Source organism: Anticarsia gemmatalis, chromosome 23 (assembly GCF_050436995.1).
Source record: "Anticarsia gemmatalis isolate Benzon Research Colony breed Stoneville strain chromosome 23, ilAntGemm2 primary, whole genome shotgun sequence".
Taxonomy (NCBI): Eukaryota; Metazoa; Arthropoda; class Insecta; order Lepidoptera; family Erebidae; genus Anticarsia; species Anticarsia gemmatalis.
Window position 1 is genome coordinate 1,412,020 of NC_134767.1, and position 72,089 is coordinate 1,484,108.

General features: G+C 35.1%; 2 protein-coding genes across 2 annotated transcripts; both read left to right on the plus strand.

Annotated features, from left to right (window-relative positions):
* Positions 1–8,882: 8,882 nt before the first annotated feature.
* Positions 8,883–34,116, plus strand: LOC142983134 (nose resistant to fluoxetine protein 6-like). Its single transcript, XM_076129994.1, has 13 exons — positions 8,883–9,039; positions 15,234–15,388; positions 16,449–16,619; positions 17,527–17,683; positions 18,035–18,137; positions 18,370–18,457; positions 23,952–24,118; positions 24,579–24,764; positions 29,807–29,986; positions 30,736–30,886; positions 31,447–31,627; positions 32,139–32,281; positions 32,635–34,116. Exons 1-13 carry the CDS (start codon positions 8,898–8,900, stop codon positions 32,836–32,838), a joined length of 2,028 nt encoding a protein of 675 aa, XP_075986109.1. The 5' UTR covers positions 8,883–8,897; the 3' UTR covers positions 32,839–34,116.
* A 5,312-nt stretch (positions 34,117–39,428) lies between these two features.
* Positions 39,429–44,423, plus strand: LOC142983126 (chymotrypsin-like elastase family member 2A). The gene is made up of 8 exons (XM_076129969.1): positions 39,429–39,639; positions 40,241–40,668; positions 41,277–41,450; positions 41,873–42,104; positions 42,466–42,575; positions 42,913–43,080; positions 43,637–43,793; positions 44,159–44,423. The coding sequence occupies exons 2-8, from the start codon at positions 40,390–40,392 to the stop codon at positions 44,377–44,379; spliced, it is 1,341 nt and encodes a 446-aa protein (XP_075986084.1). The 5' UTR covers positions 39,429–39,639; positions 40,241–40,389; the 3' UTR covers positions 44,380–44,423.
* Positions 44,424–72,089: the final 27,666 nt, after the last annotated feature.

A 72,089-nucleotide genomic window follows, 5' to 3' on the forward strand; every position in this document is an offset into this window, starting at 1 on the left:
GTTTGTATTGTATGAGTTCGTTTTTTGACTTCGTTATGGGGTATATATAAAGTTTGAATCAATTTTTAGAGTTTGTCTCGCTACTAATGAAATATTTTTTTTTCTTTCTTATTGACATAGAATTACATCTGTCTCCGATGGCAATAAGTAATATTTTCAACTGATTTATTATACTCTATGACGATAATGACGTCAAGACTTCTAGCTAAATAAAAAATTTGGATTCTTCGATTAATTGTGCTTGTAGTAAATTGTATTGTATGAATATAATTTCTATGGATTAGTTGCACGTTGATTATTCATTTGTAATAGTATAAGTCGTGCGTCGCCTTACTATGAATAATGTCATGTAAATAGTACTATTTCCATACATACATACTGGTAAGCAGAGACTAGAAAACATCACTTAGTGCGATCCCTACAAACTTTCTATGTATATACTATACCATTTATTTATTCCTACGTGAGTAATATATTATTATAATGTATATAAACAGTACTATTTACCTTAGAAATGATCTCAACACCGGCAATCAAACCCGGTCCGTCATTACATAATCCAGCCCACAATACATATCAAGCCAACATAATCTCAATTTACCTCCCCATTACGTAGATAGCGATTATCAGCTGTCGAATTAGTTGAATTAGCTAGATACGCATCTGTTTACACGGCGACAAACAGACTGTGTGATCCAATCACATTGATTTGGTGACATTGTTTGTTGTTCTAAGTGTACTTGGATATTGAGTGGAGTATTGTTCTGTGGATTATAATATATTTTAGGTGTTTGTATATATTCATGTTAAGATTTTAGTTCTTTATGTATATAATAATGTATACTATTGTATACCTACTAATAATAAAACCTCGAAAATTAGGACTTTTGTTTCTCTCAATCTAGCCAAAACTAATAAACAGATTTTCTCATAGATTAGTATATCTGTTTATTGTGTTTTTTAACCTAGGTTAATAGGTACACAATTTCTACTTAAGACAATCTTTTCACAAGGATAAATATACAGGTACTAGCTAGTCGGAAATAAAATAATTTAAATGGTATAAAACCTTGGTTGCAAGAAAACTAAGAGGTAAATATGAAAAGTGTGTTTGGTTTAATACTTTTCTGTCTGCTAATTCGTAGTTGTACCCAGTGTTACGATTTATGAAATAGAAAATGCACCTGTGTATTGTGCACACACATTTCTGACACCATCAATAAACTCGTAGACAGTTGACTGGTTTCAATGAAACTGGCCGTCGCAACCAAAGGAAAGGGAGAATATTTTTAAAGCTGGAATACCGGCCCATTAAATTAGACTTTTCATTAAAATGGTATTCTCATATCTACTCCTTGTATTCTTTTCTTCATTTGAATTTAACCAAAATTTCACATATTCTAGCAGCTAAATTCAGGTACATATAAAAAGTTGAACATAACCCTTGTCTAATTTACATCCACACTTAATACCTCTCCGCAAGTTGTGAGATAAAGCTCAACTAACGGCTTACGTTCGTGGACTTTTGGTCTTAGAAATATGGTCTCAGTACGAGCGGCGTGAAGAAAATGTAGGGTTTATTTTGTTTGAGGTAATTTTAAACCACCGACAATATAATGGTATGGAGTATGGTATGGACAATATATGCACAAAAAATAGTAAAAATATTTCGGGGCGATTTTCTTCCGCCAGTAACAAAAAGGAACTTATAAAAAAATATAGAAAGAAGTGAATCTCAGTGGTCATAACATTTACCGGATTGTTTTAAACAATTTTGTAGTTTGAAGTCATGTTACAGGGGGAGGAAATCGCGCTGTAGCACCCAAACCTCATACTAGACGTAGTACAAGCCTAATACCTACGTTTATGCCTAATATTTAGCTTTCAACTTAAGCTTGACTTTCGACATCGGCCCAGAGATTACTAACTCACGTCCTTGTCACGTTTACAGTACCGAGATTAAAGACTGATTCAAACATTTGACTTTAGAAAGATGTCTCGGTAGCATTAAAGATTTAGCATTCATAATAGTCACACGGTACCGGATCTAATCCCAAACATAGAAAAATAACTACTGAAATCAAATTAAAACGGATTTTTTGAAGTGGTTTACCATGCTTTAATGTTCTCAAAATTTTTTAACTCAAACTATCTTCAGAAGTAACACCACACCAAAACTGGAGGATTAAGGCGGGACCAAAACTCAACGTTACGCAGTCACACGATAAGAATGTTCCCTAGAAAAACTTGGAATTAAAACTTTGTGAGGATCTGCAACTTGCCGGACTGACTATCATAAAAACGTAAGAAAAACTGGCTTAAACTCTAAAGTTTTGGAGATAAGATCTTTTTTGAACTAAAGATAGGAAAGTTGGGACACCATAACCTAGTTAGAATTATGGTTTAAGAAATAAGATTTAGAACAAGAATTACCATTGAAAAGCTATTTTACGATACTATAAATTGTATAGTTAGCATCATATATATGTAATTGATACATTTTCAATCGCACTCGTCCTGATCATAATCAGGTAGAATCAGTTGAAATTAAATTTCAATATTTTTGATAATATTCGAATATAAAGAATCTTAAGACATCTGCACGCTTCAGAATATACGGTTTCGAAAAATATTATATGTTATTAAAACGCTGAATTTTTTGAAAATACATAGCCTATGTTTATTATAGCTTATTATAATATGAGTCTGGGTCTTCAAAGATATCCATGCACTCATAACTTTTAAATTCTCGCGGTGCTTCTTTAATACACACTCCACAATCACAGCTGGCGACCACGGCGAGTGCAACCTGCACCGAAGAGTTAGGCATTTTAAGGTAAAATACGTGTTTGCGTTAGTTTCTGTATTTTTTCATATATTATATCCATGCTCTAATTTTATCAAATTTCGTTCACGAGTTTATCCGTGAAAACGTGACAGGTAAGTTATTTTTTTACGAATTCTCTGAACATCGACTATAGAAAGTCTCAAGTATCAAAAGTTGACTGACAAATAAAAAGTCAGTCATCTCCTTTTCTTCGAACGACACACAAGTCAATACAAACAGGAAGAGATTCTTTCTTTGAAAATCGTTTATTGAGCATGAAACACAAACATAAGGTCTGTTATTGAAATCAATTGATTGTTCTATTGGTTAACCGGTGTGATTACTGGGAAATACGTAACAGGTTGGCGATCTCTGGCTTCTTGGAACGTCTTGGAGTTTGGGGAATTTGGGAAATTATTGACTGGTGTCTTTTGATGCCTTGTTCAGTTGTCGTCAACTGGTGGTTAAGTTTCAATCGGCTGTTAATGGCCCAAAATGGTAATCTTGTTTAATATCCATAAATCAAAAGAGTCTACTAAAGATATTTGAGATTAACTTTTTCGAAACGGCTAAAATATTTTCATGATTTTTTTTGTGTAAATAGATTTAGGTAATTTTTAGTACCCCTAGATGATAATTTATGTAGCAATACTTCGATGGCAGGGTCAGTTACTTTTCTAACCCTAATCAATATATGTATAATGTATAATAATATAAACTGTTCCGTTACTGAATGATTGACTGACTGACTGATGGACAACGCACAGCCGTAACTACTGAGCGTAGAAAGTTGAATTTGGTATGATTCCGTAGTGAGTGTAAAAGACTGGAATCCTCGCTTAGTGCCGGAGCACTAATATATTAAATAAAAAACCGATTTCATTATGTCACAGCTTATCTCATTTACAAAAAACGGTAACAACCAAATTGCATATTTTGAGTCATAATTCAATATTTACACGTAACTTTGTGAGATATTACAATGAACATCAAAACGCATTATTTACGTGTTACATTTGACATGCAGTTGTTAAGCAGTTTCACATACATATATTATTATCGTTAGCGGTTGAGGTCAATGTGTTCCTTAATATAACGAGGAAAAATTCCTAAGAAAATGTACAAAACATTTGTGTTTCAAGATTTAAATGTAATTTACGCCTTTGTTATTAATTGGTTAAGCTTTTCATGATAATGAAAAATAAATTAAGAAAATATTTTTTTACATTTTTTTTTTAATAATACACATACAATATCTTAAAAAGCCTGTCTATTTTCTCAATGTCTCATGACTAGTTCATCAAATACAAGAGAAGTACATTATATCTTTCCAAATAGAAAAATATTTCTTGAAATCGATACAGACGTCTTCGTGAATCACCAATTTTTATAAAGTCAATTCATAAGTGAAATTTTAATAAGCAACATAATCTCCATCAAGTCTTAAAAAAATAACAATTAAGAAAAAAAAAACAAAAGAACAAAATGATATGATAGAAAGGACATATTATTTTTTAAATTCTAGCTTTATATAAACTAAAAACATTCCTCTACTTTTTAAATCACGATCAAAAACATTCCCTGAGTCAAGAAAAAGCTGACTGCAAAATTTTCCAAAATAAGTTCAAACAACAGCTTAATTAATATACATACAATAATTCAATTACTAAACTGCGAATGATATCGTCGTCTCGCTCTAATAACACTTTCTAATCCTCTGTCTCGCTTGCACACGACCTTCGCGGAAACGTGAGTCGTTAAGCCGTTGGTGCAAGTGAAAGGTGGCTGTTTTAATCAGTATCTTCAAGATATTATAGAGAAAAGTGGTGAGTAGTAACGCTTTGATTATAATTATTTGACATTAAAGCAGGATTTAATGTCAAATTATCACTGACTAAAAAGGTATTTTATGATAAGGCTTCATCATAAATATCCAAAATATGTGTCACCAGCGATTTGACATTGTTATATTAACGAATAAGTTTTTGAGGCATTTAGAATTCCATTTTTTCTTATTTATTTTGTGATAAACCTTTATTACTGTTTATTAATAAATAATGGAGAGTTTAAAAGTAACAAAATATGTACATACATAAATCAGCAAAGTCACCTATTATAATTATCATTACTACGATTAGCAGTTTAGTTTCTCTCTTTATAATACAACACCTAAGCCAGTCTTTATATGAGCAATAAAAAATCGATCAAAATATTACAGCGACATTTTTTTTATAAGTACTACAAAAAAATAATAATATTCGTGTATATGGCTACATCTTCTAACTTATACCATAGACAAAGACGGTGAAGCGCGATCGCTACGTGATTGCGTACTCACTGTAAAGATTTTCGGTCAAGTTTAACGCAGCGGTAAAACGGTTGAAAAGCTTATTTTATAACAAAAATGGTGGATTTTACTTTTTATAACTGTATAATAAAGTATATTATTGAAGCTGTAAAAGACTCTGAAAAAGATTGTATGAATACATAAGAAATATAATGTAAAATATTATATACATATTTACATCATAAGCCATCTTCTAACCATGTTGGAGTCGGCTTCCAGTTTCACCTGATACAGCTGAATACCAGTATTTTGCATAGAGCGACAGCCTATCTGACCTCCACAACCCAGTTACGTGGGTTATAGCACGATACCCCTCGGTAAGACTGGTTGTCAGACTTTCAAACTTCTAACTACTGTTAACGACTGTCAAAGACCTTTGAAAATCACAGACGGGACCCACAGATTAACGTGTCTTCCGAAACACGGAAGAACTCGATATGTATAAGATGGTCACCCAACCACAGAACAACCTCGGCAAGCGTAGCTTAACCTCAGAGATCGATCCGCGCCGCTCTTGTTAACTAAGCCACGAGCGCTTCTGATTATCGATATAATTACAAAAACATATTCGAATCATACGGGACCAATATCCTTATGCATTTGAATAACTTCATTAGGATCCACAATCAGTGTTCCAATCCCATATTATAATATTTGTAGGAAAAACCAACATTCGAATCAAATGAGTAGAAATTTTGTATTAAGAAATAAATGAAACCGGATAATGTGAAATAGAAAACAAACGTAATTATATCCATTCGATATAGCAGTTTTAAAAGAAGCAACAAATTATATCTATACTAATATTATAAAGCTGAAAAGTTTGTTTGTTTGTTTGAACGCTAATCTCAGGAACTACTGGTCCGATTCGAAAAAAATCTTTCAGTGTTAGATAGAGAGAGGCTATAGGATATAGAGATCGAGGAAGGCTATAGGCTATATAGACACACCACGACCAATGGGAGCAGACTACCAGTAAAAAGTGTTACAAAAACAGGGAACATTTTGACCCATTCTCTCTTAAGCACGCAAGCGAAGTTGCGCGGGTCAGCTAGTTGAAAATACAATGATTTACGCATTGATTGAATAGTTAATTTAATCATCAAATGCATTGCACACTAGAAATTGCGTTCATGCAAATGTCTGAAAACTTATCAAGTAAATTTATAATTGCATACTTTTACTACAAACAGACCCGAATTTTAACTTATTTTCTAAAATATAGAGACACTCATCTTAAATACCATCGAGCGGACACCCATCCATAAAATTCCCGCGACAAAGGTAGCTTAACTTGACCGTCTACCAACCGGTTAACACAAGCGACCAGGAACGCCTCCATTTCAATTAACGATAAGTAGGTCACATTACACTTTTTATAAATATTACAAAAAATACTAAAAAACTTGTTTAGTTTAGTTAGTTGACTATAAAAGACTTCAATACCTTTGATATCTTTTGTATAAAAAACTTAAGTAAGATATAACAATGATTACTTGGTAACCGTTGAGTGGAACATTGGTAAATAGATTTCGTTATACATCCCCAGTTAAGTGAGGAAGTAATACAATGTACACGCAGTTTTGCAAGTAATGGATTGCTAATAACCTTTTTAAATTGTAAGAGCTGTAATAATTAAGTGGTATAGGTATACTTGTGGTAGATGACCACACTTCAATCGATATTTGGAAGTTTGGAACCTAAGGTAACACGTCTATGAGTTTTCGATGCTATGAGCATATTAGAAATAATTCATTATTCGTTTTAAAGCTATTGATTTTAAAATAATGACAATGGCAACTATTCAAAGCCATGATGCTGTACATTGCTTTCTCCCTTAAATAATAGCGATTAACACGTGACGTCAACGCAGCAATGTACTAAATAGTGATTAATAGATGACGTACGCTAGTTGTCAACTGAGATGATACGCGTATTACTTTTAATTGTACTTCAAGTAAAACCTACTGAATACCTATAGTCCTATAGTTCTTACAAAATACTACTATCTCCACGAACTATTCACGAGCCGGAACGTAGGCTGGCAAAACAGGTTAGGCAATACGTTTTAGTAATCCTAGGCTTACTAGCTAACCTAACTTTATACGGGCACAGTTATGTAATACTACATTCTAGAAGCTCGAGAAACAGTATATTTGTGGATTTGGGTTCGATTTACGAGTCGAGTAATATGTTGCTTTTAGTAATTAAATCTAGCATACCAAGAGCATTGTTATTTTTTTATTCCTTCCCGCCTGTTATGCGTTAATTTATAGGCAGAAATTTACGCCGTATACTTACGTTTTTCTTTTTATATTTGTTTCATGTAAAATAGGGTAAGTATCTATTACTCAGACTCATCAATACGACAGAAATTTGATTAGTCGGAATAAAAATATCAAATCAAATTTCCCGTAAGAACGGTATTAAACCTGAGACTTCTCTGTTAGCGTCCTGTACACTCCTTGCCCATAGAAGTTGTTAGAAACAAAAAATCATCACACCAAATTTAACGTCAGAACGTGGTCGCTTATTAGCGCTCAATCTTGAGAAGCAAACTTAAACGAAAATTTACTAAAACACAAAAATCATGGCAGAAAAAATCTGGCCCGAGACCTCATAAATCGATACCTCCTAGGTATACTGAGTCATCTAACAATTTAAGGTATTTTTTTCACATAAACGTACATAATAAACCGTGATCTTTATGTTAGTGTATTTTTTTTATAAGAGATTAACAATTACCGAGTAATAATAACAAAAATCAAATCGTTTGATACCAAAGGAGGAGGAACAATTTGCCTTCAACTCGCTCTCCTTTAAAATTACTATAATGTCAGTTGACTCATTATACTTAGGTGGTATCGAAATGGTAGTCAAATAGTCTAAAAGACCACAGAGTCAGTTAGAAAAGAAAATTCATCAAATCCAAGTTCACGTCAGAACATTAGCACACAGGTATCACGCTTGACCAGTTGTTGCAGGAAATGATAACGTTGCGACATCGCAAACATACTATTAGAAAATTACACACTTATTACATGGAGAAAACATTTTTAAGTCAAATTGTTCAGTTTAGTTTCTTTTACAAAAATTGCGCTTGTAACTTAGAGAAAACTCAATATTTTACGTTTTTAAACTTATTTTTTAAGGCAAGTTCAACTTAATAGTTTTAGTTCTAGATAGTTGCCCTATTGAGTTCCTAAGTGTATATCGTCAGTTAACCATGTACATAAGTGTGTCTGTAGTAGTTTAAAAACAAACATACTATTTTCGAAGTGATTCTTTTGCGTGAAATGTTGCGTATACACTTTTTAAGACTTCTAAATAAGTATTGATTAGATTAGTAGGAAAAATTTTCACAGTACTTTTCATGCAAGTATCGTCCTTTATAAAACATTCAAAAGATATTTGACACCAATGCAAAACCAGTGAAACTGGCCCCTAATCAAGGAATTCGGATTTTTCTAACCTCTTACTGTCTCACTGCAGTGCAAGGGTCTTCTCCATAACGAGAAAGAGGTTAGACCTATTTCCACAAATTTTATCCCATTTTCTACCATATTTAAGCAAAATCGGTTCACCTTTTAGTTTTAATATGCTTTGGGTATAATAAAGCTGTATTATTATACCCAAAGCATATTAAAACTTAAAATATCGAAATAATAACATAAATAAATATTGGCACAGAATGGACTTCATTCATTGACAAGCACCCCTCCTATGTATTACAAGAGTACTCGTCGGTATTCGAAGTCGTGGTCGGTGGTCGCGGATCAGTTGAGTGCACAGCTGACAATGTCGTGGTGGTTCATAGTGTTCTGTGTTTGTGCCGGCACGCACGCGCTACAAGATAATGTTACAGGCAAGTCTTAACATAATAATACGGGATAACTAATTTTAGGACAAAATTTATATAAATTAAATCGTAAAGGTATATTATGAAAGGTGAATTTTTGAATATTTTCCAAGATTATTCTCAATTTTTTATTTAGTGACCTTGAGTCCTGAAAAGTTAGTTAGTCGTAAAGATAGTATAAATAGCTTTTTTAAAGAACTCAGAAGTACTTAAATTAATAATGTTACTTTTATAAAACATCCCCTAAAATTCCTATAAGCATTTTGTTATTACTTATTGAAATTCAGTACGTGTACTTTTTTCAGTCGGGCAAAATATTTTCAGGTGCATAAAAAATCCATAACAATATACTGTAGTTTGAAATAAATAAAATAATTGTAAAACATGTGATAAAATGACACAAACTGTGCAGTTAGTTCATGATCAATAGGTTTAAACCGTCGGAAATATTTGAAAATTACGATATCCGTGGTGTAATGGTAAAAGTGATCACGACTTCGCTACCGCTGAGCGAGCGAGTTGCGGGTTCGATTTTCTTCAACTGCTATTTGTACTTTGTATTCAGAGAATTATTGCATTCCATTGCAATTCTAAAAATATTATAAATGCGAAAGTTTGTCAGTATAAATTCTTTCACGCAAAATTACTTGACGGATTTTGATGAAACTTGGTAGCTCTGTTAGCTTGTAACCTGGATTAACACATGTAGGATTCTTTTATCCACGGAAAATCTTTTCACGCGGACGAAGTCGCGGACATAATTTAGTATTTCAAGTAATAGCTCGGAAATGTTGTCTATTTCCCTTCGAGATCTAAGCAATTAAGCTCAAAAATAACTAACCAAAGAAAAACTTATGAAAAAAATTAAAATAACTAAAAATATTGTAATTATAGAAAGTGTTGTAAGTTATCGTGACTAACAAACGGAAATGCTACAAGGTGCATTATAATTAAGGATATTGCAAATGTACATAGTGCATGCTTCGTGCGTACTGCATCCTGTCGTGCTATTTTGTATCATTTTTGTATGTTTGTAAAGGATTATTAAACTTAATAATACATACTATGTAAATTGCCGGTCTTAGCTGCACGTGAGATGTTGATCAATTATTCCCGGGTTCAGTTCTTGACTCGGTAAGGTGTATTTGGTAAGCAAAATAATAATAGTCCAATTTACTTAGGAGTTAATTATAGCGGCCAAAATACGAAATAATTTAATAAACCTTTGGCTGCAGCAATGGATAATCTATGGAGAACAAACGTAAAGCCTCTTTTTCAATTATGGTTCAGACAGGGGTTTATTGGGGTTTCCTATTTTTTGTTAAAATCATCTAGCCTAGAGTTTAGTTATGCATCCGGTTTGTGACAATAGACTCACCCCTATTAATCAGACTAACACTATTAATGGCACAAACACCTCTACCTGCACCTTCTGGTATGATAGGTGTGATATTATGTATGTAACATTTTGAGCAGCCAAACGAGATTGTATTTAAAATACCGCTGCTGCACCTCCGAATAATGTAGGCATGATAAGCAAAACACTAAACTAACATCCTAGGCATCAAAGTACCCACCCACTGCAATTAGTACTAAACAATAATTAACATCTCTATAAAGAACAAAACAAACAAACGTCAATGCGCTGTTTATGACAGGTTTTATGAGTTTCTGTGGTTTAGCCACCATTTACCACTGCAAACAGTTAACCACTAAACGTCTAGAGTGATGTGTCTTTAAAGCAAATGTATTTTGCACAATATATGGAATAGTAGTTAAGAATATAGGTCCCAGATATTGGTATGTAGTTAAGTACTTTTCCTGACCGGGGAATCGATCAAGAGACCTCACGATTAGCAGTCGGTTCATTTAAAGTCTAGGCAAAAATGATTTAGTAAATGAATAAGTATTAACTTGGACATCTTTCGCACTGTTATGTGAATCTAAACTAAGCAGAGCTTGTACTACAGTAACCAGATAACTAATAAGATACTTGAATACTTATATTGCAACCAGGCTCAGAACAGATATTTGTGCCCACAATCAAATATTTGTGCCATGGGGAATCGAACCCACCACACGCGGTACTGTGGTTATTATGGTAAGGTGATAGTTAATTTTACTACACCCACGACAAAATCACTCTTACGTTACGATATACGTTCGTTTGTAAACTTTCGTTCTCGAAACATAACCCATTATTCTGCCAAAATTTAATCTATATCGAATCAACTGTTGACCTAAAAAGCCACAATTTCGATTCAAAAACATAGGGTTAATATCCTTAGTATCAATTTCATAAGACGAAATTCAATTACCTCGTACAATACATCATATAGATTGAAATTCAATCACACACTACTCGAGAGGTTTCCACAAATTTCCACAACACTTCAACTATCTCTCATTAAGAACTGGTTGCCGCAGGTATTGCGTTGCACTCACTATCTCGTTAGTAAATCTATACTAATATTATAAAGCTGAAGAGTTTGTTTGTTTGAACGCGCTAATCTCAGGAACTACTGGTCCGATTTAAAAAAATCGTTCAGTGTTAAATAGCCCATTTATCGAGGAAGGCTATAGGCTATATATCATCACGCTACGGTCAATAGAAGCAAATTACCAGTAAAAAATGTTACAAAAACGGGGAAAATTATGACCCATTCTCTTTATACATCATATAGATTGAAATTCAATCACACACTACTCGAGAGGTTTCCACAAATTTCCAGAACACTTCAACTATCTCTCATTACGAACTGGTTGGCGCAGGTATTGCGTTGCACTCACTATCTCGTTTAGTAAATCTATACTAATATTATAAAGCTGAAGAGTTTGTTTGTTTGTTTGAACGCGCTAATCTCAGGAACTACTGGTCCGATCTAAAAAAATCTTTCAGTGTTAGATAGCCCATTTATCGAGGAAGGCTATAGGCTATATATCATCACGCTACGATCAATAGAAGCAAATTACCAGTAAAAAATGTTACTAAAATGGGGAAAATTATGACCCATTCTCTTTTATACATCATATAGATTGAAATTCAGTCACACACTCGGTCGAGAGGTTTCCACAAATTTCCACAACACTTCAACTATCTCTCATTGAGAACTGGTTGCCGCAGGTATTGCGTTGCACTCACTACTTTGTTTAGTAAATGGGTAAATATATAGCTTTGGATTTGATTAATGGTACAATAATGCAATAAATTGTTAAAGTAATAATATTTTATAGTTAATGGTTACAGACTCGCCCCCTATTACATGAGATTAACATTGTTAATGCCAAAATGTTGGTGTATTCCGAATACTTTTGTTTACACCTTCTGGTGTAGCAGGAGGGATATTATATGTGTATGTAGGTATTTCATAATTACTGTTTTACTATTAAACTTCGTGTATTTTCTCTGATTGGCTATACAATTTTAATTAGAAAGTTAAAGTACGCACCTAATGACATATAAATAAATTTGACTCATTTGATTAATGTTTCACTGCTGGGCAAATCTTCTCCTGTAATGAGGGAAGCGTTAGGCCACTCGGCTATCACACACATGACATACGTATATAAAATTAAGAGAAAAATCAAGAAATCATAATAATATACCCGTCTGTTGGTTTACAATTTATCCTATTTCAAGTAAAGTAAATAATTTTAACATTCATTATACATTCATTTCCTAAACCTACAAACTACATACCTTGTAATGTAGGTACACCAAAACTTTCAACATCAATGCAAATTTACATAAAATTATTGCGTATTTTAATATATTTGCTATGTTTAGTCATACGAGTACATAAAATAATCGGCTTATGCTAGAATATGTATGTCATATGACAAAACTAACCCGTTTTTAACATAGTCGGACACACAAAGAGAAATTGCGTAATGATGCGTTTAAGTTAATAAGGTCTTATGTACTTGGTTGAAGGTTGATGAACTTGCGAAAACCAAATTTTGTGGATTTTTCGAGATGTCTAAAATTCGAGGAAAAGTATTACTTATGAGTATTACGTTGTTGTACATCTATACTAATATTATAAAGCTGAAGAGTTTGTTTGTTTGTTTGTTTGTTTGAACGCGCTAATCTCAGGAACTACTGGTCCGATTTGAAAAATTCTTTCGGTGTTAGATAGGCCATTTATCGAGGAAGGCTATAGGCTATATAACATCACGCTACGGCCATTAGGAGCGGAGTAGCAACGAAAAATGTTACAAAAACAGGGAAAATTATGACGCATTCTCTCTTCGGTGACGCAAGCGAAGTTGCGCGGGTCAGCTTGTACAAACATAAAATCAAACCTTTTTACCGTAGGGGTAGGCTGAGATCAAATAACTCTACTTAGTACGATATTTACAAACTTGTCATATAGGACCGCCGGCGATGCCCTGATTGACAAAATGTATGGATGTGAATGAAGTTTGTAAAAACGTTGCAATGGCGTTGATTAGGCTCTGATTTCCCCTATGGGAAGAAGACGTAAGATATAATGTATGTACATATAATGTAATCCTTTTTCTTAGAAAACAATGTAGTAAATATTTATATCTGTTTCCCAAAAATAAAACCACAATTATTTGACCCATCAACTACGACAATGCCTTAAACGGCCACCCCATAAATCAAATTCCCGTTAAACGAACCTACTGAGAAATTGATACCAATTTTCTATTTAATTTATTCCGGTTAAATTGCACCATCAAGTCGAGCCTGTACGGAAGAACGTCGTAAGCGACATACAAGAAATTTTACAGAATTTTAGAGAGACGTATTATAGATTTCTGTTTTATTGAGCTCGTTTCTTAGTTAGCATCAGCCGCGCGGATCGATTTCTGTGGTTAAGCCACGCTTGCCGAGGTTGTTCAGTGGATGGGTGACCATTTTATCGTATCGTGTTTCGTAAGGCACGCTAAATTGTGGGTCTCTGCTGTCATTTTCAAAGATCTTTGACAGTCATGAACAGTTGAAAGTCTGACAAGCAGTCTTACCGAAGGTTACAACCCAAGTAACTGGGTTGTGGAGGTCAGGTAGGCAGTCCTGACAGTCCAAACAGGTGAGACTGATATCGATCTATTAATCTTTTATACCTATTTATTTATACTTAATATTATAAGGCTGAAGAGTTTGTTTGTTTGTTTGTTTGTTTGAACGCGCTAATCTCAGGAACTACTTACTGGTCCAATTTGAAAAATTATTTCAGTGTTCGATAGTCCATTTATCGAGAAAGGCTATAGGCTCTATATCATCACGCTACAACCAATAGAAGCAGAGTAGCAATAAAAAATGGTACAAAAACGGGGAAAATTTTGACCCATTCTCTCTTATGTGACGCAAGCGAAGTTGAGCAGGTCAGCGAGTTTAAAATATAGATCTAGTTGTCATCGCATTCGGTTTTAAATCATTTCGATATAAAAGTGAAATACCAATTTTCTGTCGGTTACGCTGTTTTTCCATTACAGGCTGAAAGTTGTAAGACTTAAACGATTTGATCGCTCCTTTTCAGTTCTTGGAAACTTATCGTAGTCAGCCATCGTGCTTTACTTGTCTCGGTATAAATATACTTGGGGAAGGCTTTATTTCTTAAACGGTTTGAGAATATTTTCGTTTAAGCGTCTTAGTGGAGGAAATTTTGAGGAGGATTTCATTTTGGTGGTGGAAAATACTTGGAAAATAATCTTGTAGTTGTTTTATTTTCTTGTGTAAATAAGTTTCAGTTAAAAGGCTGATATACTGTTCCGATATGGAAACGTGATTGTCAGTCTATGTGTCTCCTACGCATTCATTTGGCTGCCTCCGTGGCGGTCCACAAATAATTGTTTGGGGGCTGATTGTGGTTTGTGTGTTTGTAAAAGTCGCCGCAACACAAGAGCAATTCATAGCGCAGAAGTCGCCTTTTTAGAAAAAAGAAAAAATAAATTCGAGGCTTAATCGCTGAACCAGTTTCGATAAAATATGGCATGAGTAAATTGAAGGTCCTGATTTAAATTCTTATTTTATAAGCCCTTTATCTGTCCTACTGCTGGGCAAAAGCCTCCACTTTTTCCTCCCAAACCTGTCTATCGTATGCCATACTCTGGTTCAATGAGTTCAAGTGAGCTTAGAGGAGAGTATATTTTTGAAAACTTAGTAAGTAGTAGTTAAGGACCACACTTGTTTATGTTTTTGAGCATGTACCTAATCTTTATTTTCCCGACAGATGGACCACCTACATCGATATTTGACTACCACTCCATGCCGGCTCTGTCCGAGCTGGACGACTTCGACCTTTGTCTGAGGAAACCTGACGCCGTCTACTGCATAGTAGACCTCGTGCTGTTAGAAGACGATACTCCACTGTATCAGTTTATTAAGGTAAGTAAATAACTCCTTATGGGACTGCCAGTATCTGATCCTTTTGAAGGAAATCAACAATACGAACTGTTTTTCAGAATTCAAAGTAGTTTGCACAAAAACATCAAGTAGTATTTCTTGTTCTCTACTCACCCTCATAGAAAATGAATAAAATCTTGTATGTCATAATGTCTCTACTGTGGAATTTGAACAATTTTTTGACGTTCATGGGAACATAGGTTTACACCAGCATAGCAGCTTGTTGAAGTTGTGGTTATTAAAGTGTGAAAATGAAATGTTGTTGGATAACTTACAAACGAATTTTCCAATGGAATAATTTGCGTTCTGGAGTCGCATTAAATCAATCAATTATCTGTGTCCAAGTTAATTCAGAAAACATACGAGAAAGAGATCAAGAGAACATTTTTTGTACATTTTCATCATATCTTTTTCTATTTATATCACTCAAAACGAAGAGTATCTCAACCACTTTGTTTCGTCACATAAAGAAGCCTCGTAATTACACAGTGTTTGTCTCAAATATACAGAAGGTTCATATATTTGTTCCACTCGCTTCAATTGTGTGCAAACATTCCACATGTATCCTTGACATGAGACTTTTGTGTACGCTTTGTACGAAGCTTTGAAAATTATGTATTGTTTTATGTTTGGGGTAAATGCAAGGGTTATTTTTGATAGCACTGTTGAATAGTTGGTAATAAATGTAGATGAAAATTTCATAATCCTATTTTTTTTATTAAATAAGTAGTTTTATAGATAATCCCACACGTATTTACGTCTTTTTGAGAAGATAGTATTTATATCTTTTCCCTAGAACTCACTTTACAAAACTGTGAACTAAGTTTCATCAAATGGAAGAGTCCTTAAAATTCATGAAATAAAATAGAAATAAGACTTAAAAAAAATCGTATGTGTAGTCGTGGCAACTGACCACTGAAAAATTTCATCCAAGATCAGATTACTGCAAAATCAATGGCATTCATATTTACTACTTAAGATTGAAGTAGCTATAAAACTCATCAACAATTAAATGTCATAACACCTTTATCTTTTCTTCTAGAACTTCTCCTCCCTATCATACAAGAACTACCAGCATTCAAAGTTGCACAGAGGAGTGTGTGGCTCTCAACATTGCGGCCTGAACACCAGCCACGCTGATGCTGGAGAGACTACGGCTGAGAGGCTGAAGGACTGTCTTAATGCTTCTATACATGAAGGATATGGGTTGCAGGTAGGTAGGGTCGTGGCGCAATGGTTAAGGTGGTCGCCACGCCACTACCAGTGCGTCGGGAGGTCGTGGGTTCGATTCCCACACGGCAGAATTATTTGTGCGATCTACAAATAAATTGTTTCGGGTCTGGTTGTACTTTGTGTCCGTTGTTTGTATGTTTGTAAAAGTTTCCGCGACACAAGAGCAAATCTTAGTGGGAAACAAACGCACAAGATAAAATAATAAAAAATAAAAACGCACAAGATAATTTGAGCCAAAATCCTACAAAGAAATAAAAGTATACGTGCCGCCAACATACAGTATTTAGACGATACACTTTTGTTTTATAATGCTAAAATTATAAAAGCTTCGTAGAGAGCCTTGACATGCACGAATTATCTAGATTGTCATTAAGAATTTGCCAGCCGCATAAGTCAGTCGGGTCAGTGATAATCTAAAATCTGAATTGTGATTACTTCACAAGGCTTTCCACTAAGTTCTGGACTATTTTAAATACTAGAGACCGCCCGCGAGTTCGCCCGCGTGGAAACTCTTCCCGTGTTAATCCCGATCCCTCGGGAACTCTGGGATAAAAAGTAGCCTATGTGTTATTTTGAGTTTTCAGCTATTTATATATTAAATTTCATCGTAATCGGTTCAGTAGTATTTGCGTGAAAGAGTAACAACATACATTCTCACAAACTATCGCATTTATAATATGGATTAAACCTTATCGACGCTAATGTAAAATGTTAAGCTTTAAAAAGAAATCCAATCAGCTACAAAAATACAAAATTTACAAAACCGATCTAAATGCATAAAATTTAGTTAAAAAAAAAATTGAAAACGTCTGCTAGTCAAGATTAAAATACTTCTGCAGAAGTCTATCACTTGATAGTATTTCAACCACAATACTTTCTCTCACCAGGTAGACACTCTATCAGTCCGCTACTGTAAGACACAGGACGGCTATATTCCACCAGATATCCTGGACTATATCATAGGAGCGCTACTTCTTCTGCTACTGCTGGTGAATCTTGGATGTTCTGCTTATTACTTCTTTTTACCAGCGGAAAATGGAGGAGGTAAGATTTTATTTTTGGGGATTCGACTCTGGATTGAGGACCTTGAATTAATGGATTTTATTAAGTTCTTGCTGGATTCCTTACTGTGCTTCGTATTTTTATACCAGGGGTAGCTTCAGGAAATAAGATTTTATAAGTAACGATTTTGTAAAATATGGCGTGACGATCGTGGCGTAGTGTTTAGGTTTATGACTATCACTACGCGTGGGTGTTGTTTGATACCAGGACGTAATAAATATTATTGCGACATATTCACAAATAATAAATAAATCGGGTCTCGTTGCTCTCAGTGTCCGTTCATATATAAGTAACCAGTTTTTGCATTTTCTCAACTGCTCTTATTGGTTTCAGATAATAAATACATGTTAGCCTTCTGCGTTCAAAAGAACTGGAAGGCTTTAAAGCATGGAGGCAGCGCGGAAGGAGGTATCTTCAAATGTTTCCAAGCTTTAAGGTAAGACTATGTTAATAAATTTAAAAAAATGAGACATGTTGCAATAATGTGCGAAGAAAATCGTTTATATTTTGGTCTTATTTGAATTTTGGAGACAACTTTTTTGACATAACTTTCAAACCCATAGGTTTTAAATTTCTAGTGTCTAAGAAGAAAAAAAATTTGGATAATTTTAGCAGCAAAGTCTTGTCATGGTGCCTATTCAAATGCTTCAAAATAATTTTTGTTTCAGATTCTACACCATGGTGATGATTCTTGGTCTTCATTCAATGATTTTCATCGGTTATGGATACACAGCCAATCCTGAGTTCATTGAAAAGGTAAGAGCACACACGTAAATTTCAAATTAGCTTATCCGCCTGCCATTGTTTGGCGCAGTGGTTAAAGTGGTCACGCGTTATGAGCGAAGTGCCGGGTGTTGAGGGTTCGAATCCCAACCGGGACAAATATTTGTGTGATGAGCACTGGTTGTTAATTTGTATATGTATAAACATGTATTTAGAAGTATATAATATGAATTTTATAAATATATTACATTAACTTTATTAACAAAGACTTTCAGAAAAAATATACCTACATTTAAAATATAATACCAATAAACAAATTTTAAAACCATGCAAACATATAAACCCTTTTGTTTCTAAACCACAGGTCCCCCTATTTGCCGACAAGCAATAAATTAAATTTAACCAAAGCCAATGATATCCAATAATATGATTAATGAGTGCATAATTACAATTTGAATGGATTCGTTTAACAAAATGTATGAAACAGGAAGCAAAGTGACTTTAGTAATTAGTCATTTAATGACTAACGCAAGCTAGCCAAAATGTTTAGGAAACGCTAGAAAAAAGATTGGACCAAATGGGAGTTGAACTTGTCTCAGAACTTAAATTCTTATTGCATTATAATGCCTACTTTATATAATATTTATAATAATTTTATTGATAATAACAAGTCAAACAGCTAGTTAGAAACGCAAAAATCCTTTTTAGCACAGACTTTATGGTATACAATTGCACGTTTGGCGCAGTGGTTTAAGTGGTCACCTCGCCGCAACAACCGTTTCGCCGCGTGTGGTGGGTTCGAATCCTACCCGGGACAAATCTTTGTGTGATGAGCACGAGTATTTGTTCTGAGCCTGGTTGTCAATTTATCTATATAAGTATGTATTTAGAAGTATATAAGTATGTTTATCAGTTATTTGGTTACCATAGTACAAGCTCTGCTTAGTTTGGAATCAAATGACCATGTGTGAGTTGTCCCAAAATATTTATTTTATTTATTTTTTTATTTATTACATACCACCCCACTTCCACATACCTCCGGGCATTGTAGCCATGATGTTATAAAAACAAAATATTCCGAAATAAACAAATTTTCCGTTTGAAGTTAAATAATAAATAAACAAAAATGTATTTTATATCCACAACCCGACACCCAAGAATCATAATCTTAAAGTAATCCATCAAATCCTTTCAAAATCCAACGCCACTTTAAACATATAAACAAGCAATAGTATGCAAAGAGCATTAACTAAAGTACCTGTATAGAAGGGAATGTTGCAATCAAGCCAGCTTAAATGCCAGCCAGTTTACCTAAGCGTTATCTTGAACTAACCGTGTTTAGTAGACATATTACGTATAGTACTAACTTGTTTTATACCTGTTGTTGTATTTTGACGTAATTGTTTTGTTAGTAATGAGATCAGTAGTGCGATTCTCTACATTTGGAAGAATTGAGTATCAAGAGTTTGACATTTGAAATGTACTGTAAAAATGGTTTGTACAACGTCCGGTAGAGATCAGATTTTCATATATTTTTTTGGATAGCTAGCCGATGGTCAATACTCGATAGTAGTAGAGTATCAGGCTAGATTACCGCGGTTCTCAACCACCATTAACTATCTTCAAGCTATCGAGACATTTGTATGAAAATCCGATCAGCGCCTCTAGCTGGCGCCGTAAGAACTATTTCTGCAGTACATTTTAAATGTCAAGTTCAATGGTTCCGATGCAGAGAATCGCACTACAGTAGTGCGATTCTCTACAATTGGCACCATCGATAAGTGGCTCTCCTCTATTAACATGGGTCTAATATTGTTAATGGCGAAACGTGAGCGTAATTATTTCAAACACCATCTAATCCATCGGCTTATCGGCCGTGATATTGAGCATGTACCTATAAAAAATACCATAATAAATGTATATCAGTACTAAAAAAGTCAACATCTTAAATTAAATCAACACAATACGAGCAAGTTGACAATGTAACGCAGCATTGCGCAACTAACCGCAATCTTGACCTAGGCGAGTCAATGAACTATTGTCCAACCGGTTCGTGCATTACTGCTTCTTGTTTATTTTGGTTGTGTGATTATTGGGTACAGTGTAGGATAGTAGCGGGTTTGATGATCGTCTGTGTATATAGTAAAACGATTTTTCAGTCATTCCAGCTCTTCTTTATGAAACGTCAAAAATTTTATTTTTTAAAGAAGTGCTGTCGTAATGACGTCACATGTTTAGTGGTTTTCGTTGGGATCAAATAATGAAATAAGGGATTATTATGTTTCTATCTTTAATAACTAAATATTATAAAGAAAAAAGTTACATAGTTTAAGCACTCAAGTTGTATTTTTTTTAGACCAGTGTTAAATTGTATCCTTAACTTTGTAATCTATTAAATAATATTTATACAGCACCATAATTCTGGATAACAAATGCCTACGATTAGCTTCTGCTGGTCACTTTGCTCCTATGAAATAAAAATCTCTTTCCAGATGGTAAACGAGTCGTAATATATAACGTAATTTAATTTTAAATTAAAAAGTTTTATTTCTTATTGCACTAATTCACAATTTCAATTCACTCTAACAGTTACAAAATCGTAAAAGCCATGGGAGTAGTTATGTGTTACAAAAACACTTTAATCCATTAAACTTATTGCTCACCATACTGTAGATTAAAATAAGATAGACTGTGTAGTTTAATGCATATGGTATTATGAAATCTAAATACAACTAAAAAAAACTTAATGGTCGTAAGAACTGCAATAATATGTATGTTACTGTGAAAGCCCGAACGATGGTAAATCCTAAGATTTTCCGGTATGACCTAAGATTTACCAACTCGCAATGGTAAAAGTCCGAACAATTCTTTTAATTCGAACTTTTACCTATACTCACTTGATGATGTCGAGATGTCGCCGGAGCCCCGCTTTGCGGGGCTCCTCCTTCTGGGTGGTTAAAAAAAAAATAACCACGAAGGCTAGGCCTTCTAACCTAACCTACCCATGTCGCTTTGCCCAAAACTCCTTCTTTATAACTATGTCACAGTATATAATTATACCGTGAAATAGTTATTAACATAATTATGAAGGAGGATTTTTTTATATATCGTAACATAGTTTTTAAACTCTGGCTTGTTCGGACTTTTACCATTGAGAGTTGGTAAATCTTAGGTTTTACCGGAAAATCTTAGGATTTACCGCAGGTCGGGCTTTTACAGTAACATATACAATTCTGAACCCATATAGATAAAATACTTATACTTGATAGTTCAATATTCAAGCTATACAACAATGAAAGTTTCATTAAAATAGGTCCAGTAGTTTCTGCGTAAATTAACAAACAAAGTAACACTTCCTTATAAAAACGTTTTGGAGCAAACTTTTTTCCAGTGATTGGTTCTACATTACTTGTTATACTATTACCTTATGAAATAAGTACCTCGTTTTTAATTAATTTGTTTAGTATTTTTATAGTTAGTGTTAGTAAGTCTGCCTCCGTGGCGCGGTCGGTATCATGAAGTCTCGTGCCCATCACACAAGTATTTGTCGCGGGTTGGATTTGAACCCACCACACGTGGCTCAACAGTAATTGCGAGGTGACCACGTCAACCGCAGTGCCAAACGTGCAGTCAACGTTTTTAAACTCTCGTGGAGTCAGCTCGTGACCACGGTCGTTGTAATGCGATCGAAACGTCGGGCAGCAAATAAGGTATCCTAACCTTTAAATTTTCAATCGCGTATAAGACCCGTTGTATTATAATATTAAACGTGCAGTCGTTTCAAAGCTTATCCCAAACAGACAGACAGATGCAATAGGGACCTAAGTACCTCAGCGTTAAATAACCTTATTTTAAAGAAAAATTACTGTTGCAAATTCTGCATGTAATATTTATTTTGCAAGTTGACGTGATTCATTTTACTTAATTAGATACTTTAATGCAATTTTAGCCTCTTAGAGATAGTCAGGTGATATTTTGCAGGGTTAATTACGCTATGCAGTTAATTAACTGCATAAAGCCGGGTACACATTGGTGCAATGTAACATGTAATGCAACATGCAATGCAAGAATTTGACGTCCACATTGCTGCAATGTATCATGTAAAGTAACAGAATTCCCATAGTGTAGACGCCTTGCGCGCACGAACCGCGTTTACTACGCGCACGAACAGATTGTTGCAACTCTTGCGCGTAGCGACCCGAAATTTGTCGGTTTTTTCCCCGAACACAAAGAGGCGCGCAGTATGCGCGGAGCGTCAGTGTGGACAGGTTGTGTGGTGTGTACGGCTAGACGCGCGCGAACATGGAACAAGACAATGAGTGTTCTTTTGCAGACTGAGCGATCCGTTCGCGCGCATCTCGGAAACAGATGTGAGTAGGTACATGCGCGGTTCGTGCGCACATTGTGCGCGCCCCGCGTCTACACTGATGCAATGCTCGTTTCGTGTTGCATTGCATGTTGTGTTGCAGCAGTCTGTACCCGCCTTAAGGTGTGTTGAGAAATTGGTAATATAACTAACCACATCAACACCTCACCGTTTTTGATCGCCAATATATTTCTTACGATTGATGATTCACTATGTGCAGACAAAAAATAATAAAGTTACCTCAATATTATCTTGTATGTAGAAAAATTGATATACCCATAAATAAAACGAACTACTCGTAATGTGGCATTTTTCATACGACCGATAACAAACACACAAAAAAACAAAATTTCGAAATCGACAATAATAATAACAAATCATATTTTTGCACCAATTTTGCCCATAAATAAATAAAACCAATAAATCTGAATCGCAATGAAAGTACTCAAGTATCCATCGTGCGTATATTACTCATAGTTGCGTTACCGGAAACTAACCATTCCTTACGATTGCGGTCAATTGCGGTCAGCAAATGCATTTACTGTAATAACTTCACTTAGTTTTAATATTTCTTAATGATTTAATGATAGATTTAAATGATAATCTTAATAATTGTAATTAAAGTATATTGATTGATTGGCCTTGCATGTGATGTATTGTGATTTAATTTGATGATTTAATTTCAGCTGTCATCGGTTTTTTTATAATTAAGGGTCTAAAGGTTAATAATCATAATTAAAATTTATTGTAACGTTAATCATTTCAATTTGCAACATTTGCGCAAGCGTCAATTTTCTTTTCCGACAGAACTTGCGAGAACATAATGCAGTGGTAGTGAGGACAACTGCTAAAGTTGTGGTTAAAGGTTCGATTCCCAAGTCGGGTAAAATGATGTAACTGATGATCGTTCATTGTCATTGCATAAATAGCGTCCTCACAGAAAAACTTACCCACAGTTAGGTATTTCCAATTTTGAAAAAAAAATATTTCATTCCATTTTGGAGAGTTAATAAAATGTCGCCTAGAGTACATCATTATTAATTTAGCAAGAAATAAATGGCACAAACAATATAAACGCTATAAGTGTATATATGTATTTCAATACACATACACCTTCAGGTATAACATGGAGTACCTAATAAAAATATTTCTTTGTTCCAGTCCTACGATGATTTCTTCAAAGCCCTCCTCTTCAACTCTCGCATCATAGTGCAGATATTCTTCGTGATGGGAGGTTTCCTCATGGCGTACAAGATGCTGGTGTATGCTGAAACACATCCCTTCACCTTGAAGACTGTTCCTATGGCTATTGTTAATAGATGGTTCAGGTGAGAACTCCAGCTATTCTTTTAAATTCGATGGGAGATAGATATACGCGGGGAAGGAAATAATAGGTCCATATTTTTCTTGCAATAAAACTGAGAGTAAGAAAATTAACTACTACTAGGACTAATTTCTAATCATTCTGCTAAGCAATACCCGTGCTTAGCAGAATGATTAGAAATTAGTCCTGCAAAATGAGGGAGATTCTTAGTCTACAAAAGTTCTAAGTACAGATTTAGGTCATAGGATAGGATTATTGATCTCCTCTTTAAGTCTAACAAATTATGTAATGTAATAAAACTTATCGATAAATTATTTATTTAAAGCTAAACTGTTTGATTACACTGATCATCTTTTGTTTCCCTCCTCCAAAAGTACCCATCAACTTTCGTATTGACTATCCACTTTTTAGAAGAGCCATTAATATTCTCATTTTTATGCTACAAAAACCTTCTCTTTCCACAGATTAATGCCAGCAGTACTAGTAGTCATGGGTCTAGCCATGACCTGGGTACCGCACATGGGTTCAGGACCTATGTGGGATGCAGTCGTGAAGAGAGAGCGAGACATGTGCCGGAGTAACTGGTGGCAGCTTGTGATCTTGATGCCGAATCTGTTCCCGTTTGAGCATCTGTGTTTGCCGCAAGCTTGGTGAGTAGATTTTTTTAAAAAGTGTTTTGGTTTAAAAGATTGTCTAATGCCCGGTTTCTGAGTACATTTGTTGGGAGTTTATCTATTCAATTGCGTTTTTTATATGAGTTTATACGCTATTGAAAAGATAAACTACCGCTATATGTACCTCAGAAACCGGGGTGTTTCTTGCCAGTTCTTCTTATATTAGTTTGGTCAAAAAGAGTAGCCAAGATTGGCCAGATTTTCGTATTGGCTTGTTCCAAACTGGCGGTAAACGTACCTACTGAATTTTTGCCATTCAAAAGTATTTGTATTTGACTTAAATGGTTTTTAAATGATTTGGATTTTTAATAATTCAAGGTCTGCGGTGCGGCTCAAACAAAATGTGACTTAATATCCGATTGAGTATTTTAAGTTTTCACTTTTTCCAATTATCTTTTCTATTACTGACAGTCCGTGCGTTATACACTAAACAAACTACTAAATTCAAGAAGCTGAAATTTAAAAAGCTGGAGGGGAGAACTAAGAGAGGATTTAACTTATTTTATGCATATCTGATTTTCCAATTAAATAGAGCGATACCGTTACATTGTTTCTATAATAAAGTAATTACTATAACTACTTTAAATAACGTAGATTTTAATCGTTTTACTAACAAACACATTTATTTCAAAAGGAACTATTACGATGATCAGAGACGCGTAAACTGTTGTCGTAACATTCGCACTGCCCGTGAAATTGTCAGTTGCGAGCTGCAATCAAGTGAAACCTGGGATTATCTTTAGTTTAGAAATTGAAATTGAAATAAATAAATTTTATATATATTTATTTTTTTACGATTTTTTTAACAACATCTCCCGCACTATGAATTGCACTTGTGTCGCGGGGACTTTTACAAACATACAAACAACGGGCACAAAGTGCAACCAGGCCCGAAACAATTATTTGTGGATCGCACAAAAAATTGTCCCGTGTGAGAATCGATCCCACGACCTCTCAACGCAATGGTAGCGGCGTGGCGGCCTAAACCACTGCGCCACTGACCAGTCAAATTATGTTTGTTAACAAGATATTAAAGCACTAGACCCATTAATTTTTGGTTGCAACTCCGACAGTACCCGACATTCATCTATAATGCGTATTTTGCAATTTACTCAGTCCCAAGTCGCTTGAAACTCTAACCCCTGGTTTCGAAGGTCCATTTAACGGTAGTTTATTTATTCAATAGCGTTTAAACTCATATAAAAAAACGCTATTGAATGAATAAACCAACGCTAAAATTGTACTCAGAAACCGAGCATAAGACGTGTCAAAACAAATTTATTTTATGTTTTACTTCGGTTACTTCTTCCGATTCGATTCCCAAGTCGGGAAAAAGTACTATTAGTCTTTTTTTATTTGTGCTAGAATATTTCTTAATGGAACAGGGTAACGTGGACTAACATTGGTGATTGCGAAACATGGGGGAATGACACCTCTACCTTAACATTTTGTTTTTTACAGACGCAATATTATGTATGTATGTATATAGATCCAATTATTCTATTAATCATCTAGTTGTATCAGATAATGTATAATTAATACTCGTAAACGCAAGGCTGTAATTAAATAAAATTGGCGGAAAATCTGCTTACCAAGATTTTAAATACTGATAAAAAATTACTTTACCAGTTTCGCATCAATGGATACGCATTTCTTGTTCCAATAGTGAAGAAACCTTATCTAGTAAAAATAAAAGATTCTATATTACTCAAGGCTCCTATTTTTTTAGTGGTTACGATACCATTTTGCTTGGGGACTGGCCATTAATCATGTGATGTATTTTCGTGGCTTTTACACCCCCCTTTTTCACTATTAATGCGTCGTGAGGTATTAGACTAACTAGTATCCTATTCAAATTCAAGCTCTCGTTTTAATATGTTCAGAAATAGGATTTCCAAAATTCCTTTTTCCAAGAATTTTCATTGACAAGTTAAATTCACACGTCGTTTTTTAGGTTTCTATACCTCACTTGAACCGCTTATGATATTTGGTGATATTGTTCAGGCCCTATTCGAAGCCTAACATGATTACTGGCCGAGCCCTAGCCAATATAGCAAATAAACCGAAGGCTACCAGGAGTTTCCATTAAAAGCCGTGACCCTCATTTCTTAAACGAATTTTCGTTCGTTCAAATATTTAAAATCACACATCACGTTTTGTTTAATTTAAAATGAGCCTTATTGCGTAAATCTTAAGGTTGAATGATGTAATTTAAAAAAATATTGTCGTGCCTCGGTTTAGTTGTCAAAGTAATTGCTGTTGAGAAATGTAATCCAACAACTTAGTGAAGAGCCTTGGCGTGCAAGATTTATCTAGATTATCCAAATTAAAATTGAGTCGTCGAGTACGCGTAAAATTTTGAAACAACTAGACCAAATTGTATTCTTTTTTATATGTTTGTAATTGTTAAGAAAAGGTTTCTATTGGATCGCCGGTATAAAAATTCCCTCTGGAGTGTGGTCAACAGAATAAAAATGTGCTATATAAAACCCTTACAAAGTCTGGTCGGGCTACTAGTAATGATTAATTCTGGGTATTTCTAGAACAAAGTAACTTAATCAGACCAGTCACAGTTAGATACTATCTCCGTGGCGCAGTGGTTTAGGTCGCCACGCCGCTACCATAGCGTCGGGAGGTCGTGGGTTTGATTCTTACACGAGACAATAAAGTTATTAAAGCGATCCACAAATTATTGTTTCAGGTCTGGTTGTACTTTGTGTCCATTGTTTGTAAAAGTCTCCGCGACACAGAGCAATTAATATGTGAGTTGTCTATCTAAAGAAAAAAAAAGAATCTGAATAAGTCTGCGGGTCATGTATGTTTAAAAATCTGTAATTTGTATGTCTCAGGCAGTCTCAAACTTTGCATACAAGGCTCTTTACTAAGTTGTCGGAGTATAGAAAGAGGGGTATCTTGATCTAAATGTGTTTTCACCTTGACATGCTAGATGGAAGTCGACAATGGGAGGACTTTTATGCGTGTTTTATTTGATACTAGCTGACCCGCGCAACTTCGCTTGCGTCCTATAAGGGAGAATGGGTGAAATTTATACGGGGTTTTTTAGAAATGTTTTTTAATCAATTTATTTAGCGGGTTTTTTGTTGTTTTGCTTTTTTTTGAAAGTGATAAAACACAATGTTTGTACCTAGTAATATTATCAAAATTCAAATTCAAATTCAAATTCAAAATTATTGCAACAAACATGGTTCAGAGTTCTTATTTATAATACAGTTTCACATATTTGGCCGTTATAGGGACGCTGCCCCCGCCGCCGCGGCCGGCCCGTACCGTGCCGCAATACTAATATCGTGATATCTCCTAAACTATATATCTAAATAACACACTGTAAACTGCAAAAATAATCTAAATTAAATGCTCGTGATGATGAACTTACTTATTTTGATAAGGATATATGTATTATTGGTTATATCACCAGTTAAACATCACCCAACGAATTAAATGTTTTTTTAATACAGAAAAGTAGTTTTTGTGATTTAAATAAAAAAGCTGGATATATGTCATCGCGGACTTTTTTGTAGAACTAATAAAGACCAATGTTTTTGCTATACATTGTTCTTACTTGTATCCAACGGTATAAGCGGCGCACGCACAAATGCAATCTTCAATTAGATTTTTTTTCTGACTTCTTGGACATAAATCGCTATAACTCAGCTAATATAATTTCAATGTATTTAATAATTATATATAAAAACCTGTCGGAGAAAATACTCTTTCTATTAGTGAAAACCGCATCAAAATCCGTTGCGTAGTTTTAAAGTTTTATGCATACGAAGGGACTACAGACAAAATGGGCGACTTTGTTTTATACTATGTAGTGATGTTTGTTTTAAATATAGATGACCTTAATTTTGAGATTACTCCTTAGAGTCTATTTTTAACCGACTGTGTGTTGTAAACGAGGGTAATGTGTTTATGAGCCTCTGGTAATAATTATGTATTTTAATAATATACTTAATTTGTTCAATAATATTATAAAACTTTTGGATCTATTTGATTGATTCTTTCATGTTTAAATTGACGTAATTTACAGATACCTACCGACACAAAAAATTGGTTTACTCATCAAACAGTTACTTTTTTACAACACTTCCTAAACTAAAAATCGGAAATCCAGTTTCACTTACAGACTGGGGTGTTACTTTAGAAATCTAGCTTTTTTAAGTCAAAAAGAACTGGACGAGTCTGATTTTTCTATTCGTCTGATTTTCCGTATTATTTTAATAAGAAGAAAAATAGCAGTATGTAGCATAAAGAGAGATTTTACAAACATTATTTGCTTTCAGATGTATGTATGTGTAATTATGCAATTGAAAGTAAATAAGGTCTGAGTGAAAAATTCTTATGCTTGTTATTTTTCTTCGCCGCCTGAAGGAGTTTTGAAAGACTGTATAATAAGTAAGTTTCTTTTAGATAATTGGAAACTTTGTTTATTTATCCTGCCTCTGTCTGTGGTCAGAGTGGTAGTGTATACGATTGCTGATCAGAAAGTCTCGGGCTTGATTCCCGGTTCGGACAAAAGTGTAGCCTTTATATAGTATGTTAGATTATGCTAACTAATAGCCCGGTGTTTTGGTAAAGTGTCCGGTATATGGAAATAGGTGTGTCTCATAATATTACCTAGAACTTACATTGTTACATAACTTACATTGCAACTATCCATTCCATTTTTTTTACATTTTTAATAGACAACTCCCGCACTAAGAATTGCTCTTATATCGCGGGGACTTTTACAAACACGCAAACTACGAACACAAAGCACAACCAGACCCGAAATAATTGTTTGTGGATCGCACAAATAATTGTTCCCTGTGGGAATCGAACCCTCGACCTCCCGACACAATGGTAGCGAAGTGGTGACCTAAACCACTGCGTCACGAAGGCAGCTATTTATGTTAAATAATATAATTAATAGCCCGGTGTTTTGGTAAAGTGTGTGTTTTTAAGAGATAGCTAAATAAAATATTTAGGTCCGTCTTATCAACATCCCTATCTTTCAGGTACCTCGGCACAGACACCCAGCTGTTCCTCATGACCCTGGTGGTGCTCCTCATCATCTGGCGCTGGCCCAAGAGCGGGATCCCAGTGCTATCAGCAGTCATGGCCATCAGTCTTCTAATACCGTTCCTTCAAAGTTACTTGATGGAACTGTTGCCGATTAGAGTCAGCATCTCTCCTGAGTAAGTTATTTTGAAAATGATAATTTTATTTTCATAGATTTTTCCTATGAGAATACAAAATTTCTTATATTTTAGTACACGCCTATAAAATTATAATAAATTAATTTTTCTCTCCTGATCAAAGCTTCTTGCCGTAACGAGAGAGGATTGTAACCTTGAGACCAATGTGCAGGCTAGTTTGAGAAACTCTCCATGCAAAGTTTCATCACAATCCTTTTCTATTAAGTCATTAGATATTTAAGAGGTAATAATATATAGTCCACTGAACAATTTATTTTATAGACTTTACTTTGCATTTTTCAAAGGACGCAATTTTATTTTTGTAATGTGTAGGGGGATCTAAAGAAGCTTGACTTCTAGTGTTTGGGGACACCACGCTTGACCTCCCGGCCCCGACCCCTTTTTGTTAAAATTGCAGCCGAGGGACAAGCACTGCAACCCCACAAACTTAAAGTTGAACTGTATCATTTTAATATACCAATGAGTGTAAATTTATTCATATCTCAAAAGCTACTTCCGAATCGAAGAAACATAAGTTATATTAGAATTCTATCTTAACCTACAAACGTCTGCGGCTAAATTCTAAAACTGACAACCTGTTTAACACTATAACTTAAAATCATGACACACATTACTTTAGCACGTGACTTCCAACGATTTTCGAAATATCCTCATAACTTGTCTTTTTTAAATCAAAAAGGTCATAACCGACACCAAAATTTTCAATCAAATTTCAACTCTATTCTCAGGTCAATAAGAGAGATTTTCGGATACAACGATACGTTTTACCATGCTTATGTATCGGCGCAAGGTAACTGGGCTGGATATCATTTGGGAGTGCTGACTGCTTACTTCTATCACAAGGCTCAAGCGGAAAAATGGGACCTCAGAGATTCTATAGTGAGTGGTTTACCTTAGTTTTAGTAAGTGTACTAAAGTGTACTTACTATTCCCGAGCGAAAATTTCTTTACGTGTTTATCGTTAAAGGTACAAAAACTTACATATCCTTTGTATGTGTCAAAAGCATAATACTTTACTATATTAAGTGTGATAAACGATATTGATATTACTAGATCATTCTTCAAAATTTTGAAATATGAAATATTTGAAATAGCTGTTTGTCAATCGATAGTCACTTAAGCCGACAGCATGTCTCAATAGTTTATCTGCCGATATAGATAGTCAAATAGTCATTAAGGTAGTAACAATTGAATCAGAAGTAATTTCTTAACCAAACCATTTTGTGACACATCTGCCGAACTTTCTGTGACGAACGTTGAAAGACTCTAGATGTTGAGAGACAAAACTCTAGATAAATTAGCTGTCTCATAAGTGACTTTAACATAGTGAACGTGTTGAATCGCCCCTAAGGTAACATACTCTCTTTTTTCCTTAACTAAATTATTATTATTGAAACGGAATATAATACAACTCCTATAATCAAAATTTTTCCTTCCAGCTACTAAAACTCCTCTTCATAGCATCAATTCCCATTGCCTTCGGCACCGTCCTCATGGGCTGGGACCTCCATCACCGTGAAGCTTCAGCCTTCGAGTCTGCAGTCTTCAACGCTCTGAATCAGAACTTCTTCGCACTTGCCATCTGTGTGTTCATTGTTGGCTACTTCTATAAATGTAACCGTGAGTATTCATAGCTCATTAGTTTTCTATGGATGTCAATTTAATAATTTCAACATCATCATCAACATCTGCCTAGGGTTACTGTTGCGCTGTTCTGAAAGTTGGCTTTCTTAACTTATAACTGCATGGCATTATGTCCTATCGTTTCCGCAAATTATCTCTGCTCTTTGGCAATGTCCAAGTCTTTCCACAAATCTTTGGCAAAACACGGTGTCAACAAATTAAAAAAAAATGTTTACACATAAAAAAATATTATTGCCTACTTGATACCGAATTCTCGCTTTCATATTTATGGTTATTCTAGTGTATAGGTGTTCAAACAAATCCTTAGACATGGCGTAACGACAGCTTTAAAAAACATTTATTTTCAACAACTGGACCGCCTTTTATTATGATATTTGAAGCACGGAAAAGACTTTTCCATACTGCAAAATGGTTTACCAGCTGAACACAAACTTCTTCAATACCAAGTCAATACAGTATACCCATACATATCTTTTTATTTTTTCAGGAATCTACGTAAGTTCAGTAGAATGGGGACCACTGCAGCCACTGGGCAGAATGTCTTACTGTGCTATGTTGCTGCATGCGACTATTCTGAGGACTTACGGAGGTCAAATGAGGAGATCTTTCTTTGCTACGGATTATACTGCTGTGAGTAAAGATAACTTAAACTATTAAATCCCAAGTATCTGGGCTTGGAAACCGGATTCAACTACAAAAATAAATTCAAAATATACAGTGATTTTTCATAGGTAAAGAGGTAAAAAGTAATTGACACTCTGTTAACGCTAAAGGAAAACCTCGTAATGAAACTTAGCCTGCCTAAAAACTTTTGATTTCAATGTATCAAGTTCTCGAACCGCACTTTGCCAGCATTCTTCATCCCAAGAATGATTTATACTTTATAATATTACAGACTTCCGTAATTCTCAAATCACAAAATCATAATTTTAACTCGATTTCTCTTGAACCTGATTAAGCATTAAATGATTGTCAATTTCCAGATAATGCTCTACGCCGGCATCGTAACAACCACCTACCTATTCGCTCTCCCTCTCTACCTATTCGTAGAAGCACCTGCCTGCCAGCTGCAGAAACTCCTTCTTGGACCCAAAAGAAGAGCGAAAGAGAGGGAAGATAATAACAGAAACCAAGTAAAACCTGGTATCTCTAATGTATCTGTGTCTACAGTTTCCACTCATATTTAAGTAGGAAGGTAGATTTAAAAAAAATATTTTATGTTTTCGAGTAAGTTTCTTTTTTAGGTTTCAATAACTTAGACTGTTTGAATATTACTTCAACAAATATTGTAGTAAACATTAAAATTTAATAGATGTATCAGTAGATAATAAATAGTCCACGTCTCCACGAAAATGTATATCGTGATAACATCTCATATAAACATTTTAAGAGACCTCAATTACATTTATGTATTCATTGATATTACATTGAATATACAATGTGTAGTAGTATTGATTACAATAAGACTAAAAATAAACATAGTTTTACTAGTGAATGCACTTTCAATAGCCGGATCCACATCGAACGATCCTCTACAGCGATTGACGGATGCGCAATCCAAATACAATATTGAAGCTATCCACGATCCTCGATCGCTGATCATCGGATCGCCGATCAAAGATAGATCGATTGGTTTAAATCCAGGTAACAATATTAACACTACGAAAATTCATCATCATCATCAGCCTATAACTGTCCAACTGTTAAACATAGGCCTCCCCTAGAGCGTGCCACGCTGCTCGGTCAATATTCCTTTAGTGTCTACCGGCAATCCCACGGATGTCGGAACGATACGAAAATTAGTTACCCTTTATCTAGATAGGTACACCTATATACCTGATAGTTTAACTTTGTCTCAGATTTGCTTAACATAACGCGATGACGTTTCAGCGCTCGGTAGTTTAGTTACAGTGCTTCGTGTGTAAATATAATATAGCGCTTTGAGTTTTATCACCCGTAGATAAGTACCCTTTAGCTTAAAAGAAGCTGTTTTGACAGACTATATTATCTATCGGATAAAACAGATTTCTTATCTATCCACTGTTTACTCACTAGAATCAAGCATCATCATTTTTTTTCTTAACCCATTACTGTCCCTCTGCAGGGCAAGGGTCTCCTCCCAAACGAGGGGGAGGGGTTAGGCCTTGAGTCCACCACGCTGGCCAAGTTCGGGTTGGGGGCATTATCTATCGGTGTATAATACCTACAACTTTTTTCCCATTTATGAATGACAACTCATACCGGAATTGGTTATGAATAGATCAATAAATGAAATTAAAGTATTATGTATTCATATCAGATAGCAATCTATCTATAATCTTAGACAGAATATTGCAAATGGCCGTTGTGAAACCGGTTAAGATCTTAGATTAAGAAATTTCAAACTGTATTAGAGGATAAAGACTTTGTACATAGTTTTTAAAGATGTGGTTTGTATTTTTTTATAATAAAATTCTTTATACATACTGTTCGTTTTCTTAACTTCATATTTTCCCGAAGATGAATATCAACGTGAATGAAATACTTTACACTTATTCTTAATCCTGTGTAATATGCATTTGGCCGTTTGCTTTACTGGACACATTACCGAACTCCGGGCTGTTATTGAGAACTATTGTAATTAAAAAAAATACCAGTAATATTTTGTCCGACCTAGAAACCAAACCCAAGAACTTATGATCCGCAGGTGCACCCAAACAACCCCAGGCCATACCGCGGACCATAGAATTATATATTATAGTCATTTACTTAGTAAATATAAATAGTTAAGAAATAAAATAGACATAATAATATCTGTATCAAATTCTAAATGACTTTTGACATTTAAATTTAAAAGAAATCTATTTTTGATTGACCTTTTACCTCTAAATGGAATGAAGTCTGTAATCAGACGTCATGTTGCTCTTTATTATGACAAATTAATTAAAAATTCTAATTAAAACAAGTCTAAAAGAGATTTTTGTCTAATTTTGGGGTTAATCTCATTCGTGGTAAAATGGGGTTTCAGATTCATATCTGAAATATAAACAGACCTTTTTGCCACTTAAGTCAATAGATTATGTGACTGCACATCAATAGCTCTCGGATTCGATTCCCGTCTGTCACGTATTTCTACGACATTCGCCAATAGCTTCACACAACGTCATTAAGTTTGTCCAAAATTAACCGACTTCATAAAAAGTAGGTTCTTGATTTAGCTTGTATGTTTGTCTGCAATAAATGCTTTATAGTGTCAGTAGCAACCTTGGGCGTCAATTGGGCCCAATGTTGATAATAAAGCTAGGTTCTTGTATATAAATAAATAATATATAAACAATATAAATATAGACTACTTTATTTCAGTGTATATTTCGTATAGAATTAAAAAATATAACACCAACTAAATATAATCAGCTCAAAACCAGCTAAAAATTGCTCAAGTAGCGTTTCAACACGCACGATTATTGAAGCTAAATTTGCTACTAGTTCATGTATTAATACAAGCGCTTGCAGCAAGTTCGTGTATTAACAGGTGTTCGTTCGTGTATTAATACTCCGTCAATTCATGCCTTGACTACCGTCAGGTGGTTGGATAGATTGTTATGCAGTTTGGAAGATAGTGGTTATAGTGTATTTGTTTAACAATGACTCATTTAACCGAACTATACATAGTAATAGTGTGATGTGTGATGTGATGGTTGTCAATTTATGTATATAAGTATGTATTAAGAAGTATATAAGTATGTTTATCAGCTATTTGGTTACCAAAGTACAAGCTCTGCTTAGTTTTGAATCAAATGACAGTGTGTGAGTTGTCCAATAATATTTGTTTATTTATGTAGAGTACCTGAATCATCTACAATAGATGGACACAGGCCAATGATGTAGAGTCAGCGGAATTTCAGCGTCGGTGCCGTAAACACAAGTAGTCAAGAGTTCGAAACCCATGCAATGATTTGAGAAGTGCTATGTACATAAATAAATGGCAAAAGCCATAAAGGAAAAACAAATATTTATAGCAGCTTAATCTAATTTGACAATTAAGAGTATATAACAAAAAACCATTTAGGTCCACATTTTTATAATAGTGACACAATTATTATTTTTTACCCTATCACTTACTTTTACACTGAAGGAAAACTTTACATACCTTACCTTACTTTACAGTTTTAAAAAACTTTTTAAAGGTACAGCTAACCAACAGCATATATTTTTCTAATATACTGTAAGAGAAGTATCTTAAGTGCCACCACTTTTTTATTGTATGCATATTATATGGGGTGAAGCAGTGATAGCCGAGTGGTATAAGTTAACACCTCCCACGCAAGTGGTCGCAGGTTCGAACCCGAGGCAACACACCAATGACTTTTAGAAGTTATGTGTGTATTAGAAATAATTATCACATGCTCCAACGGTGAGGGAAAACATCGTGAGGAAACCTTGCATGCCTAAAATTTGTTTAACACATTTATTGAGGGCATGCAAAGTCCCCAACCCGCACTTGGCCAGCGTGGTGGACTCAAGGCCTAACCCTTCCCCCATTACGGAAGGAGACCCTTGCCCAGCAGTGGGACATTAATGGGTTAAATTTATTATTATATATGGGGTAGAATATGCCCTAAATATGCAACCTCTTTCCGAGTATGTTCCCAAATCCTCGTCGAAAATTTACCATCAATTTGATAGAAGCATCCCTGTTTACATTTGTCACAGTATTATCACAGTAACATCTTGTTAAACCAAAACATACCTTAAATTGTTTGTATAAAGTTCAATATTGAACGAAGACGCCAATCTTGCTAAGCTCTGCACTACATATCGATTATCGACATAGCGATCAAGGATGTCACTTGCATGGGATTTGGCTAATTCATAGTGCATGTGTCGTCACGTCAGGGCTGTCACGGAGGGTGTGATAGGGGTGGCTGTTACACCGTACCGTAACAAATGATAAAATATATTAATATATTATTATAAATCTATACTAATATTATAAAGCTGAAGAGTTTGTATGTTTGTTTGTTTGAACGCGCTAATCTCAGGAACTACTGGTCCGATTTGAAAAATTCTTTAAGGTTTTAGATAGCTCATTTATCGAGAAAGGCTTTAGGCTATATATCATCACGCACCGACCAATAGGAGCAGAGTACCAGTAAAAAATGTTACAAAAACGGGGAAAATTATAACCCATTCTCTCTAATGTGACGCAAGCGAAGTTGCGCGGGTCAGCTAGTGATAAAATAAGAGGATAAAATCTGGATCACGAAATTTTGTAAAACGGTTAACGAGATAGCATTAGCCCCCTTTACACACTCTATCGCGCATGAAAGAACGCGCGTGTAAGGGGAAAGGAAAGACCACGCGCCGCGCTCATCTGTCAAGCCCGCGAAGAAAACCGCGAGCGAAGACCTGCCTGCTTTCCCGCGCGTAATCCGCTCCTAAGAACCTGCGAAAGAGTATATGTGTAAAGGGACTATTATCACAGAATACCTGCCAATAAAATAGTTGCTGCGTAAAATGTCTGGCTTAATCTTAGTTTATATTATAAATACATGCTTGACCTTCTAAATGCATTCTACAAGTAATTTACTAATATTAAAATATGTCACTCAAATACTTTATGTAAAACTGGATATTGTGATTTAATGCAAGAGCCAATACAAAGAAACCTGATCCATGTTGAACTATAATTTTTTTAAAAAGTGCAAAGTTCATGAACTGCTCAACCAATTTGACAAATTTTATTTTTGAAAAATTGTCTTTATGACACGGGAGAGGTTGTTCTGGAGAGAAATAAAACATAAAAAAATTTGGAGCGTCAGCTAGTTTAATATAAGTAGATACAAAAGTTTATTTTACAGATATCCTGGGCAGATAATGCCACTGGCGTTCCTTAATTTTTAGGGTTCCGTACCCAAAGGGTAAAACGGGAGTCTATTACTAAGCCTCTACTGTCTGTCTGTCTGTCTCCAGGTTGTATCTCATAAACCGTGATAGCTAGAATGCTGAAATTTCACAAATAGTTTAATTCCGTTACCGCTATAACAACAAATACTAACAATTCTAAAAAAAAATGATAAGGGGGTCCCCAAAAAAAAAACGTGTATTTTTTCGTATTGTTTTGCTCTACAGTAAAAACGGTAACAGGTAGACTTCAAATTCAGCGGATAGTACGGAACCCTTCGTGCGCGAGTGCGACTTGCACTTGGCCGGTTTTTACCTATTTATGGCACAAGATATATAAATATTTAAACTTAAATTCCGTCTTAACCATTGTAAATATAAAAACAACATAAACTTTTCTACTACTATGTTGAACCAAAGTTAGTTCTACCGTCGGTGTGACAGCAAACCAGTATAAGCCCATAGTGACACAACTGCACGAAGATATATCGCACTTGTGACCAATCAATCGACATGAACCGTACCTATTCTGTACGTACTCGACATTGAGATGCATGTGTACATGTACCATGGAATTTGGGCTTTAAATACACGCTAAGGCTTGCTTGTTTTGTTTGAAGAAACCACTGCTAACAAAACTTTTGTTATACGGCCTTTTAGGATTTGAAAATAAGTAAACAGCTTAAATCCTCTAACAATTTGAAACTCTCGCGGCTTGTACACATAAATGCAACGCGATAAAAACGATTGTATGGGTCTATCCCACTAGTCCCGTTGAGTTGTCCCGTGACGGGACAACTGGCACTATTTTGTCCCACTTGTCCCGTGGCGGGACAAGTGACACTGTTTTGGTGCCAGTTGTCCCGTTGCAGAAAAATCACGGGACTAATGGGACAGACGGAAGGGTCAAAACAACTGGTTCCATTGAATTGTTGTGTGACAACAGGTACTTGGTACTTTGGTACTAGCAGATGATGATTTGTACGCTTATCTATGTAAACTTTAAATTCACAAGAAGTTTTTTTTTACCATTTAGGCTTGTATAGTAAGCAAACTCGCATAGACCCTTTTAGACAGTTTTAGTATAACAAAGATGTAATGGGACACAATCCGGTAACTATCCCTGTGTACACTTTGAGTATTATTACTAAGATATAGGTTTAAATACCTTTGGTTTTACAATTTATCTACACAAGTATAGTGCATATTCCATTTGAGATATCTACCTTTGTTAAAACGTACTAGTTTGTATAACGTCTGCTATCTTACCAAAGTACCAAGTATCTGTTGTCACATAACAACTCAATGGAACCAGTTGTTTTGACCCTTCCGTCAGTCCCATTAGTCCCGTGATTTTTCTGCAACGGGACAACTGGCACCAAAACAGTGTCACTTGTCCCGCCACGGGACAACTGGGACAAAATGGTGCCAGTTGTCCCGTCACGGGACAACTCAACGGGACTAGTGGGATAGACCCGATTGTATTAGGTCAGGGAAAGTCTTTTTGCATTATAGTATGTATGAACTTGTAATAAATTCTCTTTGAGAGAGAGGATTTTATTACAAGTATGTATGAACTTACATACATACTATAATGCGAAAAGACGTTTTCCTTGACCTTATATATTCAAAGTTATACCTTATTTAGTCACTACTTAGCATTCACTTATATAACAGCATACCAAGATACATACATACACCAACAAAGCGAAAAAGAAATAACTTAGGTAATACCTAAGACCGGACTCTGATGAGCTAAAATCGTTTAAATCTTTCCATAAGAAAGAGACAGCGCTATACAATCTGTATAGTGCCATCCTTTTCTATTAGTAGGACTGTCATAGTCAGAGTGCAGCTCCTGATTGCTCACTTGACCAGTATTGAAATACCAGCGCGCAGTTATGACGTCCTGGTACATCTTTTAAATCAATTTTGAGAAATTTAAGTTTGCATTAAAGTTTTTGATAGTGAAAGAATCAAGAGTTTTTGGGTGGATTTTTGTATAAAAGAAGTCCTCGGAAACAAATAGAAAACGAGTCTTGATTATCATCAGAAATTGATGTGTAATGGAAATAAAGATTATAATATTTAAACAATATTGTTAGGTAAGTAACAATTTTATTACTATTTTTTATTTCTACATGACATTTTTTGCTCTTGTATCTAATGATCATAACAATTTATCATGTGTGTCGTATGCATACAAATCTATACTATCTATACTTAATATTATAAAGCTGAAAAGTTTGTTTGTTTGAACGCGCTAATCTCGGGAATTACTGGTCCGATTTGAAAAATTCTTTCAGTGTTAAATAGCCCATTTATTGAGGAAGGCTATAGGCTATATATCATCACGCTACGACCAATAGGAGCAGAGTAGCAGTGAAAAATGTTACAAAAACGGGGAAAATTATGATTATCTTAAATGACGCAAGCGAAGTTGCGCGGGTCAGCTAGTTGGTTATATGTATGAAGTTAAGAGGAAAAATGTGAAGTTTTATTTACTTATTTATTATTGCGTTTTTCTTTTTATCACCTGTTTTACAAGGTAATTTAAATACATTTATGACAATCCCATAACAAAAAAATATATTTAGTATTTTCATCACTGATTTGTACCAGCCCATTTAGAAAGACACGGTATTGAAGTATTTTGATGTGATTTGACTTATAAAGTCATGTTTAATGTAATTCTTTGTTTTGCAGAAACAATTTTAGTTTTATAAGAAGACATATGACATATGACCTTTACAAATCTGGTCATCATCAAGAAAAAAGTTAATTTTTGTAACGTACCTTTCCACATGAACTGAAGAAAAGATTGTAACCGGAGCTTAAATTTAAGATTTTACAAAATGAAAAGTACCAACCCTTTTAAAGTCGCTTTACCGGCGGCTATGTGGCTTCTCCTTATATTATCCATAGCTAGAGTAAATGGACAGAGAGCAACAAGCATAGTTGGCAACAGTCTAGTCCATGCAAGACCATGTGAAGACAACTCAAATATTTTAATTTCTTATGAACCTAATAGACCACCAGGAGAAGAAAATCAGTATCAATTGAACTTGGGAGAAGAAATGGGTGTCCACTATAACGTTATAATGACATTTGATTCGGATGCTACCGTTACTTTGGTAATACTCACCACTTTAATTAACACTGGCTCCATACGTTGGCCCCAACGCTTTTACCAACGTTGGGCTGCAAATCCGGTGAAGCGTACATACGTTGGCTTTCAAACTAGTTCTGTTCTGTCAAATCGCGAGCGTTGACGCAGATTCCTTTGATAAAACCGGCACGAGCCGGCCAACTACCAACGCTCGCCCCAACGTTGGGACCAATGCCATTTTCTAAATCCACACATTGGACGATAGCATTGGGGCCTATATTGGGGCCAACGTGTGGAGTCGGCATAATGCTGTGCTTAGGGCTATTGGTAGTTAATGCGACTGCCAGTCAGAAACTTCTGGAACGAAATTGGAGTCTGGGTAAAAAGTTCCTGAAGATTTTTCCCGTTAAAAAAGTCTTACCCAGATTGGATAGGAGTGATTACACGGAGTATGATAATAAAATCGCAGACATCAAGTCCCTCGAACACCACACATTTATTTATGTCTGCTACTGCTCTCATCGGTTGTAATAGTAACCGTCTAAATAGTGCTTGACTTGTATTTTGTTACTAATACATCTTTTACGCAACGAATATTACTAAAAATGATAAATTGTTTGTTAAACTTTTCAGGCTGACTCATCAGTTGCACGGATATGGCCCGACAGCGATGGTTACTTCAGAATAAGGTTCTTTAAACCAGCTCCAACTCTTGGCGTTACCATCAAAGGCCCAGAATCGGGCACAATACCTTATGTGACAAGCATTAAACTGAACAATGAAGAAATTTGTAAGGAACCTAAAATTGTAAGTACCTTCTTACTTATATTTAACTCACGTTATTCTTAAGCAAAATGTAATTATTGTCCTACTGCTGAGCAAGGGTCTCCTCCTGTAATGAGGGGGAGTACTACTCAAACCCTGCAAAAAAAAAACAGAAAAGGGCTTTATTTTTTAAATGAGAGTTTGGGACTCCAACTAGCTGACTGTCTAACCCCTGCTTTCGGAGAACATTTCTCGGTAGTTTATCTATTCAATAGCGTTTTAACTCATACAAAAAGCTATTGAATAGATAAACTACCGCTAAATGTACTGAGAAACCTAAGTAATTTCATTGAGAACGGTTAAAATTACTACTCCAAAAAAGATTCCTTATCGATATTTTTCTTCGCCGTTCTAATGAACATATTAAAGCAGATAATTTTAAAAAAGCTGAATCTTGATTCCAGGGTTTCTTTGATGCGTTTATCCAAGGTTATAAAGATACAGCAGAGATCAGCAGTCCTCTGCCTAGCGATTCTTGTGGAAGACGTAAAGTAGTTCATACAGAACTGATAGTGAATGGACAGCCTACTGCGCCAGGAGACTGGCCGTTCCACGTGGCTCTGTTCAAGGTTGAAGGGAAATACTTTAAGTATATCTGCGGAGGAACTTTGCTTTCCAAGACTTTGATTCTTACAGGTAAATCAATTTATAAAAAAAACGGAGACATTTTGTAATAATATTTTAATGATAGGACGGAGTGGGGATGTAAGAAGGACCAACCCACTACTATATAAGACGAATAGCGAAGAGAGAGAGATTTCGTAACACGAGATCAAAACTTAACTAAGAAATAATTTAATTAACTGACTTAAATACAGATCTAAATCAAAGAATGACGAACACAAAAATTACTTAACATATTATTTTGTTTTATGTTGGAATCGAACCCACGACCTCCGCACGCTGTATCAGCAGCGTGATAATGTCGACGAAATACTTTGATACAAATTAATTTTCAGAGAACATTTATTTTATAATTTGTTCTTCTTTCTTATAGCTGCCCACTGTGCTTCAATTCAAGGCGCCCCAGTCCTACCTGAAAGTTTAAACGTAGTTCTTGGTAAACACAATCTTATCGGAGGAGATATTGCACCACAAGAAAGAGAGGTAAAGTTTCAATTAATAATTTATTTTAAAAAGACTTCTTCCGCACTAAAAAATGCTGTTGTGTTGCGGGGACTTGTACAAACATACAAATAACGGACACAAAGTACAACCTGACCCGAAACAACTATTGGTAAATGGCACAAATATATTGTTCGGTGTGGGAATGGAACCTACTACCTCCCGATCCAGTGATAGCAGCGTGGCGACCTAAACCATTAACCTAAATACATCAATCAATACAGTTATCCATATCAATCAATAGAGTTATGAAAAACCCAAAATAACTTTATAGTACCCAGAAGGCAATGATTTTTTCAAATTTTCTGAATATTTTCAGGTGTTCCAAGTAATAATCCACCCAAGATACAACGCGAAGAACTTAAACAATGATATCGCACTACTGAAGCTGAAATCTGAAGTAGTCTTTGATGATTATGTTCAACCTGCCTGTCTGTGGGACACCAACTCTTACAAAAAACTTCCTGGAGGAGAGGTTTTTGGGACTGTAAGTTATTAATCTATGTATATTAGTCTGAAGAACCAATGAGTTTTGCCATAGGTCGAAAAAACCCGAATTAGTGGCAATTTTAGTAGCCAAAATTGTCACCAACTATCAATTAGCTTGTAGAATTAGAAGAGAGGCCCATGGGATTCTAGTATGGAGCCTCAATGAGGTGCAGGTGGAGGGCATTGGAGAGTTTTTTAGGTCCCAGAGCCTTTCTATTTACGCGCCAAATGGTTGGCTACTAGGGTGGTTTATAGTGGAAAATACACCACATACCCCAACATTTCTCCCCTAAGAAAGTTAGGCATTCGAAGGGATTTCTCCGGCCGAAAAAAAAAAGATCCAAAAAACCTGACTTAATACAGTCGTAGGGCTTCTACGAGTTGGCTTCGGCTCCACGCACACCTTGGTGATGGCGTAAGTAGTGGTTTAGGTCGCCACGCCGCTACCATTGCTTCGTATACATGTAAGTATAGAAATAATTAGCAGACTTAGAGACTCTCTCTTTCTACAAGGAGACACACTTTAACTTTTCAATGTTTTTCTTCGTGTTCAGGTAGCGGGCTGGGGTTTAGACAATAAGGACGAGCTGTCAACCACACTGCAACAAGTCACTCTACCCAAGATCTCAGAAGCAACGTGTCTTAAGAGCAACCCAGTGTTCTTCCAGAAGACGTTGAATTCATATAAATTTTGTGCTGGATATACTAATGGTGAGTGAAGAAATTGTTTCTTGAGGCAAAAATGTTAAGCATTTAAAGAGAGTTTCTATACTTCTTATCTTATATACTGTATATTATTCTACCATGACTTACAAAAATACTATGCGAACAGTGTATAAATATCTTGTCAAGCAAACATATTTGATATGTCTACCTTAATGCTTGCGTTTACGTAAAGCATTGGAGCTAAAGACACGCAGACCTTAACTTTCTGAAAAATAAAATACACTAGAATTTTATCTCTTGCCTGAAACTGAATGATAGTAAAAGAGGCATTTAAATGTGTAGATTTGTTAACTAAATGTTATTTTGTATAAGTATTACAGCAGTACTTTATCCTTTCTATCACATTTCAGGAACATCAGTCTGCAATGGTGACAGCGGCGGTGGCTTCCTAATCTTCGTGCCTGATGTAGCTGGAGACAGTACTCACAAATCAGGCACCTGGCACGTCCATGGTATCGTGTCAATGACCTTAAGAAGGAATGACGCGCCCATCTGTGACCCCAACCAGTATGCATTGTTTACAGACGTTGCGAAATATAGGGACTGGGTTATGGGGTATTTGAAAGAATAGATTTCTAACCCAATTAAATGCATTTTAATACATATTTTTCAAAATGACTTTGTTTTTTTTTTGTTTTACGCCTAGTATTTCGAATTTAAGATATAAGAGGAGTCGTATGCATTATACCTACATTTTGTTCGTTATAAGTCCTAGGTGACATTATTTATCAGACTAGTAGTAAATTAAGAAAAGTCCATGCTACTACTGAGGATATGAAATACCAACATGAATTGAATGATCCAAATAGTAGTTTTCTTGACTTGGTAATCAAACGCCAGACATCATGAGTAGCATTATCTAACACAATCATACATAGTATTCTGGCATAAATAAAAGAAAACTTACAAAATACATTACGCTGCAACCACAGTTTCAACACAAACAATGTTCCCTAGATTTATCTTGAAAGCTCACCAATCCATCATATTCTCGTTAAAATAATAACCACAACAAATATAAAACAGCCCCTTATTAAATTATCAGAGCAACTGTAAACAAACCTACTTTGTTTACAGTTTATCATTTCAAACAACAGATGTCGCTTCTTAACAAGCTTTTAAAAAGAAAAAAGGGCGCGCCAATATATTCTTGTTCAAGTTTTAATGTAACACCATTATTCTTCAAGAATCGTCTAAATGGGGACGGGCAGAGTCGTTTACTTAACAATCTGAGGGCTTTTTGAAAAATGTTACAAGTTTGTATTACGACGTTTTATGTTTTATTAAACGTGAAAATTACTTTTTTGCCATTCGTAACTCATAAATAATGTAAAAGAGTCGAAAATGAACAAGAAAACCACAAAAACATTAACTTGTAGAAGAAAACGCCTGATAAAATGTAAATAGCAATATGCACTAGAAGGATATTGCTATTATTTTGTGTCAGGTGCCTAATTAGCTCTGTGAATTACATTGATTAAACTATTTGAAATCCTTAGTATATTAATATATTATAATTATAATTATTATACAGGTATGCCACTTCAAATCGTAGTTTAAGGTGTCATAACCTAAAATGTTGCATAAGATTATTAACTTTGACCTCTGAAACTAATATCAAATATAGGTCTTATTATACAGTTATAAACATTAACGTAAATATTTGGATGCATAACAATTACATTAAAATTAATAAACACAAGCTGTACCCTTTTGATTAGACCATAATGACTCTCGCGATCGTACAATTTGCTATTACAATTTCAGCAGGCGTTTATTATTTGAAATTATAATGATGGTAAATAAACAGAATATTATCTGGAATAATATTTCTTCTATGCTTATGTATTATCTCATATTGGTATATTTCCAACGTAAAGACGTTACCTACAAATAATCGAACATCTGAAACTATGCCTACCTAGTTTAATTATTACCTAATTTAACACAAATTCTTGAATTATATTTTCGGAACTGAATTCTTCAATTTTCTTTTAGGTACGTTACTTCTTAAGTATCTAGACTCGCGACGTTTTAAATTAATGGGAACCTACCTACTACCTCCTTATTTTTCTTTCTACATATTTTGTAGATATATTACCTATACTCATGAATGCATGTTTTCACTTTTTAGTGGAACTTTTCGCATACAACACCGATGTTTCCTTGACATTCAAATATAATACAATTATCCTTAATATTTAATTAAGTTTCAAGGGTAAGCTTGTAATCTAATTATTTGGACAACCGCTACATCTCAACTTAATGATTTATGGTTCGAAATGTGTCAGATGTTTATTTAAAAATAATTATTACGGGTTATACGCAACATTTTTAAGAAATGCAGTATATTTTTGTAGTAACTATGTATATGGATCTCCACAACCCAGTTACCTGGGTTATAACACGATACCCTTCGGTAAGACTGATTTTCAGCTATATTTCGCTCCTCGTGATACTAATTAGTTCGTACTCAATTACGTTTTAAATCTTACTTATAGCTTTACAGACTCACTCAGATAAACTAAAAAATGTTTTATATTTTTAGCTTGACGTTTTGTTCAGAAGCCAGAATTTACTGGCTGTGGTCACAAGCTGACAGCAAGCAAGCAAGCTTTTATTATTTACAATTATTTCAAAAACAATTAATTTGAAAACAAACCCGATTATAATTAATACGCAATTTAAAACCGCCTTAATTTTTTATTTACATGTAAACCTTGTTCTTAACGTAATTTCCTTTCTTTATTTTTTAAACACCTACTTCGTTAATTCTCAGCATCACCCCAAGGTAGACTGGTAAAAAATGCTTCTGGCATTAAGTCCACCTTTATTCACTTTTGTATAAGAAGTTTAAAATACACAAATAGATTATACAATCCTATATTTTCAACTGTCACATAAGTATAACACACGCCACATATTAATTCGCACGGTCCCAACACATCTTCGTCAAAAATTACTCATTCTTAATAAAGTAGATCGTAATTTTTCTCAGGACAACAGGAGGGTGGAAAAAAATATATAAATTGCCTCCTTGCTCTTGACAGAACAGTCGTTATGGGGGAGTTTTATGTCTGCCACTTTATAAGGGGATGAACGGGGATGGTACTGTTTTGGGGGTTGAAAGTGAGGTAAGGTTTTAGGTTCGAATAATAGTGCATAGAAAAAAAAAGATTTATCGAATTTAGTTCAGTTGTTTAAAAGTTACGCATTCACCTACATTTTAGTGATTCATTTTTATTTATGTACATTTTAATTGATTCAAACCAAGCACAGAAAAGAGTTAATTTTCACGCAATCAATTTATCACGAAGAATACTTTTAATGTGCATTTTCATATTAAAATGTATTTTCCAGAATGAAATCAGAGAAAAAGCTTTATAATATAAAACCAATATGTGATTATTCGTTCAACTAGTCACTGCTTCGGTGGACTGCTATGTAGTGTGTGCTTTATAGAATGGAATAAGATCTTTTGTGTTAAATATTACTGTTTTAATCATGTTATGACGCACATTGGGTCTCTATTCTACCACTTTCATGGTACTTCACGGCCGCCGTGGCGCAGTAGTTAAGGTGGTCATCTCTATTCGTCCTTTTGGGCTATGAAAGTAGCCTCAATAAGAATTGCTCTTTTTTGCGGTGACTTTTACAAACATACAAACAACGGACACAAAGTACAACCAGACCCGAAACAATTATTAGTCGATCGCACAAATATTTGTTCCGTATGGGAATCGAATCCACGACTTCCCGACGCAATGGCTTGGCGAGATAAACCACTGCCCTAATTACTGGGAGGAAGACCTTTGTCCAACAGTGGGACATTAATGAGTTAAATTGAATTATTTTAACTGTTTCCACACAAACTTATCCTCGCTATTGCAAGCCAATAGTCAATAAAGAAATATTCAAATTAGATGCTCTTGCTCCAGACAATATCCGATACAAAAATATTTATTACTTTTCTTTTGTTGTGTTCTTTAAGTTTTTAGTTATTGACTGTGCAGTTATTTGCATGCTATCTATATACAACCATCAAATATTATTGTTTCAGAAAAAAATATTACAGTCGCATTAAAATGAAGATAACGATTTCTAATCTTTAAAGAGACATCCAGATTATTTTTTTTGGAATTTGTTCGTGTGTTACTGAAAAATACAGTGTGTATCCTTTTTAACCGACTTCAAAAAAGGAGGATCTTCTCTATTCGACTGTTTTTTTTCTGTTTGTTACCTCATAACTTTTTACTGGGTAAACCAATTTTGTATTTTAACTATCCACCAAATGCTATATTTTTCCAGAAGATAGCGATATAAATGTATATTTTATTTCTATTTATGGGTAAAACAAGTGTGTGATACACGTGAGTCCTCACATACAGTTAAACCTAACGTCTCTGTTCGAGCCATTAACTCCTTACCTGTACACAGAGATATAGAACGTAGTCTAGAAGTACACATTAAGTTTATAATACTTTAGTAACAACTACCGTATGATGTATATAGAAAGAAGATATTGTTGACAGTTTGTTTCTGTCTATAGTGAAGGTTAAAAGCATAACTAGGTACTGAAGAGATTTCCCCAAAAAATAATTTTAAAAAGGTTATCTGACCTTTGTCTCTCTACCTCTACTGAAGCCAGTGGCGATACTATGTATGTTGATTATCTTAATGAAATATGGACAAGAACCGCGGGCCCAAACTATCACAAAGTAAAATAGGCTGAATTGTGGTTACTTAAAAGTTAAAGACGAAAATAAATATTGCATGCTTGTGAGTATTTCAAATCATCCTAGAAGAGATGTTATTTGACGCGGCCGCAAAGCATGCTGGGTTAAAACAATATTTCTAGCCTTCTGAGAGGTGATTTATACATAAAAAGGTTTGGGTGGGCTTTGACTGCGGTAAAATCTAACTAAATTTAAACTTACCCGAATGACCTCAATCTATATAAAGAACTAATTTATCAAAATTTCCTAATAATTTGTTCCAAAAATATTTTCAAGTTCAAAGCAAAATTCATTTCAATAAGCCTTTTAAACTTCAAGTAGCAACAAATAAATCAAAGAAGTCAATTGAACGCTAACGGTTGACAAATTCAATCTCCCGTTACAAAATAATCTTGAATTCGCAACAGAAAATTATGTGAATCGTTTCATTTATAATTTTGTTCGGAGCGGAAGGGTGGAGCCACCTTTCAATTTTAAATTAGCTTCAATGAAATAAGGGAGCATTTTCACTATCCCAAAAAGCGTGAACAAAACGTAAATTGACCGTAGCAGCGCGCCAATGTGTCTCAGCACTAATGCCTATATTTTATTTTTCTTATATTTTATTTTTTGATCAATATTAGAGACTTGTGACCAGAGGAAGACCGAAAATAAGCATTATAAAAGCATTACATAAAAGACAGCAGATTGAAAATAATGGTTAAAGACCATATTTAATGTGGGATGAGGTCGATGATGATGACAACTGGCCCTCATGCAAATGGCGTATGAAAAAATTGAATAAGAGAGTGATTATTATCTTCTTCTTCACAGTTGGTTAGTCTCAATAAAATTTGCTGTCACATTCAAATATCATGGTTTATAATCCAAATTTTCTTTTAAGATTTTGTTATGAAATTTAGAGCACATGTTTATCTCGCAAACCTCAATAGATAATCTAAGTTTGACTCGTTTATGATATACAGTTTTTTTGGTCAAAAGTGGATGTAAATTGTGAACATGCGGCATTGCTTGCCAGTTTTCTTTAAACTTTGCCTCGACACGCTTTACTATGTGAATAGATTCCAATAAAATCAATTCTTCTACCGGAGTCCAAATAGGATAGTGAGAAAGTCCTCTTATTTTATTTACCTTAAAATTTGGTGCGCATTTCTCAATGAATACAGGGTTATTGGCCGGGCAAACAATTATTATACAACTTCTAATAGATATCCGGATAAGATTTGTTATGAATACCTTAAAAGGGATTGAGATCTAAGTAGATTATTCACGTAAAACATGGCGACTGATTGAGAATGAGTGATTAATTTATGAATGCTATTTTGATGTTAGAAGTTGACAGTAGTATATTAGATTCGATTTCCAAGTCTTGAAAAACTCTAACCTAGTTAACTTAATTTCAAAGTTGTTCAAACCGTCCAAAAGTAAAATGGTCATGACTTCTCGGGTTCATTTCCCGGGTAGAGCAAAAGTATAGTTTGTTGTTGTTTTTATACAGTTAATATTATAAAGCTGAAGAGTTTGTTTGTTTGCTTGAACGCGCTAGTCCCAGGAACTACTGGTTCGAATTGTTTTTTGTTTTATATACCATTTATCGAGGAAGCCTTTATGCTATATAACATCCCGCTACGGCCATTAGGGAAAAATTATTTCATTCTCTTTTATGTGACGCGAGCGAAGCCGCGCGGGTCAGCTAGTTTATCAATAAAGTGTAAATCAAACATTTCTGTCTACACAAACGAATTAAACAGGCAGAGTTATAAACAAACTATTTTTTTCTGGCACATCTAGCGACTATATTTTCGTGTAAGCACTTTGTACGACTATCTCTCGTATTACTAGCTCTATAATGAAGCTTGTAACAGCCAGTTTCGAATCTCTTCATCCTTTACTTAATAGCTTGAGGAGTATTCTTCTTACGTTTATTCCTTGATTAGTCTTATTTACGTCAAGACTATGTTTCTTGTAACAAAATGTATGTACCGCTACTTCGGCGCCGTCATCTCGTTCTCGGTGACGTCAAATTCAAATTCAAATTCAATACATTTATTGCTTACTAAGGGTAGTGGCAAACTTAGTAACCTTTTTCAGGCATTGTAATTTTTACAAGGTAGGGTAAGGTAAGTTATTAACATTTTATTATTATGTCTAGATTATAGCTTCTATATAATAAACACATTATTTTAAATTTACATTGCTTAAATATCGTCGGCGGTGGACAAACGGTAGGCGGTAGGTTAGTAAACGAAATAGACAAAAAAACTATGCATACATACATTCTCTGTGGTGTAGTGATTAAGGTAGTCGCCACGCCACTATAAGAGCGTCGGGTGGTTGTGGGTTCGATTCTTACACGAATCAAATGGTTGAATCGGATCTGGTCATTTTTGTGTCCGTTATTTGTATGTTTGTAAAAATCGGCAAAGTACCTTATATTACGTTATCTATACCGAAAGGCTACATGCATGAAATACACCCACTTTGTCACCGATGTGATCTGTGTAATTTACAATACTACCAAAATATTAGCCAAAATTCTTCTCACCCTCTTCTCTTACAAACCTAAATTAAATCGATGATAGTAAACCACAATAGCCGGTCGATTAGGTCTCCACTCGACCATGCCGTGGTCGCGGTAACCGACGTTACCGTCTATGTGGTCACTCGTTACCGTCTATGTGGTCACTACAAGCGGTTTAGTGTAACTCTACACTAGAACTGTTTAGTGGTTTCATTAAAATTTTGAAGTGGTGTAGCGAAATTTCGCTTGATTAGGGTTAGTATGTGGTTTAGCTTTAGATTTAAAAATATATTTATTTATTGTTATATAAATTAGAAACTACGAATAAATAGTTTAACAAAATTATTTTAATTCTTGTATGTAATTTTTTTTTTAGATGTGTATGAAGCAAGTGTATTTTGTAGGGATAGGAGATAGGAGAGTAGCGTGGTGTAATCTCTGTCTATTCCTATGGGAAAAAAGCGTGATTTAAGTAAAATATAATTTTGGACACATGGTCATTAAATTTGATTCCAATTCCTAAGCAGAGATTTTTTTATGATAACCAGATAACTTGCAAAGCTTATATACATCTAAATACATACTTATAGAGATAAATGAACAACCAAATTCAGAACTATTAACTAATATAAATATTACTACATAAACTATTACTAACTAATACTATAGCTCATCACAAATATTTGTACCTGGTGGGATTCGAACTCACCACACGCGGCGCTTCGCTTATTGCGGTGAGGTGACCACGTTAACTACTGCGCCAAACAGGCAGCTAAATTTGTTGTTGTATGGATGTAAGTGTGTAAAAAAGTACGACTATTAAAATCTTGAGATTCATCAAAATATACTCGTAGACTTCATAGTACACCTACAAATATGGCTCCATATGAATATGGTAGAAGTGAGCTATTACAGTGAATGGCGAGGGATCAATGGACTGGAGGCATTGTGTGGTACAATGATGTTCGTGGTTACTAGACATGTACCGGTCGTACGCTGGTCGTGTACAGGGGGACGTTTGAGGACTTATTTTGGTTGTGTAATTTGGTGGTAGTATGTGTGGAAAATTAAATACTGTATAAAATGCTTTCTTCTTTATTGCGTGTATGCTTGTAAAAGTCTCCGCAATAGAAGAGCAATTGTGAGCGCGAGAGTTGTCTTTTAAAAAATAGAATATAAATTTGGCTTTTGTTATCGAATGCAAGCTGAAAAGTTATAATAAAACATGACAGTAATAAAAAATAATAACAAACTGACACAATTTCAATCGTACCTTTCTTGTATGCCTACATCGATCTAATTATTACTATTGGTCCACAAACAATAAGAACACAGTGGTCAATTGTTAAACCATTTTGAAGTTAAAAAAGTGCTTTAAAAAATGCTTATCTATACTAATATTATAAAGCTGAAGAGTTTGTTTGATTGTTTGTTTATTTGAACGCGCTAATCTCAGGAACTAATGGTCCGATTTGAAAAATTCTTTCATTGTTAGATAGTCCATTTATCGAGGAAGGCTTTAGGCTATATAACATCACGCTACGGCCATTAGGAGCGGAGTAGCAACGAAAAATGTTACAAAAACGGGGTTTTTTTTTCATTCTTTCTTATGTGACGCAAGCGAAGTTGCGCGGGTCAGCTAGTTTAATATAAAAAAAACATTCATAACGTTACGCTCATTTCTCAAAGAGGTAGACAGAAACTAAAGAACGCCACTTGATACGATCCTTACAAACTTCTCTTGCCTCCTCCAGATCCGTACATCTTGTATACATCCATACATACAGGACGTCCTAAAAGCCATACACAGATTAAATAACAGTCCATTCGATATTGAAACACCATGTACACATGCGAGTCGGTTAGTAAGAAATTAAATAGGGTACGAGATAGGATTATCCAAATATTAGTCTTGTGGGTTTCTTGATAAAGCCATTGACCCTTCGTCGCACATACAATGTGTTACTATTGTAAAGGGAAATCAATATTACTTGTATTATTCAAAGATATATTTGGAGTACTTACTACAAGTCAATTTATGAACATTTTTGTTGAAAATTATTTACAAACAAGATTACTGTCTTTGTGGCCTAGTTGGTAGTGTACGCGAGTGCCGTATAAAGGTCTTGTGTCCGATTCCTGTGTTGGATCAAAAATGTATTGATGAGTTTTTCTGTCAAGAAATGCTTATAATTGCCCGAAGTGATCTCCGTGCCTTGACGAGCACGTAAAGTGGTCGATCCTGCGCCTGTACTCTCTAATTTATCAGTCGTCTGGTTACCTTAGTACAGGCTCTGGTTAGTTTGAAACCAGATGATCAATAGCGCGATGCATCAACTTTCGAGTATCAACAGTTTAACATTTAAAATATGCTGCAAAAATAGTTCCTACGGCGCCTACTACTCAGATTTTCATACGAAATTTCTCAATAGCTAACCGGTGTTAGTCGGTAGACGTAGAGAATCACACTACATGTACAAGTTAAACTGAGATACAAAAAAAGGCCACAAGTCATTTTTATCAACACAAATAATTCTTCGAAAAATCTACGACAGTCTCATTTGGAAGATAAAATCGGACCGTCTCTCAAATATCCAAAGCGAAAAGGTTCGAGTGAACGAGTGCACCTGTTGTAACTCTGTGTCGGGAATCAGGTGACTGTGAAATTTACTTTAAAGATTTCCAAACCATCGAGCATGAAGAACGTTTTGTAAGGTAACGTTTTAGGTACTGGTTTTTACGTAACTGCTTAATATCCTTAATATGCCTATAGTTCCTCTTTACTAGGTCTTGCCCGCGACTATGTTCACGTGAACTATATTAAAATAATATCACGAATGTTATACCCAAAGGTGTTGAGGTGTTTGAAATACAGCCACGTTTCGCCATTATTTATTTAAAAAGACAACTCCCGCGCTAAGAACTGTGCTTGTGTCGCGGGGACTTCTATAAACATACAAACAACGGACACAAAGTACAACCAGACCCAAAACAACTATTTGTTAATCACACAAACATTTGTTCCGTGTGGGAATCGAACCCGCAACTTTGCGACGGACTGGTAGTGGCGTGGCGACTACCTTAATCACTGCGCAACAGAGGCCATCTAAAAACTATTCTCCATTTGGTACAAAACCCGGGCTTATAAAACCTCCCATTGCATATAACTTATTTTTTAAAATAAATAAATAAATAAATATTGTTGGACAACTCACACACGGTCATTTGGTTCCAAACTAAGCAGAGCTTGTACTATGGTAACCAAATAACTGATAAACATACTTATATATTTCTAAATACATACTTATATAGATAAATTGACAACCAGGCTCAGAATAAATACTCGTGCTCATCACACAATGATTTGTCCCGGGTAGGATTCGAACCCACCACACGCGGCACTACGGTTGTTGCGGCGAGGTGACCGCTTAAACCACTGCGCCAAACGTGCAGTTTCAAGAAACTATTCTATATTCAATCTTTAACCAAGAGAGAGGGTCAGCTGAGCTGTGAAATGTCTTCAAAGACTTCCGGGCCAGTGATCCGGGCGAACTATTGAAGTATTTCAGTGGGTGATTCTTTAGACACACTTCACGCTTACAGGCTATGTAACGGAAAATTGGTTTAGAGTGGTTGTCGTTAATAGGTTTAAAGTTCGCAAGGAAAAGGTCCATTGCCAGTTGTGCTCACCGGTGGGTAAACGATCTGCAGGTTAAGCAAACGTTGGCGCGGTCATTCCATAGAAGGGTGACCTCGTAGTATTTGGACATCTCCGTGCTTCAAAGGGCACGTAAAAAGGGTCTTATTGTTAATGGCGAAATGTGAGTGTATTCCATACACCTCGGCCTATACCTTCGGGCGTCACTAACATGATTTTATGTGTCTTCTGTTGTCATACCTAGGAAACATGAAATTGTGCCTCTTAACAGTAGTTGGTCGTAAAAGTTACAAACCGAAACACATACACACACACACACATACATTACTGTCTACTCAAACAAACACACTCACGCTTGCATTTAAACGGGCATGTAACTGCAAGGCAGCGTTTTCATCCGTTACGTATTACTATACGTCTATTACAAAGTGAAAGGGTCTGACTGTTTGTTACGCGTTCATGACTGAACATTTGAACCGATTGAGACGTAATTAAGCACAAAAAACGTTCGTAGTTTTTAAAATGGAAGCTAAAACTGCGTACGCGATTGTACCCGCATGGTTTAGTCAGTATGATGAAAGTGAAAGTCAAAATGTTTTACGCTTTTACGGCTAACTTCTTAATCAATTTTGTTCAAATGGTAAGAATGGCAATGGTTAAAGAGTTGAAGTTGAAATATAGGTTATAAGTACCACCAAATTACCTGGAAATTTTTGCGACAGCAAACTGATATTATATAGGCGCGTTGGTCGCTCTATTGATTGGACAGTCAGCAGAGGGTTTTCTACTCTGAAAACACCTTGTGTTCAGTTAGGTACTTAGTTTGGCTACACCTATACTTTTTCTGTCTATGTAAATATTTATGTAACAAAAACTAATTAATTAATCATCGTTATTATTAGGCGTCGTTACCATCAGACAAAAACAATTTTGACATGTATTTAAAAGTCAGTTACAAATATTCAACTAAACTGAAACAGGATGTAAAACTTGAAACACAGGTGGAGCCGCGTGGATTACCATTATTCTGGGATGTAACATAGATTAGTACGACTGTATGTAAGCGTTGCAAACCAATGCGGTTTGTGAGAGACCGTCGACGATTGTTGCAGCGAGTAAATGAAGGCATTTAGATACGAACTATGTAACTAGCTGACCCGCGCAACTTCGCTTGCGTCACATAAGAGAGAATGGGTCAAAATTTTCCCCGTTTTTGTAACATTTTTTACTGGTACTCTGCTCTTATTAGTCGTAGCGTGATGATATATAGCCAATAGCCTTCCTCGATAAATGGGCTATCTAGCACTGAAATAATTTTTCAAATCGGACCAGTAGTTCCTGAGATTAGCGCGTTCAAACAAACAAACTCTTCAGTTTTATAATAATAATAATAATAATAATAATAATAATAATAAGCCCGCAGGGCCCCTTGAGGCGAGGTGACGGGGAGTAGCGACCCCGCGGTACCTGAGTGCTCCAGGGGGAAGTCACCCTTCCTCATCTCCGGCTTGCCTTAGGTGGCTGGTCGGAGTGAAAACTGACGAGGAAGCGGTCCCCCGCCTCTGGCTTGCCTTCATTGGCCGTCCAGAGTGGAGTCGCAAGAGCAGAGCTCCCACTCTGTTCGGAGGACGGATGCTGAGCGTAAGTGGCTAGTGGGCCAGTGATGCCGGACCCTCAGGGAGCAAGTGATCTGAGTTTAACGTCCAGCGAGGCCTCTCCGTCCTTCAGCCGCTCACGTCCCTGTTGCCCCCTAGTTGCTATTCGTGCGACTTGATTAGGGTGGCCCAGTTTGTGAGTTGGCAAGTCTCCGCCTGCCATTTTTACATGTTATTGACATTGTTTTCGGCAGGCGTCATAGTTCCCGTAATTTCCTAGCTTCCCAGTCCATTAGCACCCCACCCCAATAGCCCAAGTAGTTTTTCCCATTAGTTTTGCCATAGTTCCACACAGTCCGGTGATTGTCCTTGGGTGCATTTTATAGTGTGAACAGGGATAATCACCGGATTGTGACACCATACATTATTGAAAGATTAAAGCCGTCTAAAAAGGGCCTCTACGTGTTGGCTTCGGCCCCACGCACGCCTTCCAAATGTCCGGGACTCTGTAGTCCCGAGATATAAAAGAGACGTACATAATAATAATAATAAATCTTTATTTCAGAACCAGGTTCCATAGTTTTTTTACAAAAGAAAACAAAAATTAAAATTAAAATAAAATGAAATTCAAAGTACAAACAAAATAAAAAATAACATAACAACTTCTCTTAAGCAGCTAAGGATAACCATTTTTTTAACATAGAACTACCACACAGTCTGTCAGAAAGTTCCCTTATAATGGAGTTTCCACACGTATCAACCCTGGACATGAAACCAGCTATTCGGTTTCTCTGGATGGCATTAAACGTGTTCAGTCTCGCCTCGGTAAACATACCCGAGGCACTACAGTAAGGAGCCAAACCCATAAGGTGTCTATAGATGTTGTTGTACTGAACACGAATGGCATCCAGAGACCTCTTCGTATACTCAGTCCAGAGCTGGCACGTGTAGAAGCTCTGACAGTAGGCCCTGAACAGATGTGCTTTGGTTTCTGGGGTCGCTTTATAGAATTTCCTGGCCAACATATTGCCAACAATTGACAACGCCCTACGCTGACGATCAATGTCCGCATCATCCTTCATGTCCGACGTCAGTATGTGACCAAGGTACTTGAACCTCTCCACCACCGCTACTACCTGTCCACCTATCCATACAGGTGGGACACTTTGTGGACCTCTGCCTGACCTAAATACTAGAAGTTCCGTCTTTTTCGCATTGTATACCAAATCATGCTCTCTAGCATACGTCTCACAAATAGCCAGCAGTCTTCTCAATCCTTTGATCGAGGGGCTGAGCAAGACCATATCGTCTGCGTAACTTAGGTTGTTTACATATCTGTCACCTAGCCTCAGCCCCACTGGGGTCCTACTCAGCTCCTCGATCAGATCATTCATATATAAATTAAATAGGTCAGGAGAGGTCAATCCACCCTGCCGAACACCGCATGAAAGCTTATAATTATCCGACAAAGCTGAGTCCCATCTAACATTGTTAGACTGATTAGAATACCAATATCTAATCAGTCCAACAACGCTACTCTGTACCTTGCTGTTCTCAAGTTTGTCCCATAACAGATCGTGGTTGATTGTATCAAAAGCGCGGCTTAAATCCAGAAAACAAGCATAAACACTTGTTTTCTGCGCAACGTAATGGGACACAACTTGTTTCAAAGAAAAGATGGCCATATCAGTTGATACCTCCGGGCGAAAACCGAACTGTCCATCGTCTATCCTAAGAGCAGGACTTAACTTTTTATGTAATAGACGTTCAAGCACCTTGGCCACAATCGTAGCCAGCGAAATGGGCCTATAGTTGGCCATACTAGACAAATCACCTGTTCTATTCTTTACTATAGGCACAACCAGAGTGCGGATGAGTTCCTCAGGTAAATACTGATGCCGCGCGCAAAGATTGAAAAAACTAGCTAGAACTTCGGCAATATGCTCACCGGCGTACCATAAATGTTCTATGCTTAAGCCATCATGCCCCGGTGATTTTCCGCGTTTCATTCCCCTAAGTACCTCAATAATATCCTTTGATGTGACCTCAAAAAAATACTCATCTAACCTACATTGGCCCGAAGATTGAGTAGGCGCCCGCTTGGTGGTTGTCAGTCGGATATCAAAATGTCTGCGGAACCCATTTGCGATAGCTACCCGGTCAGTCTCCCCTTCAACGCTCACTGGAATGCTACTTCTCGGGTTAAGCTTCTTAACCTCTGACCAAAACTTACAAAAATTTTTTGACGACGCATGATCGGCTAGTATGGTCATCCTAATCTGCTCTTGGTTGTTTTGCACAAACTTTAAAGCTGCTTTAAAGTCCTTACGCGCGGCACGCATTTGTTCGTAATAGTATCCCGAACAAGGCCTACCATACATGTTCCACTGTAAGAACGTTTGCCTAGCCATTACATGATGCGGTTTCACATGGTAATTCCAACCAATTATATATCGCTTTTTACTATCTTTACATATAAATGTACATTCAGCTGCTTCTTGTAATGATTTAATTATTTTACTATACAGAATATCTATTGTTTTCAAATGTTCTATGTCACTACAAATTATGTTATTATTATCACACGTCAAATTAAAGGAATTACTACTAATTAGTGAATATAAACTATCAGTACAAAGCTTACAGTATTTATCACATTGTTCATTATTTCTAATACCCCATTTATATTTAATATTGCAATCAGTCTCACTATCTATTATCAGTCTTTTACAATTAATAGTATTAAATCTTACCTGTATGACTAGTGGGAGGTGGTCCGACAGGAACGCATCGTATAGTACATGCACGTCACTTACTGTTGGTTCAGCGGCCGCGGAGACAAGGCAGTGATCGAGCCATCGCTGCGAACCTGTCGCATCACTTACATACGTATATGCACTTACGTCTAAACACTTACGGTCTATACACACGAATAGTTCTTCAGAACAGTAGTCCATTAACTCCTTATAAAAGCGAGTATCGAGGTGGGCATTAAAGTCCCCGAGAACAAACACACTTTCGACATCCGCACTCTCAATATTAGTATAGATTAGTATAGATAGAGAGGACGTTTTAAATTCTAATGTGTGGATTGTAGAGAACGTTTAGTTTTGTCGAACTAACATGGATAAACTCTTCTTCTGGTCACATTGGCATTGGTAAAATTAGATTGGATTACATTAGAAGTTTACTTTGAAAAAGTGTTCTCATTGCATGGTACTGTAAAATTGGTTTTGGCATTCTCTTCACGCCTGTTATAACTGTTGATGTAGGTTGAAAGGTATCGTAGGTATTATACATACTTTTCACCGATCATATTCAGATCGCTTAATTCAGAAAATATGCAGCCAGTTATTTTTATGACACTATAATAGACTAGACAGCATTCAAAGCCTATTAATTACTGACTACAGTTTCTAAAGGTAAAAAGCACTTTACTCAAGTCAAACTTGAACCCGAGACCTCGTGAACTACAGCTGCACTCTCGTCTCACTCCTACTCGGACCATACAAACAGTCCTAACACTTTTTTGTATGTTTAAAGAAAAACACTTACAAATTACAATTCTCTGTAACAACTAACAGTTTGAAACTAAGTGTCAGTAATCTGTAGTTTATTTAAATCTTAAAGCTCTTAATGGTTTCACTGCATTGTTTACGTGAAAGAAATGCAAGTGTTTTGCTTTAACAATTTAAACTAGAAATCTAGGTAATGTTAGGCTAGATTTTTGTTGGGGAGGCTGAAATTGTTTAGGTTAAGTAATGGTTACAATGGAGATATTTATGGAATTCTTAGGAAAGAGTCACTTCAATTTTAGTAATTATTTAAAAAAGGGTTGGATAAAAATAGTGAAATTACTTTTTTTATAAAAATCTTGAAATAATACAAAAACTCTTATCAGTAGTATTTTTAAACGGAGCTTGTACCGCAAAATTCAATCAAAAGTGAATAAAATTAAATAAAAGACATAATCAAACAACAAACAAAACGAAAATTTTCTAATAATATAGTTTTTTTTCAGTTGTTCTGCCTACGCTTTTCATAGCCCTTGGAGTATACCTACATAATATAAACATGTAAAGCAACAAATTATAATAAGTATATCATATTTTCTTTCTCCAAATTATTTCATAATTTCAGATTCTCTAATGGACAGCATAAAATTATATTCAAAATATTTCATCCTCAGGATATCTGGTTACTAATTAAAATAAATCATTCTGACTAAACCTGGCTAATTAGAGCCCTCCGTTTTATTATTAATTACCAAAACTCAGACCAAACTAATTTGTTTAAGTCTCACAATATCTTGATATAGATGGAAAGTTTTTGAAAATGGCGTATTTTGATAAATCTTAAATGTTCAAGTTTGGACGGATGGGTATAAATACTTTGTTTTTCAATTTCAGCAAATTTCTTGAGACGAATTATTATTGTTTAGTCATTTTACATATAATATGTGCCTAACATTATTATTAAGGTAGCTATCATAATTATTAATTACGTCAAGAAGTTAGAAAAAGACATTAAGACATAATAATATCACACCTGATATACTTGAAGGTGTAGGCAGTTTATAAATTACACCCGCTTTTGGCCTAAATAATATAATTTAAATTAGAAAAAGACCAACAGCACTTTGACTGACCTGGAAATCTAACTCGGGACCTTGTGGTTAGCAGTCGGATATACTACCGATCGAGCTACAGATGCAGTGAATTTTCAATATTTTAATAATCATAGCCTCAACTGGATTTTATTTTGTCAACCTAGCTTACAAATTTCATATAGAATATTTGCGTATGAAATTTTACTACGTATCCTAGACTAGAAGAAATAAAAAAATATAGAAGAATCAAACTCTAAAGATTATCTATATTCCCCTTTTAAGCCCCATAACAATTTAATTACATACATACATAAAATTACGCATTCTTTCTATAGTTGTAGGCAAAGACCAAAAAACGCCACTACGTATGATTCTTACAATCTTCCCGTGCCTCATTCACATCCATACATGACGTAAATTCTACCTACCCTAGACCAGAAGAAAGAAAAAAATATAGAAGAATCAAACTCACATCAAAATAAAAAAAAAACTATTCTCTAAATTTCCCTTATATGTAAGTATACCCCATAACAATATAATTATTCTTACCATATTAACATTCCGACCCATGTAAGGTCGGGTGGAATTTTTCAAATAAATCGACGTCACTAAATTTTACCGTCCCATCGTGATGGGATCATCGTTCATAAGTTTCGGTCGCTAGATGTCCGGGCGGACGTGACGTCATTAAGGGCTACGTGCACACTAACGAAGTTAGGCTGGGGTTAGACTGGTTAGTTTAGAATTTTAAATAAGATTGAGGTTTATAGAATTAGGCTTTTGAGAATGAATAGAAATTTTCATAGATCATGTAGTTTTAAATTTAAAAAAAATAAGTTTAAGTAAAATCGTGTTAAAAAATTTAAGGTTTTGAAATTTTGTAAATATTTTTATCAGAGAAGCTTTGTGGCGCGTTCGGTTTCTAAGAACTCATGATCAGCAGTCAGGTGTGATCATGAACTCTCAGGTTCGATTCCCTAGTCGTAAAGGCCTAAAACTCTTGAGCCTGACACGGTTTAACATCTTTTTTCATATAATATAACAACCGGAGTCGACTTTTTACCAAAATCTATCTAATATTTTATTTTCATGTCACAATGTTAGTTACCGTACTCCTCCGGAACGGCTCGACCGATTCTCCTGAAATTTTGTGAGCATATTGAGTAGATCTGAGAATTAGCCAACATCTATTTTTCATACCCCTAAGTGACACAATTTTTTTTTCTTTATATGGCAAAACAACGTTTGCTAGGTCAGCTAGTAAATTTATAAATTGTTAACAAACTGTGTTTCAACAAAAGTAAATATAACGTTCTATATAATAATTATCTCTCATTCTATGTGCATAGATCCTAAGGTCCCACACTCCACACAATGGTGTATGATAATGGAATTTACTACAAATATCATCTGATATTCTCTCCCCCAGTTAATGGTGGCACGCTTAGATATTCCTGAATACTGCTTCTGTGCTACATATATTAAATCTGAATGACTTTTATCTAATAGTTTATAGAATGATTATTGCACTTCTATGAACAATTAAATTCTTAAAGTTGTTTGTTTGTTGGTTTAAATCCTAATTATTAGCTTGCGTATAGACCCAAGACCTAAATTCTCTTGTTCCAGAATTAGACCCATGCCCGGGACAGGAATGGATTTAATATTAAATGTGAGGTTCTAGCAGTAGTACAAGACTGCCAATTCTGGGGTACAATAGATTCAATTCCGTATCAAGTAGTACAATGTTTCTTTTTTCAATAATTTCAATAGTAACTCGAAGCCTACATGACCTTAACATTCATCCTCAGCCTAGCCTTTTTCTAGCTATGTTAGAGTTGGCGTTCGGACTCACCGGATGCAGGTAAATACCAGTAGTTTACATAGAGCGACTGCCTATCGGACCTCCACAACTCAGTTACCTGGGTTATAACACAATACTCATTTGGTAAGGCTCGTCGTCAGACTTTCAAGCTTCTGACTGCTGGTAACGACTGTCTTAAAGATGATATCAACATTACAAACTAAAAAAACGTAGGTGTATTTCGATACACCAAGAGTGTGATAAAATAAAATAAGATAAATAATATCATATATTTCCTTTGAGTAAAATCACGACACAGCTTTCATCTCTACATACAAGAATTTGATAGTTCTATTAGTCTCCATACATAAATGTATAGACGTATGTGTCTAGACAATTTTATCACGTTAGCGCTACGACCTTGTTCGTCCTTCACAAAGATTAGCTACGAAATTGTTTATGAACAATGTTCGAGTTTTTGTTACGTAGAGTGCTACGGCGTAGATGTGCTACGTGGCTACGTGCTTACTATTCTGTGCTATTTTTAGACATAACTTTCATACATTTTATTTATTATGTAGATTTATAATCAGATGTGTTTTTTTATTCTACATTATATTTGTATATTTCATAAATAAACTTATGTTTAATAGTTCATTGTAAATCTTAATTATGTGAAACTTTTGTTAGAAAATGAATTCCGCATAAAAACATGTCTTTTGTATGGAAACCCCCTTTAAATATTTATTATATATTTTTTTATAATTGTTGCAAAAGTGGCAACATCACGCTTCACGAAATATAGTCTAGTGACAGACGGACGAACATAAATGACTTGATAATAGGGTCTTGTGTTACCTTTTGAGTGCCGAGCCCTAGAAAGCATAAAAAATTGTGTGTAATATTCATGCAAAAGTAAAATGTAGCAGATACTTTCAAGTTTAAAAATACGAAAACTACAAAGTAATTAACATAAATAATACAAATTTTCATTCTATTACAATTCAGAAGGTTAAGTGTTAAATTAATGACCACCAGAGGTCGCGTCGGTCGTGTTACAATTTGATAGACGATTACTCGTCGCTTCATTTTGTAAGTCATAAAATTATTTTACACCTTGTTTATAGAGTTGCTAAGTGGTTATGGTGATTAATTAGGGAACGTTTCTTAGTTGTGACAAGGAATATTATAAAATCTTTAATTAGTAGAAATATAGTTAGGTATCCCTTATTTTAATTGAAGGAAATCTTCATGATGAAATCTTGCATTCCTGGAAGCCTTTTCATACAGTTCTTGAAGACTTGAACGTGCAGTTGACCACCTTGGTGGACCTCAAGCCGGCAAAATAGCCTTGCCTAGCAATGGGATAGTAATGGGTTAAGAAAAAGTAGTCTGTTATCGATTAAAATCAAATTATTTTGAGCAAAAGCACCATATGATTCTTCTCAAAACAAGAATTTAAAAATGTTAAAAAAAAAAAATTGGTAATCTATCTGTTACTTATTAAAAAGCGTTGACTATATCAATTACGATAATAAAACCACAAATATCCTATAACAAGTCAACTTCAAAATGTTCCATTGGTATCAAATTCCCAACTCATTGGTATGAGTGCATCGTGAATGAAACATCAATGTATTGGATAACAAGCTGTATTTGTGAAACCACCTTTCAGCTGAAACTGATATTACGGGAAGTTTGATATCGTATTACGCTTTCACGGCTAAAATACTAAATCAATTTTGATTACACTTAATTAAAAGTGTTAAGATCAAACACAGACTTATATTTAAAAAAAACAACCCCTAAACGGGTGAAAATGGGGTGAAACTCGAAAGCAAAGCCACGCATTCAACTAGCAAAAGAAAACTAAAAACACTTGAAGCTAGATTCGCAGGTCATAGATATATTTCGGATAAGCTATCCCATAAATAAAATGACAACAAATGCATAAAAAACAACTGTCGAAATTCCTCTTGATAAGCTATTCAATACTTATTCAATAGCGGTAAGCAAAATGTTCAATTACTATCAAATTCTCAACTCAAGTAAATAATTTGAACTTGAAATAGGAATAAGAAAATATGAAAAATACATTTTTAATATTTATATACTCTACCCTGTAAAAATTGCAATGCCTGAAAAAGGCTACTAAGTTTGTCACTACCCTAATATAAGATCCTTTTGTATACATATATATAACTAAGTAAGCAAAAAATAATTTGAATTTGAATTTGAATTTATGAGTGCATCGTGAATGAAACATCAATGTATTGGATAACAAGCTGTATTTGTGAAACCACCTTTCAGCTGAAACTGATATTACGGGAAGTTTGATTGGAAAGTGCTCTTCGGGTTAATAGAGCCTTTAGGAGATGTAGTTATTGGTTTCTAAAGAAAATATTGAAAGGAGTTTATTTATAGATCATTAAATGGTTAAAGTTACAGCTGTTATTGGGTTAATATCTCTGTCAAGTAGATCAGGTTTAAATCGAAATTACTCTCGTTTGGTTGGTAAATTTGTGTTTATTCATTCTTTTTATCATCTTAAATTTAATTAAATAAGTGATTCTCATCCTGAACGATGCAGGGGTTAAGGGTCATAAAATACTGAAAAAAATGTAAAGAAATAACGTATGTAATATCAAACAAAAATCTTTAATATCATAAATATAAAATAGCATCTAAGAGCCATAATATCACACACAAACACACAGATAAACACACCCTTCTTTTTGCATCACAGTTAAAAACGCCAAATTCACACGTAATTCCAAAACATTCTACCCCAATTTCAACCTCAAACCAAAGCAGTAACTTCGCAATAATATTCTCTAATAGCAGTCAATAGTGGTCCATCGAATCAATTCTACAGCCACGTGGTCTAGCCAACAATACAGGCTAACGAGATATTTGAAGCACGCCCGACGAATTCAAATTCACTACGGAACGCTATTCAAATGCGAATATTATGAATTTGTGGCGCTATGTTTTATAGGAAAAGTTTATGACGAAATAATATGTAGAAAGACAGTTTAATTTTAATATTTGTATGGAGCAGTCTATAATAAATGAGGATTAGCCTTTTCTGTTACCTGTTGTAATTTTCAATAGTAGTCTGGTACCCTGGTAAAGTGCTGGGTAAACAGGCAAGGATAGGAAATAGAAGGAAGATAGGCTTGCCTCTATTACGTAGAACTAGCATAATAAACTTTGGCGTATATTTATAAATATTTTATTTAGGTTTAACAATGAAGTTTACTTTATCGCAATTGTCAAAACGCACAACAGTTTGTTGCCGACATAATAGATATTTAATTCTTACATATTGTAAATTGTGGTATAAGTTGACACCTCCTACGGAAGTGGTCGCAGGTTCGAACCCGAGGCAACACACCTATGACTTTTCGAAGTTATGTGTGTATTGGAAATAATTATCACATGCTCCAACGGTTAAGAAAAAACATCGTGAGGAAACCTTGCATGCCTAAGATTTGTTTAATACATTTATTGAGGGCATGCAAAGTCCCCAATCCGCACTTGGACAGCGTGGTGGACTCAAGGCCTAACCCCTCCCTCATTACGGGAGGAGACCCTTGCCCAGCAGTGGGACATTAATGGGTTAAATTTATTATTATATTATTATTATATCGTAAATATTATCATGTTTTATTTTATTTCATACACCTATGCCGCTTACACCTATTTTTGTGCGTGTAGGTTGAGGACAGGTGATTTTATGTACTTGTATGTACATATGTATAGAAGAAAGAAAACCATTAAACTCACCCACAAACATACATTCGAGTTCACATTATTGTTGTTTACTAGTACGGCTATAAATACAAAACCGACGTGTCTACGTAAAACAAAACCTTATCGCTCTGATGGTATTGCTTAGGAAACGTGAGACGACCACTGTATCTTGGACTGTGGAAAACGGAAACTTTACGTTTTACACTTGTGTTTTAGAGAAAAAAATTAAAAAATGCTTTGAATAAGAATGATTTTATGTTTTATTTGTAAATTAGAGTTAGTGGTGTTCTTATTTTATAAAACAACAAAATAATTCTTGAAAATTAAATGTCGTATCGATTGTTTCATTTTAATTTTGATCCTTCAACGAAATACTTTATTACAGCAGTCAATTTCTTAAAAACTTGCTTACTTTTCAGGAGTTTGTTTATAATTTCTAAGGTCCATAACACAAAAATATGCACACTCTTTATACTATCACTCACTATAATTACCAGATGGCAAAATTACTTAGACAAACACTGTTTTTTTTTTGACAAATACTCCGGAATATTTTTTTCTACATCCAAAGGCATCCAAAGCTGAGAATTTTCACGCCAGAAAGACAGTTTGATTATACTCATCTTGATTATAGCTTGATAATTCAATGAAAATCGCGTCAGTCGTGGTCACAAGTTGACTGGATATCAGCCACACAACACGTCATACCTGCAATTGCTATAATGTGTACTACTAACTAACACCATAATAAGTCACATAAAGACCATTTACTACCCCTTAAAAACTTCCACCCCTGTCCTGCAAACACACTGAGACCAAACAACACTGGTCTCACATTTACGACACTACCTGAACTCGTAAAAACTGGCAAAAGGGGTGCAAAGGGGTGTAAAGGGGTGTAAAAACTGCTTGATAGCAAGACTTGGGGTAGAATAATAGGCTATTGATGCCATCGTGAGGGGTGTGATGAGCAATTAATTGTGATAATGGGTGTTGTCGTGTGTCTTTTTAAATTATTGGTACTAGGGGTTGATAGTAGGGGTTTAAGAAAGTGTCTAAAATGCGTAAGGGATGGAATGATATGAAGGTTATTTCAATTTTGATGTGAAAACGATCAGTGTATAGATTAAGTCTTAAATAGAATTGTGAATGGCGGTTCTAAGGCGAAAAGTAATGATTAATTTCTTTATTTTATTAGGCAGATAGATATGCCAAAGTTAGTCAGGTTTGATTTTCGAGTCATGACAAGAATTACATTTTATGTGCTGCATTAAATTTGAGTTGAAATTAGTATACATTTTAAATTTTATCTCAATTATGTTTTTACTACAATATTCTTTTATATTAACCACAAAAAATATTTAATTTATCAAAATTATAGAGCTTAAATAAATACAGAATGCATTATTTCATGAGGTGGTTTATGAATTGTAATTTATTTAGATTTACATTTAACACTAAATCAACGTGGATAAGAACAAAATAGCTGTAAATAAGTTCTTACAATAAAATTTTACGCTGCGCACTATTCATAAAGACTAGGGATGGGACACGTTCTCCGGGAACAATAAAATAAAAACAAATATAATTGTAAACTGCTGAAACAGGTAACTTTGACACGATTTTTATAACAATTGTTGCATTCGGGTAAAGTTAACATTATAATATTGAAGACAAAATGATTTCAAAACCTAGATTTACACATAAGATTCTTTTTAATTGAATGAATTCGCTGGCAGTAGCTTGTTCTAATATAAATAAGAAAATGTCAATAATACTTAGTATAGCTCGGGAATCAGACAGGATCAGCTGCTGGATACACTATCGACTGCGCCAGAGTGGCAGTGAATCTTCAAGAGTTTTATATACATCTTTGTTTATACAATTTAGATACAGCAAAACGCATCTCATACACTGCATTGTGCAATATAGTATCTATAGCACTGTATTGTAGATATAGTAGCTCGATTCTCTACTACTATCGACTACCGACAACCTGCTAGTCATCGCATTTTTTTATGAAAATCTGATCAGCGCCTCTGACGGGCGTCGTAGGAACTATTTAGGCAGTACATTTTAAATGTCAAACTTTCGATACTCGACAGTACCAACTGTAGAGAATCTCGCTACTATCGCATGCTCTACCGACCAACAGAGGCAGTCTATCTTAAAGTCTATAAATGCATCTTTGTTTATACATTTAGACTCAGCAATACGCATCCCATACACTGCATTGTGCAATGCAGTGCTATAGTATAGTACCTCGATTCTCTACTTCTATCGATTACCGACAACCGGCTAGTCATCGCAATTTTGAATGAAAATCTGATCAGCACCTCTGGTTGGTTTTGTTGGAACTATTTAAGCAGTACATTTTAAATGTCAAACTTTCGATACTCGACGGTACCGACTGTAGAGAATGTTGCTACAGTAAGATGCTTTACCGAACGCGCTACAAAAGCAGTAAATTTTAAATTCTTTAAATACATCTTGGTTTATACATTTTAGACATAGCAAAACGCACCCCATACACTGCATTGTGCAATATAGTATCTATAGCACTGTATTGTAGATATACTTAGGTCACTACTTATATTTTGAGCCTTGACGAATTTGATTGTTTTAGACCCCATTTGGTGTTTTTATCGTAAAGTTTGACCTTTTTGACTACTACATTCCTAAGAAAGTTTTGAAATCTGCGCTGAAAATATTTTCAATATCATCGATCGAAAATTGTAAGTGTTCGGGAAAATGGCATTAGGATGTTAACATTTTCGTGCAAATATTTTTTACGAATTTCGACGTGACTGATAGAAACAGTCGTATGTATATCGACTTATTTATTATTTTGGTGATAAATTGTGATCCTTTGAAAATTTAGAACGCCAATAAATAGAGTTCTATCATGATTATTTTTCCCTCACCAATGAAATTCCAGAAGGTCGTCCAAGGTCACCAGTTGTCCCCGGAAGAATTGATGCTGTGCGAAAATTAATTATGCATTTTAGTTTCCTGATACAAGAAAAGAATGACACAATCCTAAACATTATTTTCACTCTTAGATATACGATATTAGGTAACAACATTTCCGATTAGAAGATTTTTTCTAAATGAACCAATTTTTTTTTTACAACAATTCGATAAGGTCCTCGCGCCGATTAGTGCAAACAAATGCTTGAAAAGTCCATCGTTTGGCTTCAAAATACGTGTATCAAATTGTGATAAAACAGGGATCTAGGATATAATGCGCATAAGCCCAATAAATAAACACCAGTCGACTTTATGGAAGCTTTAAGATGAACCAAATCCAGAAAAAAATATTCGCGCTTGAAGCACTTTGGAACAAATGGTCCCTTAATTTTTTATAAAAACTTTGTTACGGTGAAAAGTGCCGTTAGAAAAATGCAGAATAGTTAATTTTTATTGATTTACAACCAAAAATTTACCTAAAGACTGGTTCAAAATATGAAAAAATCACAAAATCCTACAGGTCGAACTAAATAAAAACAATGCCGGCCGTAACGCATCTCGCTAAACAGCCGGCTATTATGTGCACGAAAAAAACTAATTAATGAGTTTCTCGTAATGCCATTACAGTTTGATATCAAATGACTTTATTCAGATCCAAAACGTCAAAAATAAATACCGTAAACATTGATTTTTCATCGCCTCAAGAAACAGGTTATGATTTTAAACACCCTGTTTTTGAGGGGTCTTTGGGAAAGAAAAAAAAATATTTAAAAAATATTTCGATCGGATAAAAATCTATCTAGATCATGCATAAGAATACCCGAGAACACGATAAAGTTGTTTTCACTCACATATTTACCGTTTTTCATAGTTAGGCTCAAAATATAAGTAGTGGCCCACGTAGTAGCTCGATTCTCTACTACTATCGACTACCGACAACCGGCAAGTCATCGCATTTTTTATGAAAATCTGATCAGCGCCTCTGACAGGCGTCATAGGAACTATTTTGGCAGCACATTAAATGTCAAACTTTCGATACTCGACAGTACCGACTGTAGAGAATCTCGCTACAGTCGTATGCTCTACCGACCAACAGAGGCGGTCTATCTTAAAGTCTATAAATTCATCTTTGTTTATACATTTTAGACACAGCAATACGCATATAACACTGCATTGTGCAATGCAGTACTACAGTAGTATACCACACATATTGATCGATACGCCGAGCAATACGGCCCGCAATACGCCGGCGATACGCCGCGCAATACGCATGCAGCCGCCGGCACTTAGACCACTTCAATCTATATTGTTCGGATGACAAGCTTTTATTATATTCATGAGTATATGCGATGAAATTTTGATTTTCAAGTGTAGAGAATTGTTTGCGAAATGCAAATAATTGGAAAACTGCGGCCTAGGTTTCAAAACTAATATAATTTTAAGATATTTAAAACTAAAATCATTTGTTTTTGATAATATAGTATATACATACGTAATATCACATTTTCCAAAGGGGTCGGCAGAGGTCAAAAAACGCTACCTGGTACGATGCTTACAAATCCAAATGCCTTGTCAAACAAGACGCTGTAGGAGTACTAAGCACCTGATTTTGTTGCAAAACATCGCAATAGTACGTTATCATGGATTTTATATTCTCATTTATAAATTGAACTTTTGTGGTAAAAAAGTTTTTTTTAATACAAAACACCTTATTCATATGTTTTTAAAAGCTTGACCTCTATACCTAAACTATTCACCTGACCCAAGTATGCGTATGGTCACAAACCTGTAGACAGTGGTTCCTTGTATCACCACAAACGTAGCTTCAATGCATACACGTATTAAACCGTAGCATTGTCGTAGCGGGCTCGTAGCATTCAGGCGTAGCTAGACATATAGCATGGCTGATTGGGTGTAGCGTGACGTCATAATTATCTGAGTTAATTCTAGGAAAGCGAAGCTAGTATTATTATAATGTATATTGTAACATAATTGGAGAAGACCACTTAACCGGACTTGGGAATTATCAGACGTCGTAATAGTCTAAGATCCCGCTATACATCGAGTTTCACAGAGCTGGTTAATGGATGAAAGTTTTTTTTTTATCAAATAAAATATGTGAAGAAATATGGGGCGAATGGGTTGCTTAAAAAATTGAATTCATTTACCAGCTCAGTGAAGATCGATTCAAAGCAGGATCCTATACTATAAAGAGAAACACCTATACGAGAGAGAAAGTCATCAGTGAACACGTAAAAAATGCTCTTGCCTCTTGAATTAGTTATATGGCTTATTATTCGCTTAGTCTACGTTCCCGTAAGATTACCGGGATAAAAAAAGAATATTGTATCCTTTCTATTTTTTTTTATTTAGATCTCAATCAATTAAATTATTATTTTTGTACAAAATCAAATTCGAATAGGTTCAATGGTTTAGGTATAAAAAGAGACAGAAAGAGTCATTTTACATATTTATAATATTTCATGTCGAACAATACCCTTAATTCCCATCACTAACTTCCATTACGATAAATAAAAATCGGCCTGTTTTTTGTCTACACTTCAGGCACTGTTTATACGCACCTATAAAGTTTATTACATTAGGTAATAATGAAATTCTGCGAGGAATATCA

Excerpts from the sequence above, each read along its gene's own strand:
- LOC142983134 (XM_076129994.1), top strand. The coding sequence starts at position 8,898 with ATGTATTACAAGAGTACTCGTCGGTATTCGAAGTCGTGGTCGGTGGTC. Across the intron at positions 9,040-15,233 it reads GCTACAAGATAATGTTACAG|ATGGACCACCTACATCGATA; the intron begins GCAAGTCTTAAC and ends TTTTCCCGACAG. Across the intron at positions 24,119-24,578 it reads ATTGTTAATAGATGGTTCAG|ATTAATGCCAGCAGTACTAG; the intron begins GTGAGAACTCCA and ends CTCTTTCCACAG.
- LOC142983126 (XM_076129969.1), top strand. The coding sequence starts at position 40,390 with ATGAAAAGTACCAACCCTTTTAAAGTCGCTTTACCGGCGGCTATGTGG. Across the intron at positions 41,451-41,872 it reads TTTGTAAGGAACCTAAAATT|GGTTTCTTTGATGCGTTTAT; the intron begins GTAAGTACCTTC and ends TCTTGATTCCAG. Across the intron at positions 42,105-42,465 it reads CAAGACTTTGATTCTTACAG|CTGCCCACTGTGCTTCAATT; the intron begins GTAAATCAATTT and ends TCTTTCTTATAG.